This window comes from Solanum verrucosum, unplaced genomic scaffold, assembly GCF_900185275.1.
Source record: "Solanum verrucosum unplaced genomic scaffold, falcon-dt-bn FXZP01000190.1, whole genome shotgun sequence".
NCBI classification, from domain to species: Eukaryota; Viridiplantae; Streptophyta; class Magnoliopsida; order Solanales; family Solanaceae; genus Solanum; species Solanum verrucosum.
The window spans coordinates 462,978-535,066 of NW_026020279.1; positions in this window are offsets into that span (position 1 = coordinate 462,978).

Genomic DNA, 72,089 nt, shown 5'->3' on the forward strand with positions numbered 1-72,089 from the left:
TAACTGATGTAAATCCTTGATTTTTAGGTATTTGGATTGAGGAACAAAACATGGACACTAATGAGCAAAAAGGAACAAGGCAGTTGAAAGAAGAGGGCTTGATGATCGCCTAACCCATTGGGCGAGTGGCCCAATGGCCATGATGTCGCATAAAGTTCTAGTGTGCCACGCCCTGAAGGAGAAAATTGAGTCGGCGATAGAAAGGAGCAGTCGGCGAGTCACCGAACAATTCTGTGATGCAGTGCTAGATCACCCAAAGTTACAGAACTTGAAGATGATGAAGGCCAAAGCGAAAAGGCGATGGAATTGACTAAAGGGTGGACGCCGAGTGGATCGGCGATCCCAACTTATTGCGCCGAATGGTCCTTCGCAACATATTTTTGGCGACTATAAATACATTTTTAATTTCTTAGTTTAGTATCGAAGTTTTATTATTATTGTGTTTTCAAGTTTGGAACTTAGAACTCAGAGTTCGGAGATAATATTTTCCTTAGCTTTGAAGATTTGAAGATTTCCATTTTTGATAAATTGGAAGTGGGTCTTTGAGATTCTTTTGCCTTGACCTTTGTAAAGACGAAATTAAACGTACCTAGTTGATGGAAACACAATTTGGTAACGATTTCTATCTTTTTATGATATCTAGCTAAAACCCCAATTCTTAGGGTGTGATTATGGGTTGATTTAGCTGCTTCATATTGTTAATTAATAATTTAAATATTGTTTAAAAGTGATTTCAATCAGTAATTGTGGTTCAATTTAAAGGGTTGTAGTTGCAAATACAACTCTAACTTCGTGTTTTTGGCTTGCTCGAGAGAGAGGTTTTAAAACCAAGACTACTGATTTGATGGTCTATGGGTATTGGGTTGTCATGGGTTCAGCTCGAGAGAGTGAATCCTAAACCCTTTTACACACATTCAACTTGAGAGAGTGAATGGACTAAAGCGAAGGTTGTTCTTAATTGCTGCTTATTGGTGTTCGAGAGAAACCAATTTGATTCGGGGTAAGCTGTTTGAGAGAAAGTTTATCCCCACTAAAGTCTAGCTTATTCACTGATTTACAGCTATTTACTATTAATTGCAATTACCCATTTGTCTACCTTAGCCTATAATCCAATCATATCCCAATAACCTATCTCTTTACTTGTCTATTTGTGTTATTTGTTGCTAGTGTAGTTGATAATAACAGTCAAAATCCCCATATTTGACACTTGTGTCACCCTTAATTTGAAATATGCTTTGATTCGTAAATGTTTTTACCTATGATTGACTTGAACATATTTGTACTTGGCTCTTAAATCTTAAGCACGTACCACTCCCTATAGGATTCGACCCCAACTCACTTAGTTGGGTTATATTACTAACTAACAATCGTTGGCACTTAGAATTGGAAGAAGTGTCATGATACATGAAGTCACATGACAAGGAATTCAAAATGGACATACCTCATCCTAAATGTTGTTTTTGGGATATAAAATTCCCTGACTCGCAACTGATGGTAACGAGACCACAATCCAATCTTGGAAAAGCATTTGGCACCTTGTAACTAGTCAAATAAGTCATCAATCCATGGAAGAGGATATTTATTATTAATTGTGACTTTATTTAGTTGTCTATAGTTGATACACATCTGTAAAGAGCCATCTTTCTTTCGAACAAAGAGCACTTGAGCACCCCATGGGGAAGTACTTGGCCTGATAAAGCCTTTATCGAGCAAGTCCTTCAGTTGTTCCTTCAATTCTCTTAGCTTTGTAGGTGCCATTCTATAGGGGATCTCGATATAGGCTGTGTATCAGGGAGCAAGTCTATAGCGAAATCAATTTCCCTTTATGGGGAATTACAGGAAGATCATCAAGAAATACCATTGGAAATTCACTCACGATAGGAATTGACTGAAGAGTCGTGGACTCCTTATTAGTATCCTTTACATGAACCATGTGGTTTATAAAACCATTAGCAATTAACTTTTGAACCCTAAGGTATGAAATAAACTTACCCTTGGGTGTAGTTGCATTACCCTTACACTCAACGACAAGCTCACCTGGAATGTAAAATCTGACTATCTTTGCACGACAATCAATATTAGCATACCAAGCTGCCAACCAATCCTTACCCATGATAACATCAAAATCTAGCATAATCAAGTCAACTAAATCAGCGGAGGTTGGATGATCACTAATTAACACCGTACAACCTCGATAGACATGACTAGATAAAATAGAGTCGCCAACTAGTGTAGACACCTCAACTGGTTATGGCAACAACATAGATTTCATGTCAATCTTACTAGTAATAAATGGAGTAATATATGAAAATGTAGAGCCAGGGTCTATTAATGCGTACACAACTTGAAAAGATATCATCAATATACTCGTGACAACATCAGGGGATGCTTCAGAATCTTGTCGATATGTGAGTAAATAAAAGCGGTTTTGGCCACCGCTCGAACCTGTATCTCCTCCACCCCTCCCTCTACCACGACCCTGAGTAGACTATAGATCTGGTCGCGGGGCACGGACTGAAGGTGAAGGTGTTGTTGTGGATCCTGAAGGCTGAGCTAGATAACCTCTGCTCAACCTCGGGCACCGACTAATAAAATGTCCTCTATGCCCACAATGATAACAAGCACCTGAACCCTATCTACACTTCCCAGTATGTGGCTTACCTCACTATGTACATAAAGAAATGGGATGTCTTATCTATATGGAACGATGTTGTCGATGACCCTCAGGTTGCCCTGAGCTCTGGCCTGGTCCTGAAGAACTATAACGATCAAACCGCGGTCCCTGCACCTGTGGTGAGACACTACCTGCTGGCTGAGATGGATATTGATAGAATGGGGGCTTAAAATCACCATGTTTCTCCCTATAAGACCCCATAGTATGATCCTTCTTACTCTGCTCCCTATCCCTGCGGATATCACGAATCCATTGAGAAAGGTCCTTTATAGTCTGAGCGAAAGCATGTATGCAGGAAATGTCTACATCAACCGATAGAGATGCTACCCTGCAATTCTCTTATCAGATGATCTGCAAAACTATCAACATAACAATGAACTTTGGCTCTCATGGTACGTATAATATCTGGTGCATATCTCTCCAAAGAATTATACTTGTGGCTATAATCCTTCACACTTATGTTCCCTTGCTTATGATTAATAAATTGGTCAAGGCGAGCCTCTCGAACTTTCTGTGGCAATTAGTGGGCAAGGAAGGCCTGAGAAAAGTCTTCCCACCTTGTTGGCAAAACATCACATCCTCTAGATCTCTCACAGGCCTCATACCAAAGGGTGGAACATCATGTAGCCGAAAAGAAGTCAATTCCACAGCCTCTGTGACAGAGGCATGCATCACCCTCAATACTCTGTACATATGGTCTATAAAGTCCTTGGGATCTTCAGTAGGACTAGATCCCATAAATAATGGAGGGGCCAAATGAAGAAACTCTCGTACCTTCGAACTTTCTGACCGACCTCTCTGAGTATCTACTTTTGACTCCAGTTGTCGCTCATGAATATAAACCATCCTAGTCATCAACTAAACTGCCTCCTTCATCCCCTACTCCCCAGTCTCTGCTAAAGGAACAATAGGTACTGGAGGTCCTGCATCCCTAGCTTCCTCAGGTGCCAATGAAACAGGTGAGGCTGGGGGTACTGCATTGTAATGCCTCGAAAACTAGTGAGTAAACTAGAGAGTTCTAGAGCCTTGAATGGGAGTTTTTCAGTTTCGTATAAGGGTTAAAACTCATAAAATGATTCCCATACTTAGAATAGGGGTTTAAGGGATTAGTGCATCAAGGTACGACCCCCCAAGGACCACCCAAGGGGTCCTTGAGAAGGACCCTTAAAATAACCTAAAACTTGTCAAAAATAGCTTGGTCCACAGATGGACACCCACACACCATAGGTGAGATTGTGGGTCGAGTCTTGACCTCCTTTGATCTCCCTAGTTCTAGTAAAGAACCACGAGCCAACCAGTACGTCCCATCAACACACCCACGGTCCATTGGTGGGGATTTCGTAGGTCCAAACAGTTTTTAAGATTCTAGTTTTAGTTAGGGTTTTAGGGAATGAATTAAGTAATTAGTTAGGGTTAGGGAGGTCAGTTAATAAGTTATTAAACCAACTATAAATACCTAATAAGACCCTCAACTAACTCAATTAATTCATTCATCTAAGAACTCACTCCCTCTCATATAATATCCTATCTAGGACCTTATTGAAGAAGAAGAAGAAGAAGGAGGGCAAGTCTAGGGTTCAAGGAGCAGCCTTTTCACTTCAAATTCGTGGTGAATCTTCCCAAGGTATGTTTAGCTTCTCATCCATGGGTTCTTCCACGCATAGAGTCCCCTAGAATTTTCCCAAAATATGTGAAGAAGAACCCCAATCTAACTAGGGTTTCTTCCAATGTGTGGGTTTAGTTGGGTATGACTCCAATTGGTTGTATAATACTTATTTATGGTTGATTTAGAGTTGATTCATGATATTATGAAGAATTTATGTGAATTCCATGGTTAACCCTAGAAATCAAAGTAAGTGGGTTTATGCCTTGTGAAGGAAAATTGATGATTCTTGATAGATCTTCTAGAATTGTTATCATGTATAGAATTTGTTCAAGAATAGGAATATGAAATCATGAATTGAACTAGAGTTATTAATGTATGATAGATTATAAATTATAGTGATTGAAATTGGGACTTTATGATGAAGTATACTTAGAATTTCCTATGACTAAGGCTTGTGACTAATATGTCTTGTGATCTAGCCTAGTATGATGATTGTGGAGTAAAGCTTGAAAGTAGGGCTTGAAGTCATAATGTTGATCACTAGGGCTTATAAAGTAAGTCTAATATGATGAAATAACTTGCATGAAATTGGTATAAAAAGTAGATAGAGTTGTGGTGGAAGGGTTTTACTCACATGACTTACCTAGAACAATATGAATACATGTATGTAGAATGTGAAAGGTCTTCTCATATAGAATGTTTCTAGATTGAAAGTTTAATAACTTAAAATGAATCAAAGCATGTTAGAATATAATATCTTGAAGTGGTGTCGCATGATCCCTTCATGTATAGCTTGTTTATGTAGCATGCGTTATATGTCCTCATGGTAGCTTGGGATTGAGGAAACATACTCTTCTAAGGTTAGCTTGAATTAGAATTTGTGGGATGCTCTTCATGGTATCTTGAATTAGCATTTGTAGGATGCTCTTCATGGTAGTTCACTAACATACTCTCCTAAGGGTAGCTTGAACTAGCATTGTTAGAATGCCTTCATGGTAGCATGACTTGGTTAGGCCAAGACCATTTCATGGTAGCTTAGGATTGAGGATTCATACTCTCCTAAAGGTGGCTTAGGGTTGAGGGTTCATACTCCCCTAAGAATAGCATGCATCATATTGAATATTTGCATGGTAGATAGGTTGGAATATTTGTATTCTTCCTTGTATTACTTGGTTTACATGATAGTGTATTTTCCATGGTAGTTAGGTCTAGCCTAGTAGAGTGCTATTCTTTGATAGTCTAGAATGATAAATAGTAAGCATTGAGTAACCTAGCCTAAAGAAGTACTTAGTGTGAATGGTAGTATGGGATGCCATTCATACATTGCACAAGTATGACTTGAAGCTACTTATAAAGTGTCCTCTTATTTGATGTATGCTTAGATTAGATTGTCTCTATAGTTGCCTTCCATGATATATGTATATATATATATTAGATCAAGAATGAAACCTATAAATAGTAAGCATGAATAGAGTGACTTCATGATATGCTTAGTGTGAGTGGTATTTTGGGATGTCAGTCATGCATTGCACAAGTTTACCTTGAGGTTTCTTAGAAGTATATTGCTCTTATGACATGAAAACCTAGGTCTTGACTAGGAATGTGGACTATGTCCAAGAATGACCAAAAAGAGGTACTTAGCTTGGATGGTATTATGGGATGATATTCTAGCCTTGCACAAGTATGCTTTGAGGTGGCTTGTGAAGTAGTTCTCTTGTAATATGAAAGACTAAAGGTTGAAGTATGCAAATATGAAAATATAAGTAAAGACCATGACATGACCTTGATGTATCTCCTATGCTCATGAACTATGTCTTATGTTGACTTATGATTATATGATGCTTATGTTGGAGAATATGCTATGACTATGTTATTATCTCTTATGATTATGTCTTATGTTGACTAACCATTTTGAGATGCTCTTATGATGTTTGCTAGCTATCATACTTGGTACATTTTGTACTAATGCATACTTTGCCTATATTTTAATCAAATGTAGAGTTTCAGAGATTGAGTTCCTTTGAAGGCTAGGTTTCCAGGGAGCATGAAGAGTTAAAGATTTGGTGAGTACTCATAGCTTCGAGGACAAACCCATTATTTCCTTTATGTCATTTCTTTATGTTTTAAACTTTGTAAGGGCTGCGTCCCAAGACTTTATTTCAAGAGTTTAATAGATGGTTTTAGACAAAAGAGTAGTAAAGACCTCCACTTGGTTTATGAAAATGTTTTCGATTGTATGGATAGAAGAAGTTTTAAATTTTCTGTACTTTTCGTTTTATCTTATGTTATGATATGCTAAGGGCTTGTATGAGACCCCTTCGGGGTCAAGTACGCCATATTACACCTAGGGTATACCCTTGGGTCGTGACGTACTTGGTAATCAGAGATTGTCTTAAACCACATTTAGTAGAGTCTTGTTCATAAATGTGAAGTGCGCCACATTTATGAGTAGGAGGCTATTGGATGTTTAGGAATATCACTTCTTCATTCTCTTAGTCGTACCATAGAGGTTCATCCCCAAGTTCCACACCAAGCTCCTCCTCAAGCTCCAAATGACCCACCAATTGCGAATGTCACTCTTGTAGATTTTAGGGCTTCTGTGCAATTATTGGCTCAAGCCTTGACGGCGCAAGGCAATAGAGAGGTTGTGGCTACGGCAAACCCAATAAGGGGATGGCTGCTTCTAGAGTGAGAGAGTTTTTAAGGATGAGTCCTCCGAAGTTTAGTGGTTCCAAGGTGGAAGAGGATCTGAATTGGTTCATAGATGAGGTTTATAAGACACCTGCTATCATAGGGGTAACTTCGAGAGAGAAAGTGGAACTAGCCGCTTATCAATTGAAGGATGTTGCTCAAATATGGTATGAACAATGGAAAGATAGTAGGCCGGTAGAAGTAGGTCCTATAGAGTGGGAAGTGTTTAAAGAGGCATTTCTAGACATGTTCTTTCCACAGGAGTTGAGGGAAGCCAAGGTGGGAGAGTTCATCAACCTTAAGCAAGGTAGTATGAGTGTTAAGGATTATTCCTTGAAATTCACTCTATTGTCTAAGTATGATCCATCTATGGTAGCAAGTCCAAGGGATATGATGAATAGGTATATGACGGGGGTGTCCAAGTTAGTATCAAAAGAATGTTGTACGGCAATGCTCCATGATGATATGGATATCTCACATCTTATGGTGTATGCCCAACAAATGGAGGAAGATAAGCTTGATGAGGCAAGATCTAGGGATAAAAAGAGGTCTAGGATGGAAGATGATAAGTCTTTTCATGATGGGTCCGATGGACATGGTCGTTCTAGGAATTGACAAAAGTTTTTCGGACAAGGCTTTTCTAATGCTCCTAAGCATAAGGATGAGAGGGTATCTACCCCAGTCCACAAGGGAAAAGTAATGAGTCCATATGGCCCACTTGGCTAGGTGTGGTAAAAGGCATGAAGGTAGGTGTTTAGCCGGTAGAGAAGGTTGCTATAGTTATGGTGAGAGTGGCCACATGAAAAAAGATTGTGCAAAGGCAAAGGCTACAATAAGAGAGAGTGATCAAGTTTCCACTAGTAGTGGGGAGGTAGAGCCTCAAAAGAAGAATAGGTTTTATGCTTTCCAATTAGTGAAGGCATGGTAGCCTAGGATTGAGGACCTATACTCTCCTAAGGGTAGCTTGAACTAGCATTGTTAGAATGCCTTCATGGTAGCATGTCTTGGCTAGGCCAAAACCATTTTATGGTAGCTTACGATTGAGGATTCATACTCTTCTAAGGGTAGCTTAGGGTTTAGGGTTCATACTCCCCTAAGGGTAGCATGCATCATATTGAATGTTTGCATTGTAGCTAGGTTGGAATACTTGTATTCTTCCTTGTTAGCTTGGTTTACATGATAGTGTGTTTTCCGTGGTAGTTAGGTCTAGCCTAGTAGGGTTCTATTCTTTGATAGTCTAGAATGATAAATAGTAAGCATTGAGTAAGCTAGCCTAAAGAAGTACTTAGTGTGAATGGTAGTGTGGGATGTCGTTCATACATTGCGCAACTATGACTTCAAAGCTACTTATGAAGTGTCCTCTTATGTGATGTATGCTTAGATTTGATTGTTTCTATAGTTTCCTTCCATGATATGATTGCCCTAAGATGGTAGTTCCTTGTCTATATATATTAGGTCAAGAATGACACCTATGAATAGTAAGCATGAATAGAGTGACTCCAATATATGCTTAGTGTGAGTGGTATTATGGGATGCCATTCATGCATTGCACAAGTGTGCCTTGAGGTTTCTTAGGAGTATAGTGCTCTTATGACATGAAAACCTAGGTCTTGACTGTGAATGTGGACTATGTCGAAGAATGACCAAAAAGAGGTACTTATTTTGGATGGTATTATGGGATTCTATTATTGCCTTGCACAAGTATGCTTTGAGGTGGCTTGTGAAGTAGTTCTCTTGTAATATGAAGACTAAAGGTTGGATTATGTAAATATGAAAGTCTAAGTAAAGACCATGACATGAACTTGATATATCTCCTATGCTCATTAACTATGTCTTATATTGACTTATGATTATATGATGCTTATGTTGGAGATTATGCTATGACTATGTTATTATATCTTATGCTTATGTTTTATGTTGACTAACCATTTTGAGATGCTCTTATGATGTTGTGCTAGCTATCATACTTGGTACATTTTGTATTAACGCATACTTTGCCTACATTCTAATCAAATGTAGGGTTTTAGAGATTGAGTTCCTTTGAAGGCTAGGTTTCCAAGGAGCAAGAAGAGTTGAAGATTTGGTGAGTCCTTATAGCTTCGAGGACAAACCCATTATTTCTTTTATGCCGTTTCTTTATGTTTTAGACTTTGTATGGGCTGCGTCCCAAGACGTTATTTCAAGAGTTTAATAGATGGTTTGAGACCAAAGAGTAGTAAAGACTTCTACTTGCTTTATGAAAATGTTTTCGATTGTATGGATAGAAGAAGTTTTAAATTTTCCCGTACTTTTCTATTTATCTTATGTTATGATATGCTAAGGGCTTGTATGAGACCCCTTCGTGGTCAAGTACGCCATGTTACACCTAGGGTATACCCTTGGGTCATGACATGCATCTCTTCGGGCTTCAATAGGTGCCGGGGAGGCTGGTACTAGGGGTACTGGAGATTCACTCTATGCCTCGAGGGAAATCTATCCCTTTGACCCAGTGGAGAACGGCTAGTACCTTCCATTGGATCCATACCTATCTCTCGATATCCCATATCTGGAGCGAGTGTAGCCTGTTAGATAAGAAACATAAAGGAAAATTTAAATTTCAAATGTTCTAATACTTTTTCTCTATAACACGATCTATCAGTTTAATGAAATGTAGCCATTTCTAAATGCTCTGTAGCCTCTTCATTATAAGTGTGGTGCACAACACACCCATAAACAAGACTCTACTAGACACGGCTTGTGGACCCCCCGAGATACGACCTGCTCTTATATGAAGTTTGTCATGCCCTGATATAGGGGGTGTACCTGACACTCGATACCCTATTAGATCGAGTTACCCACAAAAATATACTAGCTAACCAAACTGTGAGACAAAAAGATTGGACAACAGAACCCATAAGAATTGAAGTCTGAACCTGAAGGTCATGACCTGAATGAGAATAAACCATACAAACAATGGTAGACAAGCTAAAAAAATAAAGATGTACTAGCTTGCCGATGAGGCCACAATAGAAGACATACCTACTTACAAACACATATATATACATGCCAAGTCTATTGGCTGGATATTAAAATATACAAAAGAAAACCCAGAATATTATGTCCACAATAGCCTCTATGAGTGACATAAACACTGTCAGTACAAGGCCCTGACAATACCCAAACGGTACAACAAATGTAAACATCATCTAATATCCCCAGGAAAGGATGGATCTTACCAACTCACATCTGAACCTGAATCCTACAAGGTGGGTCGATCAGAATCCCTGCCTGAGCCTGCTCGCACAATACAAAAAGCAGCGTCCCTAGGCAATGGAACGTCAGTACGAATAAAAATGTACTGGTATGTAAAGCGGAGAGTAGAACCTAATATGTTCTTCCAACTAAGCTTGAAAAGTTAACTCGGATTTTAGAAAAATAACCTAACCTTGCAGTTATTCATAACAAGTTTAAGGTGATTTACTTAGTTCCTATACTCGGTTCCTAGATAATTTATAAAAGAAGTATTTCAAAAATCAAGTGTTCAAATAGTTTTAACATTTAAGTTATATTTGAGAGTTTTAAAGATCGTGAGTTACTTTAAAGATTTTTCATAATAACTTTATTGGGGAAAGAGAGCTAGTTACAAATAATAAGGGTGTCCCGTGATATTTTAAGTCACATCACCCAAAGAAGAATAAAAATTCATACATGCGGACATATAGTCAAGGAAACTGATAAAATGATATGTAGATGTCGAATACTCTATTTATCCGAACAAGTGGAATATCAAATTAATAGAATCAAGAAAATAATTCAGCGCAGATCCCAATGCCTTTCACCAAAGGTCTTTCAAGAAAGAGAATAGCAAAATATCACATTTGGCATTTTATGAATTTCCCAGGAGTGGTGCTAAAATGAGGGACAAAGATTAGCCTTAACAGACGTTTCCAATGAACGCTAGAGTGCGAGTAGTTTCTTCTTAAAAGTTGTTCCTTATGTTCTAAGCTTCATAAACACTATATATATATACAGCTGGTATGCACCTATAAACAATTCATAATTCAGCTTAAATCGACAGATTTGCCATATGGCCCCAACTTGACGAAACGTCCGTAAAACTTCATAAAAACAATCATAAAAGAGTCCCGAGATGATTGCCTTAGCAAACAAAGTGTAAACCATGAAGAAACACCAATAACTACAAATTTATATCTTCAAAAACTAGCTCCAAACACAGCTAATAGAAGGGGAAAATGATTGTTGTGTAGAGATTACGTTTCTAGGCACTGGGGGAAATCTTTAATGATAGAAATCGTTAAAAACTAACCTTCATCATGCAAGAACTCTATTAGAACCCTCTCTTAAGCTTCATTTTTGGTTAGGGAGTGAAAATAAATGTTTTTATGGCTTAAAACGTCGAGTAAGCTGACATACCACATTTTGACCCGACCCGGATCGCGACCCGGATTCTATCCAAGCAGTCCGCAGTAAAACCCTCATAACATTTTACTCTGATGTTGGTTGGATACGCGGTTTTGTGTGTTACAAACTAGACTCGTAGGCCTTTGATTTTATAGGTCATGGGACGTCTAACTCTTTATATATTGGGAGAAAACATCCAAGACATTTGACCCAAAGTTAAGAAAATATTATTAGAGAAACTTTGAAAACTTTTGCCGACCTTAGCTTCGCTAATTTTCTTGACTTCTAAACTTAACATACGACCCTTGTGCTATTATAATACCTCATAACACACTATTCTTAGCATGTTAGACACCCATAGGCTTACCCCCAAGGTATGGGATAATTTAAACCTTTCAAACGGGCAAAGTTCTACCCGAGCCATTTCTTTAATCCTGAACTTCGCTTAAGGGGTCCATTTGACCTAAAACATTAGTTCAGATGTTGTAACCCATTTGCAATATTAATCTCCAATTTACGATACCAAGTCATATACACCTCATATAACCATGCTATACTGCGCCACACATATTATGCAAGAACAAAGAAAAAAGTATTGGATCTTACAATTTAATTGATTGCTTTATGACTTTTTATGCATGAATTAGAGTAATTGCATGTTTTAAGTTGATTTTCCATGAACCCATGCATAAACTATGTTTTCTAAGCTATGTTGATATAATGTGGGTCTTGAACTATAAAAGATGAATTTATGAAAATATGCATGGTTTCTCTTTATAAAATAGATGTAAATGAATTTGAAGATGCTTTTACTTTGAAATATAATGAAGCTTATGAATTATTGAAAAGAATGCATGTCATGAAAGTATGTTTATGACTCAAGAAAGCTTATAGATGAGATTGTATATATGTCCTATGAAGCTTGGCCACATGACATGAATGATATCTAGATTTGCCTTCAATGTTGTTCGGGCTATTTTCCTAAATTAGGTATTAATTAGTATGGTATCCGAATATGCCATAAATGATTATAGGACACGATTTCAAAACTATTTTCATTAGTATTAGTATGGCATCTCTAGCATGAAGTGAATGAATATGGGTCTTAAAAGCTAGTATGAAAAGATCATGGGCAGTGAAAGGTTTTCTCACGCATGGTCTAAGGAGATATCCTATGATAAGACAAGTGGCGACTACCCATGTCTATTAAAGATAAGACAAGTTAAAGATTAATAACTACTTTGTGGGATTTATGCTTAGCATCGAGAGGATATGGAGATGGAAGCTCTTTCGTGTTGAGGTTGGGTTTTCTAGAAGCAATCTCCTTATCCCTTACCTATGTCTCCCCATAGGATGATTGTCTAGGTAGACATTGGCTAGTGGATCCACTTTAGCTTAGATTCATGGTTCTACCTTGGCAAGTAGGGCAATCCTTTTTGGTGTGGGAGACACCGATAGATCATGTTATAGCTCACATGGTCTTTATGTTGGTTTATACTAATTTCCACAATAATAATGAACCAAGGTGATTTCAAGAAGTATCTCACATGTGTTCAAACACGGTTTTACTTGCATTGATCATGATTTCATTTTATGTTTTCTAACATTCTTATCTTATGTTTGACTTGCTCTTTGCATATCATGAAAATGTCCTTTTTAGCATGATTTCATAATCTTATGCATGGTTATCATACTTAGTGCATTTTTATACTAGCGCATACTCTTGCCTGTATTTCCCAAAATGTAGGGACCGAGCTTACAAATTTGCACTTTTGTGGCTAGGGATCTCATATAGAAGATTGAAAAATGGTGAGTCTTTTCGAGGACCAAGCCTTTAATTTGTTTATGTCTTTATATTTCAGTTTTTAACTTGATGTATGGGTTATGTCCTCATTTCTTCTTATGTACTAGATGGCTTTGAGACAATGTTTAGACTTCCGCTTTTCTCTATAAAACTATTTTATGTTGAAACTGTGTTTTAAATCTTTTAAACTCTGCTATCTTGTATAGTGTATTCTAAATGTCTTGTATGAGGCCTTTTGAGGTCTTGTACACCATGTTACGCCTAGGGGCTACCTTGGGTTGTGACACCTTACTTCACCGACTTGCCTTGCATATTTTCATAAGTGAACACTAGCACTTTAGGCGAGGTCCAATCGCGTTGGGTGATCTGTCTACTGAACTAGGCGACCTATATTTGGTAGCACTTTTTAACATTTTTGGCCTCTTTTGCATAGATTCATCTTTGCCTTGTCCTTTGACCTTCATAAAACAAAAATATCAAAATATCATTAAATAAGGACATAACTAGGCATTGCAGATGCTATTTGTTGAATTAAAATGACTCAAATTAGTTAAAATCTCAACTTCATCAGGAAGCAGATTCTGAAACTCCTACTCTTTAGTTAGTTCCAATTGTAAATATGTTTCTGGAAATGTTTCCAGTGATCTTTTTGGTATTCCTCCCGAAAGGGAAATAACCTTCGGTATTGACCTTCTCCTAGATACACAACTTATTTCTATTCCTTCTTATTGTATGGCCCCAACAAAACTTAAGGACTCAAAGGATCAATTGAAACATTTGTTAGATAAGGGTTTTATTAGTTTGAGTATCTCTCCATGGGGTGCTCTAGTATTGTTTTTTTTAAAGAAGGATGGTTCCATCTGAAGGTGCATTGACAATCGACAATTGAATAAGGTAACAATACATAATAACTATCCTATTCCAAGGATAGATTATTTGTTTGATCAACTCCAAGGAGTGAGTTACTACTCTAAGATTAATCTTTGGTTGGGTTATCAATTATTGAGGTTAAAGGAGAGGGACATTCATAAGATGACTTTTTGAACTCAATTTGGTCACTATGAGTTTTTAGTGATGTCTTTTGGTTTGACTAATGCCTCGATGATGTTCATGGACTTGATGAATAAGGTATTCAAGTAATATCTTGACATATTCATGATTGTGTTCATTGATGATATTTTGATTTACTCTCTGAGTGACGATGAGTATATTGAGCATTTAAGAATTGTGTTGGAAATTCTCAAGGATCGGGAATTGTATGCTAAGTTTAGAAAATGTGAGTTTTGCTTGAGGTCCATTTCTTTTCTTGGACATATTATCTCCGGTGAAGGTATTCGAGTTTATCCTAAGAAGACCGAGGTGGTTATGAATTGGCATAAATATTTGCTTGCTCCGGATATTTGGAGTTTATAGGATTTAGATAGTTACTATAGAAGTTTTGTGGAAGGATTTTCCACTATTGCTTCACCTATGATGACATTGACTCAAAACATGGTGAAATTTCTTTAGTCAGAAACTTGTGAGAAGAGTTTCCAAGAGTTGAAGGACACACTCACTGCAGTCTCTATTTTGACATTGCTGGAACGATTGGATGGTTTTGTTGTATATTATGATGATTCACAGATTAGTCTTAGTTATGTTCCAATCAACATGTGAAAGTCATTTCTTATGCTTCAAGGAAATTGAAGGTTAATGAAAAGAATTACCCGACTCATGATTTGGAGTTAGTGGCGGTAGTGTTTACTCTAAAGATTTTGAGACATTACCTATATGGTGTTCATGTAGATTTGTTTACCAACCACAAGAGCTTTAAATATGTGTTCACTCAAAAGGACTTAAATCATTGCCAAAGAAGGTGGCTTGAGTTATTGAAATATTATGACATGAATGTCCTTTATCATCCTTGTAAGATAAATATAGTGGTGGATGCTCTAAGTAGGCTATCGATGAGTAGTGTTTCTCATGCTGATGATGGTAGGAAGAGTTATTTCTTGATGTTTATAAACTGGCACGATTGATTGTTCTCTTGGTTGATTCTAATGAAGTGTGATTTTTCTAAATGGTTCGGAATCATCTCTTATATCGAATATGAAGGCTAAGCAAGATCTTGATCCAGTTATTATTGATTTGAAGAAGTCGGTATCCCAAAAATCTATTGAGGCTTTCTCCTAAGGGGAGATGGTGTCCTTCGTTATCAAGGTCGATTATGTGTTCTGAATATTGATGCATTGAAGAATTAAATTTTGAAAGAAGCTCCCAATTCTCGGTATTCTATTCACCCAGGAGCAACCAAGATGTAACGTTATTTACGAAAAGTCTATTGGTGGAATGAGATGAAGAAAGGTATCACGAAATTAGTGGCTAAATGTGTAAATTGACAACAAGTGAAAGTTCAGTATAAGAAACCTGGTGGTTTGACTCAAGATAGTATTCATTCTTTGAAATGGGAAGATTGAATATGGACTCCATTACGGGTTTACCTCGTACATGTCGCCAGTTTGACTTGATTTGGGTAGTTGTGGATTAAATGACAAAATTGACTCACTTTCTTCCTATAAAGACTTCATATTAGGACAAGGATTAAGCATAGCTTTACATTCAGGAAATGTTGAGATTACATGGAGTGCCCTAATCTATTATCTCCGACCGTGGTACTCAATTTACGTTTCAATTTTGGAAGTCATTCCAGAATCGTCTTGGTACTCAAGTGAAGCTTAGAACGACTTTTCATCCATAGACCAATGGACAAGGTGAATGTACTATCTAGACCTTGGATGATATGTAGCTTGCGTGATTTATTTAAAGGATTATTGGAAAGACCATTTGCATTTAATCGAGTTATCTTATAATAATAGATATCATTCTATTATTGGGATGACTCTATTTGAGACACTTTACGGTAGGAGGTATAGGTCTCCTAATTGTTGGTTTGAAAGTTGTGAGATCATCTTGATAGGGCCCGAGTTGTTGCATAAGGCTATGTAAAAGGTTCAATTTATTTGTGGGAGGTTGAAAATGACTCAAAGTCATCAAAAGTCCTATGCTACTGTTAGAATAAGAGATCTTGAATTTGATGTTGTTAATTGGTTTTACATAAAAGTTTCACCCATGAAGGGTGTGATGAGATTTGGAAAGAAAGGAATGTTTAAACCCCGATATGTTGGCCCATATCAGATTTTGAGACATATTGGGGAAGTTGTTTATGAATTGAAGCTACCTAATGATTTATCTTTGGTACATCTGATATTCCATGTCTCTTTGTTGAAAAAGTGTGTTGGGGATTCGACGTCCAACTTACCTTTGAAAAGTTTAGGAGTTAAGGAAACATTTTAAGAGGTTCCGGTTGAGATCCAAAACCGTCAAGTTCTGAAGTTGAGAAATAAAGAGGTTGATTTCATGCAAGTTTTTTTAAAAGATCAACAAGTTGAGGGTGCTACTTGGGAGACCGAAGCCGATATGATGTCCAAGTATCCTCATCTCTTTCACTCTACTCCGATTATAGCTTGAGGTAGTAGTTCCTCATGGGTTATTCTTTCATATTCATGAGTTTTATTCATTCTTATGTTTCCATACAGGTCGTAGAAGGCATCCATAGGAACAAAGTTGAGTTTTTGGAAAATTCAAGTGCTAGTAAGTTGCTCTACAATTGACTAGGGTGAGGTGTAGAATTAATTACGGTCCATAAAAAGTGCCCGCAGGATTGATCTAGACCTAGTGAAATTTTGGGCTTAAAGTTGAGGTCTACAGAACGTAGAAAAGGCTTTGTTGAAAGTGGGTTAAATGTTAAGCTCATGTACTTGTTTCTAAGGTTGACCAGTACAGTCCGTAGACCACAGGTCCAAATCGTAGACCTATTCTGACAGTTTTAAATGAGGGTGTTTTGGTCTTTTCCTACCTACCTAACCCCTAACTATGTCTTTTTGAGCCTATAATTACCTCTAGAACTGAACGTACTCTTCAAAAATATCCAACTCCCTCCCATTCACTAAGCCTCTCAAATTCTCTCAATGGCTTCTTCCTCAAACTCTCACTCTATCTCTCAAGGTTGAAGTTAGGATTTCATCAAACTTCAAAAAAATTCTCACTATTGCTAGGGATTTGATTACCCAAGGTATGTAGTATTGTACCAATAGATCCCTTTCATCCATTGGGTCCCAGAAGAATTTCAATCCTTAATTCAACTTTACCCAATTTAGGTAGGGTTTATGTCAATATCCATGGGTCCTTTTCATTAAGATTTAATTTATGTTATTCTATCTTATTAATAATAATTTAACCTAATGACATGATATATAATTGATTCCATATAGACCCATGTTTTATGCTTTGATTTTCACCTATGAACTATAAACTATGATCATAGATTCATTATCGATTTTGTGCATGTTTTATGAAAGAATGAAGTTATGATTTAAGGATGCTTTTAAGTTAAGTATCAATGATTGGTGAAAGTTTTTCTCATAACTTTAAAGGAGATCATGATTTAAGTTGCTTAGGAAGGTAAGTGTCTATATGAAAAAGTTTATGAAATCATTGTTTTGAAATGAGCTACTCTTATATGACTTCATAATTTGGATTGGTATTTTGATTATTGCCTTTCCTAGTGTTATGCTTTGATGATTGAATTCATCTATTCCTGTGGGATTTTACTTAGCACCGAGTTGACTTTTTCAGGTGGAGGTTAAAAAATGGAAGCCTCTAGTTACAATCTCTAATCCCAAACTATGTTTCCCCCCATAGGATTGTCTTAAGTGACTCAACTAATTGATCCACATAGCATGCATGATATAATACGGAGCTCTACCTTGGCAAGTGGACTCTCCATTTTTGGTGTAGGAGTTACATCAAATTCCATGTTGTAGCTCGTGTGGTCTATTGTTAGTTAAAGGTAATTTCCCACAAAAGAACTAAAGTTTTCTTAAAGCTTCATTATTTCTTTTTATTAATGCTTGACCTTGTCTCATGGTTTTATGTCTTTGTTTTCTATGGTTTTAAATGTTTTACTTGGTCATGCTTTACATTTTTTAAGCCTATTCAGATATCATGTCTATGTTGATGCATTTTTCTTCATACTTAGTACATTCCATGTACTAATGCATACTTTGCCTAAATTGACTATAACATAGGGTCAGACACTTCTTCTCCCGCTAGTGGATAGATTTGAATTGCTTGTAGCTATCGGATTTGGCGAGTCTTCATACTCTGAGATAAAAGGCATGAAGAATTTTTATTGCTTTCATTGTTTACTCTTGAGACTTTGTACGTGGTGTATGTGTTGCGTGCCAACCACTCTTATGATGTGTTAGAATGTCTTGTCAAGAGATATTTATGATTCCACAGTTATGTTCGAACTCTCCTTTATGATATAAGATGTCTTACTTAAACTCTCTTATTGTACATTCTATTGTGTTGTATGTAAGTCAAGTGGATTGTGTAGGGCCTCTCGGGGTCCTATACGACATGTCAAGTCTAGGGTATACTTTTGGTCGTGATGGGAAGAATGATTAATGGTTTAGGATTTAAAATGGTGGGGGACTAGGATAACACTCAAATTATCCTAAAAACAATAAGAAGAGTAAGCGGTCATCATAAATAAAAATACCCAACGATGATTCGGGGTCAAATCCCACAAGGATTAATTTAGTGATTAGATTCAACTAGGAAATTAAGAATTTAAACTGATTCATTGTAGTAATTAGAACAAATGAATGGATGATTCATCCAAATTTACTAAAACAGTTTTAGAATTAATTATCACGATTTAACTAAAAATAGGGACTTAAATAAGTAAGAGACAATCTAGGGGTGTGGGGATTGGTATCAATATCAAATAAGGGTACAAGTGCTTGTTCATTAATGCTAGAGAAACATGGATAAGCTAGGTAATGTTCAATGACACTTATCTTTTTTCGGTCTCACATCATCGTATCATTGAATCTCATTTTTATCTCATCTATGCGAATCACAAATCAACCCATCACCTTAGTAAAATCTCTCTTTCGAGCAAATTTGGGATCTAAAATTGATACAAAAATTTTCTTTCGAGGGAACTACAGAAATATAACCTAAATTGCATGCATCATTTATTTACCTAGTTCAATAGATCTATTGCGAGCATCAATCAAAGATCTAGACTATGATTAAGTTTGCATCCTTAATCAATAAATTAACTCCATTCTAAATAACTCAAAACTGTGGATAGATATCAGTAAAACAAAGTAAGGCATAAGACCCACAAAATTAAATCAACTCAAAACCCCATAATCACACCCCTTAATTTCAGATTTTAGCCAAGCATCATAAAAAGGAAAGAAATAATACCAACGATGTTTTCAGCCATCAATGTGTTGATAATAAATAATGATCTGCAGCATCAACTTCAATTTCAACCCTCAATTGTCAATTACAATAGTGTTTAAAAAATCCCAAAACTAAGTAGTCCCAAAGTCCATTTCTCAATATCCACAACTATAATTAAAAAGTATAGGAGAACAATGAATTTTTGAATAGTGAGGCACTCTTTTTTCTCTCTCCTTTGGGCTATTTATAGTTTCACGAATATTAGATCAAAATTCTATGCGTCATACGTTAGGCGACATTAGTCAAGCTCTCCTTCTGATTTGGCAGATCATTATTTGTTCTTCAGCTCTCCTTTGATTTACTTTAGGTTTCAGGTGTTTGAACCTCATTTGACGTGTACTTGATCGAGTCTTCCTTTCCCATTCGGCAAATTGCTGATTTATCACCTTCTTCGCTCATTCATCCTTCATTTTAACTCAAGACTCTTTCACCTCTGGCGATGAACTTCTTGTTCACCCAATGAGTTCACAGAACTACCATTTCTACTTTAGTTCGCCGACATGCCTTAAAGATTTTTTAAAACCTGCACACTGTAATATTAGGCATAGTCTTGCCAATTTGGCGATCCACCCTTTTGGTTAGGCTATTGCCACTCAGAAGTTTATACTCTTTTCAATATTTTAGCCTTTTTTTCATGCATTCATCCAAGTCTTGTCCTTTAGCCTTCATAACTGCAAAATATTAAAATATCATCATATAATGACATTAATAAGCATTGACGACACTACTAGTTGAACTGAATAGGCCTCAAATGACTGGAAATCTACTACTCATCGACATCCTCAACTTAAGCTTTTATATGGCCTCAAATATATCAAGAACACAATTTGTTCAACAAGGATGACTAAAAGAGTTTTCAATGTGTGTTAACATGCAAGTGTCACTAAAGGACTACTAACAAGTATTTGCAATATCTCAATCATGCTCAAAAATCTTCAAATAATGACTAGCCAGTATCAATACATTATCAATCTCACTCATGCACTCCAATAATGCAAAACCATTCTTCAACAGAAGCATTTAAGTCCCCTCACATCGATAATGATTCCATTCCCTAACAAAGCACATCAATAAAGAAGTTAGGAATCAATACAACTCTAGATCTCCAAAAGAGAAATACATTCATGCTTCATCCTATAGGTTTGCCCGTATTTTCCAATCATCACACAACTTAGTTTCAGCAAGATCTCAAGGGTCTTTTAGGCTTGTAATGGGGCTGAAGGTAAAGGTATGGTCAATTTTACTGAGTGATTTCACCTTTTCGAAGAGTTGTTGAACTCATCTTCACCTTTTCTGAACTTACTTTCATTCTTTTCATTTGGAGGCTCAAAACTCAAGTTTTCTCTCAATTAGATCAGATGAACTCATGTGAGCTCGCCAAATCTGATAGTGCACAATTATATTGAACTCGAGCATGATACGTGGAGTCATCTCCAACTCGGCGATACACCGAATTGGTTTTGGCGGGCTAAGACAAGTCTGTTGAAAGTAACAATGAAAAAATAAAAATAATAAGCACAAAGGGCGATGTCCACTCCCACTTGGCAATACGTTGAGGGGGTTTCAGTGGACTAAGAGAAGCCCAACAAATGGGACAATACCCAGGTCACATATTAATTCAAGAAAGGCGGGATGGGACTTACTCCGTGACTAACCTAATTTTTTTGGCAAGCTAAGACAAGCCCACCGAATAGGTAGTGTTTAGCCCAATGCTTATTTTGAAAAATTCAACCACAATAGGCAAGCATATTGATAAAGCTCAGATCACCCTCCAAAATTAATTGAAGGAGTTAGCGATCGTAATCAGTAAAAACCTAACAAAGAGTCAGATTCGAATCCCATAGGGAATGGTATATCGTAGAGAACTCATTCTCAACTAATTTGTACTTTACATTAGATCTTTTGTAATAGTCTGAACAATTGGGAGGATTGTACCACAAACTTAATATAAAGCTTTTGTTATGAATTATCACAATTAAACTAAAATTCGAATGAAATCAAGAGTTAACAAGCAATTTAGGGGTGTGGGGATTGGAATTCGACGTCATATAGGGGTGATTTTGTTGATCTATAGTGATGAACATTCATGAATAGGGTAAGTCATCGTCATTGATGTTAATCATCTTTCGATCTCAAAGCATCTATGCGTAGAATCTCATTTCAGTCTCATCTATATGCCATTTCTAAACAACCCATTACATTACTCTACTCTCTCTTTCAAGAATAGGACAAATAGATCTAACCCATAACCTCTCTTTCAATCAAGCCATAGACATCAAATCTAAATTTCTAGTATTGAGCTAATTACCCACTCTAATCAATCTCTTTTGAGAATGAACCAGAGATCAGAAGTCGGAATTAAATTTGCAACCTTAACCTATAAGTTGAACCCATGGTAATTAGACCAAATCCATGCATGAAAAATAAAAAAAAAGAGCATAGCACATTACCCACTTCATTAAATCAACACCCAACCCCATGTGAGCATCCCTATATCTTAGGGTTTTAGCCACCCATCGCAAAAAGTAAAGAAAGTATACCTTACATTAAAGCAGCCATGGGTAACTTGAAATCAAGAAATTAAGAGTAAACCCACATTTAATGTAACTTCAATTTATCAAATTCAAGATTCAAATTATAAAATCCCAAGAAAACTAAAAAAAGTGTTCTTTCAAAAGTAAAGTGTTCTTCAAAACTCTCAAACTTGAACTCAGTATTCGAACTTCATAAAAATGGTATCCTTTGGGTTATTTATACTCTCCCAAAAGTTGGCCTAAAATCAACTTCATAAAGGACTCGGTGACGTTAGTCAGCTTCACCAAACCTGATCGGCAACTTGCCTTTCGCTCCTCAATTTACCTTATGATGTTTTAGGCTTCAGGTGTTTGAACCTCAATTGACAAACTCGATTGAGTCAGCCTTCACAGCTTGAGCATTAAATTATTACCTTGCACATTGCCACTTTGGGCGGTCTGCATCAAGACCACCATTCTAGCATAGTGCATCGTCTGGAGTTTTCTGACCTTCTTTGGTAGACACAAGTGCTATGCACTCTCAATTTGGGCGAGGACATGCTCAGTTAGCAATTTGTCCTTCATGTTAGGCGATCAACAATGTTCACTTTGCACTTGTTTTTGTATTTTTGGCCATTCTTTCAAACTTCAGTCCTTGCCTCGTCCAATTGCCTTCATAGTTGCAAATCATCAATATTTGATTAGAAAAGGACTAAGTTAGGCATTGAGTACAATATATATTGAGCTAAATGGATCTTAAATGAGTGCAAATTTACCACTTATCAACGTCCCCAACTTAAACTTTTGATTGTCCCCAAGTAAATCAAGAACACAATAAGATCAATAAGGGTGTCTACAACAGTACTAAATGAGATCTAGCATGCAAGCTTCATAGCAAGATTACTCTTCAACATCATGTTACCCTAAATCATGATCAAAAAGTTTCAAATGATTACTAGCTATTCTGAACACAAGCTCAAGCTCACTTTAGCTTCTTGTCTAATGCAAGAACATGTTTCAACAAATGCATTCATGAGCCCTCACATAAAGAACGATTTTATGATATCAGAAAGAAAATAAACTAAGGTAATAGGAATCAATGCAACTCTCACTCTCTCAAAAGAGAAACACATGCAAGCTTTGTCCCATAGGTTTCCCCATATCTTCTAATCGTCAAATGGCCTAGTTTATGTAAGATCTCAAGGGTCTATTTTGCTTGTAATGAGGCTGAGGTTTAAGGTATAGTCAATTTGGATTGATGAATTATACCTTTACAAAGCAATGTTTCAATCATCATCACATCTTCTCAAGTTCTTTTTCTTCTTTTTCATTTGAGAACTCAAATCTTAACTCTCCACTCAATTTATTTGGAACTCCTTTTTATTATTCACTTATCTTTTTCATTTTTAGTTTTCCAAGCTATTTCTATCTAATTGATGATATATACAAAAAAAATTTATAAGGAGGGGTTCTTATTCTTGCAAAACTTTCAGATTTGAGTCTCATTTCTTCTTCCTTTTGCCTTTCATCGGCTTTCATTCATCCTTCCTTTCGACACCCAGCCTAAGTTCGCTTTTTAATCAACGCAATGTTTCAAAAAGATTTTTTTTCATGAGAATGTAGGGATAATTTGGCTCAAGAAGCTTCTATTGGTTGTCAACAAATAAGTTAGGCTTAATTGGTGCCAACATGGATTCACACCCTCACAAGGTTGTCACAAAAGGTTTTATGGACAATTTGGTTTCCTCATTATATTTTCGTGTAAGATCATGACTCACATTTACCAAGATTCACACAATTGGACTAATAAGGAGAATTCTAGGACTCCACATGCATGCTTTCAAGTAAAACCTAACCACACATGGAACTTCGAAATACACTCATTTAGCACATCCTGAAAAGATCAAAAGTGTACGTGTGATGTTAACTGGAAGAGTCACATCAAAATGTAGCTAGTCAAGAAAAGATTCAAAGAGATCACTCAAAGGTGTAACCACATCGATTTCATTCTCACAACACCAACACTACACATCATGCTCATAATGAGTACTATTCAAGACATCGATATTGAACAAAATTGATTCTCAAATTGTTATCAATAAAAACTTCAAGCATTTCACGATTTGATCTCATTGGGGGTTGCAACATCGAGGGAGAACAAGATAGAAGTAAAGAAACACATAATTTCCCAAAAGATTACTCTAATATAAATATTAAACTACAATTGTTCAAAATATGAAATAAAAAAATGAAAGAAAAAAGGGAATACTGGCACGAAGGCGCTCACCCCACAAAAAAATAGATAGTAGTTTCTTCAATGCAAAATAAATCAAAGTACTGGGAGGCTGAGAGAAAAGGTCCCCCAGAAAGGCTATGTATGCGTTGTACTCTCATCTAGAGTCTCGGGAGGTGAAGCCTTAAGAGAGGCATCGATGCCAGGCAATAGGATCACTGGAGGTGGCATGTGAGGCTCAACAGGGGCATTAGTGTCAGTCTCAACAACAAGATGTATGGTAGAGTATGGAGTGACTCCACTAGACCCAACATCTAAAGTCTCTTGATGATATCTCTCTAGTGTAGCCTAAAGAATAACCTCCATGGTCTTATATGACTCAGTCAATGCCTCACTAATCCCATGCTCTTTAGCTCTCAGCTCCTCTTAATCAGTATCCTCGGCCAACTCCTCCTCGGATCGCTCATTCTCATCATTAGCACCAATCTCAACATCCACAACAACCTCAACCACAGTAGAGGAAGGCACAACCCTAGGCATCTCAGGTGCATTTGGAAGGGGAACCTCACCTTAAAGTGTGGAGATGTCCATTGACTCTATATGGACCACCTCTTCCGTTAAAGTAGCCATATCATCCCTAAGGGTGTCTAAAGCAATAGAACTACCATCGACCTTCTCCTGAGCCTCAATCCTCACTGTCATATCATCAAGCCTCACAACGTGGCTCTCTATCATCCCCTCACACTTGAGCACCCACTCAGTCAAATGGGCCAAGGCCTTCTGAATGGCCTAGTCAATGAGCATGGGCAAGTCCTTCTCATCCTGGGAAGTTCAAGCATCCGCTGACAGGGCAAGGCTACCCATCTGATATATTTCTGCTTGGGTAAAGAGGGAATGAGAAACAGGAAAAAGGTGAGGCCTCAAAACAGTAGTGGCAGCAACAACAAGCTGTACTGGTGCAGAAACAGAAGAGCCAGCAACAGAGGAAGATGTTGAATACCTGCCTGCTCCACAAAAAGGACCAGGTGTTCTAGTCTCAAGTGTAGAGTAGACGAGCCAACCATTGGAGTGGAGCCTGGTAGTGCCGTCCTCCTTCGAGCCGCATCATCTCTCAAATACTTGACCTCGATCCTCCAAAACTCACTAGAGAAGACTAGTGTAATCCTAAGATTAGTTTTACCTCGAAAGGGAACTCCCTCTCTCTCGCATAGCTGAGTATCTCCTCCATAATTATTCTCCCAACATTTATCTTTTGCCTCTCAATAATAGAATCTACTAACACCGCATTTGGATACCGGAGTATGGATTCTTTCTAGGACGGCATCAACGTTTTATTGAAAAATCCAAACCAGTACCTCGTTATGATGTTCAGATCCTTCTTTTCGATCTTAGAACCTTCAGCCATCCAAGAAGGAGCAGCCTCACCTGATATTAGACGGGCCAACCACCCCTTTAGTGTATCCAATGTCTTTGTCATCCGAGTATTGTATTCATCAGTCAGATTTTCTTGGGTGCATAATACGGTGTTAATTTTTGTGGCATGACACTAAACCAGTTTTCCTCACACTTCAACTTCATCGAGTGGCTTCCAAATTGTTCCCTTACGCTTTTTCGGCAGCGCTTTGTCATAGGCATCACAAACTCTTGTACCCACTTAGGTACATACGGTTGCTTAGCCTTTGTGAACTGCTCCAGGTTTTGGCGTTTTATTGCAACCCATATTGCAGGATACTCTCATATGACTCCGTTAGTCGAGAACCAACACTCTTCCAAAATGGTTCATTACCCTTCTTCCTTGAGCCTATTCAAAGCCCTTGGAGCTATAATAGAGAGAACGCAACAAGAAGGATTTTGATCTTGTGGGGGTGAAACCAGTTTTGACCGGATATTCACATTCTTCGTAGCTATGTGCTTCCTTACATTCTTACTCCTGTTTGTATGGGTTTGAGGATTGGAATGATGTGTCTGAGAATCCCTAGAAGGATCGTTCAATGAGACTTTTTTTTCTATTTTTGAAGGACAGGGAGGAGGAGAGAACTCTATCTCTTGTTCATTATCGGATGAATCAACTTGTTTACCTTTGGTTCTTGCCATTACCTGCAAAAGCACACACTCAAATAGATGATTTGTGAATGTTATTTGAATTCGAACACAAATTGAAACACATTTAAAAAAAAAACTGATGAGGCTAACCTGATAGGAAGGCGAATCACCAAACAGAATTGGTGAACTTCGATGAGCTCGCCGAATTGGACAATGTTAAATTATTTAGGATTCAGGCATAAAACGTGAAGTCAATACCCACTCGACGTTTCACTGAGTTGGTTTCGGAAGGATAAGACTAGTCTGCCAAAGCTGACATTTCAAAAAGGAAAGTAACAGGCATCAAGGGTGATGTCCTCTCCCGCTCTACAATTTGCCAAGTGGGTTTGGCGGACTAAGTCAAGCCCACCAAATGGAACAATACCAAAGTCCATGCCAATGCTAAAGAAGGCGAGCTGGGTCTTACTAGGTGATTCACCTAATTTCCTTAGCGAGCTAACACAAGCTCACTGAAAAATGATGTTTAAGCCAAATGCCAAATTTTCACAGATAAACCAACACACTCAACAAATACTAGTTTTCCCCAAACATTACTATTCACCTAAATATTTTTCTACCCAGGGTACTCAGATTTCCCCCATTTATCACTAAGCATTACACTAATTGATGATTTTCCCTTAACAAAGTAGTCAACCTATCAATCATTGGGCAAAATCATGTAATTGGGTCAACACTAAGTTACTCATGCTTCACTCACATAAAATTAGGCATAGACCCATCAAAATAAACAAATCAATTCAGCAATTTAACCAAAACAAGCACAATTCATCATTTGTACATGCATTCACAATTAAAATCATATGGGTATAGTTCAATTTCAACATTACAATGTAACCCATAAATATCAGGCACTTGATCTCAATTTAGGGGCTCAAGCCCACACCTTATGTGCCTTCTAAACACAAAAACAATAACAAGAATTCCAAACACCAACCATAAAGTTAAAATTAATAAAAAAAACTAAGGGATCGAGGTAGGGTTCACACGAACTCCAAGTGAATGCACTCCTAGAACCTTCGAGACACTCACATGAGGCTCACAAACACTCAAAATGTATGAAGCAAGATAAATTAATTGGAAAAACTTTCAAATTTCAAAGGTACTGATTTTTGAATTTGAAAAGACCCTTGGCCTTTTTATATCAGGCCCATTTAGCTATCACGACTAATGTCTCCAAACTTGTTCAGTGAGTCACCAATTGGAGCTTATGCTCCCCGAACATGCCTGAACAATTACAAAACCTGAAGGCTAATTCGGCGGACCTGATAGAGTCCACTTAATGCACTTCGACGAATCGCCCTTTGGAGTTTTGATCGCCAATCTTGACAATGCACTTTTTCATCTTTTCAAGCTCAAAAGGTGGACAAGACTTAGTCTACGCAATGCCTCGGTGGATCACCGTTTGGGTTTTGCATCGCCTATATGCTTCCCTTTTCAATTTTCCAGTCTCTTCTCAACCTGTACTCACAGCGCATATTATTTAAAAGCAGTAAAAACAAAAACTAAAGACTTGGGTTGCCTCCCAAGAAGTGCCTTATTTAACGTCGTGGCAAGATATATTTCTCAAACTCAACAATCATTATTGGGGTTTGAGATGGTGTCACTAGGCAAAGTTCCCTTTTGTCGTGGATTTAGATGAGTGGCAATTTGACCCAATTGGGTCTCCAACTGCTTGATAGAAACTGAGTGTGAAGTTACTATCTGAGATAAAGTGGAGAAGTCAATTTTCAAATCTGTAACACCTTATCGGACCCTTAAACCTTGTTGTTGATCCTTACAAACATATCTTCAGTCCGGCTTCCTTCTAGCCCAACTGGATCTTTTGGGAGTGGACAATGATGGAGAGGCACGTATCTATCTTTGTCCATCTCCCTATCTTTACAATTTCCATCCCGCCAGTCTTTCCAACCACTATTTCTATCCTTGTTCAAACCTTGGTTCCCACCTTATTTGTTGATAATTGTTGTGAGAACCCTCACTTGATTTCCCAAGTATTGAACTTAATCGTTGTATAATGCTTCGAAATTGGCATCATCTGGGCATTGCCCACTATTGATTCCAACCGCATTCACCGACCTTGTTCCACCTCCCATGACATGTCTAGATAACAAATTTGATTTGGGTCATCATTTTGGCCATGATTTCATCCCTTTCATGGTCCTTCTCAATTTTTTATTTTCTCAAACTCACTAGTAGAAGAGGCATTTGGTCCTCTCTAATGTTCCATGCTCAATTAACCTTAGTCATATTATGTAGAAACAATGTAGCTAAATCATATGGTTGTCTCATCAATCCACCATGGACTAACTGATCAGCCACACTTTTGTTGACTGAATCAATGCTGCAATAAAAGTATTGCAGCAGCAACTTGTCTGGAACACCATGCGTTTGACATTGCAAGAGTAACGTCTTGAACCTCATTTATGTTTCATGCAAAGGCTCACCTCCAACACTTTTGAAATTTTAGATTTGGAGACAAAGTTTAACAATCTTTGAGGGTGGAAAGAATCTTTTAAAGAATACATCAGATAGCTCATCTCACGAAGTAATTGAATCATTTGGAAACTCTACCAACCATCTTGTAGCCTCTCCCCGTGAAAGAGAACGGGAATAACCTCAACCTTATGGATTCTTGGGATATATTCTTAAAAACAAAAGGTCTACACACCTCCTTGAAATTCCTGAAGCTCTCATGGGGATCCTCCTGAGCTAGACCCCCAAAAATTCTTTTCATTTGAAGCAATTGTATCATAGTTCCGGTGATGTGAAACACCGTCCTCCCGGTTGTAGGAGCTATTCGAATTGATCTTGTGGTTTGAATTATATTAATGGGCATGTCATTAAGATCACCCATGTTGTAATTTTTACCATAGTAATTGTCATTGTAACTCCCATGGTCACTCATTTTTTCAACCTACAAATCAGTCAACAACAAAACCAAACAACAAATCTACTACAAATAAACCAAATTAAATTCTAATTTCTCAATTAGAATTCTCAACATCCACTCCCCGGCAGTGGCGCCATTTTTTATAACAGTCAAATCACCCTCCAAAACAAATTAAAAAAGTGAGCAATCGTAGTCAGTAAAAAACCTAACAAAGAGTCAAGGTCAAATCCCACATGGAATGGTATATTGTAGAAAATTCCTTATCAAGAAATTTCTACTTTAACTTAGCTCATTTGTAATAGTCATAACAATTTTGTGGACGGTACCACCAACTTATAATAAAGCTTTTGTTATCAATTATCACGATTAAACTAAAATTTGAATGAAATCGAGAGTTAACAAGCAATCTAGGGATGCAGATATTGGAAGTCGACGTCACATAGGGGTTATTGTGATGAACATTCACGAATAGGCGAAGTCATCTCCGTTGATGCTAATCATATTTTGATCTCAAATCTATGCATAGAATCTCATTTCGATCTCATATATATGTCATTTCTAAACAACCCATTAACTTAATCTACTATCTCTTTCAAGAATAGGGCAAATAGATCTCTTTTTCAAACAAGCCATAAACATCAAACCTAAAAAGGCTAGTATTGAACTAATTACCCAATCCAATTAATCTATTCCGAGCATCAACCGAAGATCGGAAGTAGGAATTAAGTTTACAACTTTAACCCATAAGTTAATCCCATGTAAATTAGACCAAATTCATGCATGAACAGCAACAAAACAGAGCATAGCACATTACCCACTACATTAAATTACCACTCGGCCCCATTTGAGCACTCCTAGATCTTGGGGTTTTAGCCACCCATCATAAAAAAAAGTATACCTTCCATAAATGCAGCCATGGGTAACTTGAAATTAATCAATTAAAAGTAAACCTACTTTGGATTTAACTTCAATTAATCAAATTCAAGTTTCAAATTACAAAACCCCAAGAAAACTAGAAAAAACTGTTCTTTCAAAGGTAAAGTGTTCTTCAAAACTCTAACTCAAAACTCTCTAACTTGAATTCAGTATTCGGACACTATCAAAATTGTATCCTTTAGGATATTTATACTTACCCAAAATCCACTTCGTAACTGACTCAGTGAAGTTAGTCGGGTTCGACAAACCAGATCAGCGACTCACTCTTCGTTACTCAACTAACCTTGTGATGCTCTACGCTTTAGGTGTTTGAACCTCAGTGGGCAAACTCAATCAATTCAGCATTTCATGTTCAGAAAATAACCGAATATCACCTTAGCTCGCTGTTAGAGCATTAAATATTTTCCTTGCACACTGTAACTTTGGGCGATGTGCATCGAGATCATCGTTCTAACTTGGTGCATCGCCTTTTCTACTGGAGTTTGCCAACCTTCTTTGGTAGAGACAAGTGCTATGCACTGTCAATTTTGGCAAGGATGTGCTTAGTTGGCGATCCACCCTTCATGTTAGGTGATCAACAATGTTCACTTTGCAGTTCTTTTTGTATTTTTTGTCATTCTTTCAAACTTCAGTCCTTGCCATGTCTAATTGCCTTCATAGCTGCAGATCATCAATATTTGATTAGAAAAGGAAAAAGTTACACATTGAGGAAACTAATTATTAAGCTAAATAGACCTTATATAAGTGCAAATCTACTACTCATCACATATCTGATTCCCAATTAACTCTTCAATCTACCCATATGCTTTGCTACTTATGGGTACTCAGAATTCCTCCAAATATCACTAAGTACTACCCAAAAGATGATTTACCCTTAAAAAGTCATCACTCCATATATCATTGGGCAAAATCATGCAATCAGAGCAATACTGGGCTAATCAGACTTCATTCTTATGAAATTCAACTAAGACCCAGCACATACAAGTGTTCAATTCCAAATTTTCACCAACATAAGCAAATTTAGCAATTTTGGGCACCAAATGAACTATCTAAATAATGGGCACAGTTTGATATGATCTATTCAGCATTACCCACATAAATTAAACAATAATCTACTCGAAATGGCACTATGACCACATCAAAAGAACCAAATTCTAGCACAAATGATCATATAGAGATCGAACACTAACCTTAAATAGTAAAAAAAAAACAAAATAATGAGGGGAATATGCTTGGGGTCGAGATTCAAGCAAACAAATGCTCTCCGAGCAATTGAAATCACACAAATAAGGTACAAAATCCACTAAAATGATGGTGTTGGGAGTTTAACAGGGAAATAAGCACAAAGAGGTGAAAGGGTTTCTTTTTGAATTTGAAAAGACTCTTGGAATTTTAAACTCACACCTGCTCGATGAATTGCGACTAACGACGCCAAACGCAATAGGAAAATCAATTAAAGAGGTAAATCTCATCGATGAGGCTTGAAAGATACCAAACCTGAAAGCTGATTCAGAAAACTCAACAGAGTCTACTTAGTGTACTTCAACGGATCACCAATTAGAGCTCATATTGCCTAAGTTGACAATATACTATTTCACTTTTTCCAGCTTAGAAACAGGGTAGGAATCAATCCGCACAACGCCTTCAGTAGATCGTCATTGTTGTTTTGGTATCACTTAACTTACCTCTATCAACAGTTTGACTTCTTTTCCACCTGTACTCATAACACACATTATTGAAAGTAATGAAATAAAAGTAAAGCTTGGGTTTCCTCAAAAGAAGCTCCATATTTTACACCGTGGCACGACATAGTTCTTAATTCCTTAACAATTATTCTTGGGATTTGGTATATTGTCACTAGGCAACGTTTCTATATGACTTGGATTGAGATGGGTAGAGATCTGACACATCTGAGTCTCCATTTGTTTGATAGACACCGAATGAGAGGTCACCGTTTTAGTTAAGGTAGAGAAGTCATTTTTCAAGTCTTTATACACCTTATCAGACCCTTCAACCTTATTGAATATTCTTGTGAACATTTCCTTGGTTTGGTTCCCTTTCAATCCAGCTGGTTTATGTGGCCTTGGATGATCATAGGGAGGAGTGTGCCTATCTTTTCAGCCTCCCAATCTCTTCAAATTCCTCCTCTCTAATCTTTCCAACCGCTCTCTCGCTCCTTGTTCAAACCTTAGTTACCACCTTGTCATTGGTAGTTTGGGTGAGAATCCCTCTATTTGGTATGTCAAGTATTGTACTTTCTCATTGTACAATGCCTCAAACTTGGCTTCTTCTGGGCACTGCCCACTACTTGTTCCAACCGCATTTACCTATTGCAATCAACCTCCTGTGACATGTTTGGATTACGAATCAATTTGGGTCATGATTATGGTCATGTTTTCATCTTGCTCATGGTCCATCACAATTTGTTCTTTGCTCATGCTCAGTTGTAAATAAGATACTTGATTCTCTCTAGTATGCCATGCTCAGTTGACTTTGCTCATTTTATCTAGAAATAACATTGCTACCTCATATGGTTTTTGAATCAATCCACCTTCGGCAAGTTGATCAACCATGCCTTCATTGATTGAATAAATGCTACAATAAAAGTATTACAATAGCAAATGATCTGGAACACCATGAGTTCCTCATTGTAAGAGTGATTTCCAGAAATGCAACTATGTCACATGTATAGGTTTCACATCTAATTCTTTTGAATTTTTGGATCCGGTCCCTAAGTTTTACCATCTTTGAGGGAGTAAAGAACCTCTCCATGAAAGCTTTAGTCAACTCCTCCCAATAAATGATCAAATCATTTGGCAATTCTGCCAACCATCTTGTAGCTTCACCCGTTAAAGAGAATGAAAATAATCTCCACCTTATGGACTTGTGAGATCTTCTTGAACACAAACAGCCCACATACATCCCTAAAATTCTGAAGGTTTTCATGGGGTCTTAATGAGCTAAACCCCATAATATTCTTCTAAACTAGAGCAGCTATCGCATTATCCCGGTTACATGAAAAACAACCCTCCTTGTTATAAGAGGTAATAGGATGGCTCCCTTGGTTTGAATGACGTTCATGTGCATGTCATTCGAATCACCCATGTTGTCATTTTCCCTACAGTGACTATCATTGTAACTACCATGGTCACGCATGTTTTACACCTCCAAATCAGAAAACCACAATATTAAGCAGTCATCATCAATGAAAACACCCAATTAAGAGTCAGGGTCGAGTCCCACAAAGAGTGATATAGTGCAAGGAATTAGATCAAAAACTTTAGAATTTAAATCAATTTATTTGTAGTAGTAAGAACTATGGGTGGATTATTCCATCTAATTTATGAAAAGGATTTTGGTATCAAGAGTCATCATTAAACTAATTTATCATAAATTCAAATAAGTAACAAGTAATCTAGGGATGCGGGAGTTGGAAATCGATGTCACATAGGGGTATTTGTGTTTCTTAATAGTTCTAAACATGTATGGATAGGCTGGGTCATCTTCAATAATACTAATCTTCTTTCGATCTCATATCATCAGTTCAGATAATCTTTTTCAGTCTCATTTATGTGCATAACTAAACAACCCTTTACCTTAAACTATTCTCTCTTTTGAGCAGAATTATGGTAAATATATGTGACTCATAATATCTTTTTCAACAAACTACAGACATAAAACTTAAATTGCATGTATCAAACTAATTGCCCAATCTGTCAATCTCTTTCTAGCATCAAACATATATCTGATGTAGGATTAAGTTGGAAACCTTAACCCATAAGTTAAATCCATTATAATTAGGCCAAATCCATGGTTGAACAACAATAAAATAGGGCATAACACAATACCCACTACATTAAATCAACACCCAATCCCATAATTACACCCCTAGACTTTGGGCTTTTAGCCACCCATCACAATGTATAAAGAAATCATACCTATCATGAAGATACCATAGGTGATATGAAATTAAGCAATTTAAGCAACGCCCACTCTCGGCTAAAGACTAACTAAAAATTCCCTTCCAAAAACTCTTCCCCTGGAAAGACTACTTTTTCTCTCTCCTATGGGCTATTTATGGTTTCCCAAAATTAGGCCAAAAATTTACTGTGTGATCACTTCGGCAAAGTTAGTCGGGCTCGCCAAGCTTATTCGTCGTTTGCTTCTTAGTTTGTCTTTCTATTGTTTAGGCTTTAGGTGTTTGAACCTCACTCGGCGAGCTCGTATGAGTTTGCCTTTCAAATTCGGCGAATCGACGAGTACTACTTTTTTTCATCCTTTAAGCCTTCACTTATCCTCTAGGTCTTGTCACCTTCGGTGATGATCAGCATGTTCTCCCTTTGAGTTCGGTGAGTCACCTTTCCTCTTTAAGTTCTGTGAGTCACCTTTCCTCTTTAAGTTCGCCGACGTGCCTCAATTAATTCAAGTGCTGATAAATGTTACTTTGGGTGAGATCGTGCACATTGGGTGATTTGACCTTCCTGTTAGGTGACCAACAATGTTGAGTATACACTTCTTTCAATGTTTTTGTCCTATCTTTAAAATATTAATCCTTTCCTTGTGCCTAAGGCTTCATAGTTGTAAATCATCAAAATATAATTAAAATATGACATAACTATGCATTAAGGACACTAATTGATGAGCTAAATCGGTCTCAAATGAGTGGAAATGTACCACTCATCAATTGATCTGTTAGGTTAATATAGCGATTTTGTTTCCATGTCTTTTACTCTATTATTAGATGTAGATTGAGTTAAGCAATTAAGTGTATTTTACCCGTGGACTCCATACTTGTTACAAAATATATCATATTCTTTGTAAATGACTGGTTGGTTGTGGTGTCCTATGAAAGTAGAGTTTTTTACTTGGGACATCCAATGAAACTTCAATGCAAATGTGTGCACACTGACCTCTCAATGTAGATCAGGTGCATATAGCCGTTTTTACTAGTTTCCCCAATATTTTCCCAACTCTAGCTAGAATAACATTGTCATAGAACTATATTGGTAGCTCAGGGAGTTTGATCAATATCGTATAGATTTTCTCCCTAGCTTCTGAAGCGATAAAATTTTGGTGACACCATTTATTTGATAGGAAATAATCGTTGACAAACCAAGGGTTGTTTTGGAGTGTTCTTTGAATATTTTCCTCCTTAAAAAATTTAACTATGTAATAGTCGTGCTCCAATTCTATTAATGTGATTTCTTTTATAGGTCTCCACAATACACTTTATTTTTAAAAAAAAGATATTGGTGTATAATTTTCTTTTTCCAACTATTTAATGATGAAAAAATAGGCCCAAGTGTTTTAGATTCTCGGTTTATCTTCTTCGAAGAAAAGGATAGAGTTGTCATCATCCACATTGCCAACATGAATCAATTTCTTTAGCATGCCACTCGATTCGTCGCATCTAGATACTTCTTCATCCATTTCATTTGACAGGATAAAATTTGGATTTGATACCGTGTTATCGTTTTTCATTGGGTATGAGAATGTCAATATATTCTTGAAGGATGGTTCCCACCCATCCAATAATTTTTTTATTTCCTCACCAAATTTATCAATAGTCGATAGGACAAATGGATTAAAATCCTCCTGGTAAGATGACATAATATTGTGTGAAAAGAGAAGTAATTTCTAGTGAGAATGAAGATATTCTCTCTAGACCTTCATACTCATTGTGAGTTGTGTTAAATTTTTTCAGATGTGTAGATTATTCTTGTGTGCATTGGCAAACACTTTTAATACTTATCTCCAGAATAAGCTAAGAGGAAAAACTAATGATCTTGTTAGGTGGTTATATTAGCTTAATACTATATTTAGGTGTGTGTAGAGGGAACAAGTGGTGACTTGATAACCAATAAGTAGCTCTAGAATTCACCAATCATTCCAAAGGAGTTAAGCCTATATTAGATCTTGGTGGCCACTTTCTCTTATTGGAAATAACATTTCTATATTATCAAGTTACATCTTATATCTTGTAACGCAAATATTAATAGCTGCATGACTTGTATATTTTGGAGTTGTATGGGCAGTCTTATTATTTAAGTTAATCTCACCTATACTTTTATTGATAAAAATTGAGACTATATGGTCTTGCACATTCTAATTTTTACAAGCTTCAGCTTAGAGAGTACATTATTGATAGTCTCTCATTAGTTGACTCGTCACAATGTAGATGTCAAATGGATTATCATAAATTTGATATCAAAACTATGTTTGAATTTTTTTAAAATAATGGAGATTGTATAATAAAGGCATGTATATTAATATGGAGACGTTAATACTAGAATTCAAGGAGTTGAAAATAAGATGTCTGAAGTTGCGTTTTACTCATTTGTATGTTCACCCAAAACAATGGATGAAAGACACTAAATAAATATATTTTAAAATAAATTTGCATTCTTCTCAAGTTCACAAGAATTAAAACAAATAAACTAAAATAATTAAATTATATTATGATATAAAATTATCATTTTCAAGAATCAAACTTTAGATTTCTAACTTTCAACTATCTTTTATTAAATAAAAATAAAAATAACATTAAATTTAATTATATTTTATAATCTTACCTCAAAGTAGTATTTTTTTTATTTTATAGAATTAATCAAATATGTTAATATAAGGCATAATTATGTTGATAAATATACTTTTTTAATAAAACTTTCCTCTAAATAAAGTTTGTCTTTAGGTTGTCAAAACTTTTAAGGCCCCCACCTCACTGCATCACCATCCCTGATGTTGGCGTATTTATATTCCCAATTATTAAGAATGGCCCATGTTTACATTAAGTTTTGAGAGCATTCACTATTCTAATTGATATGTTTTAAATAGAAATTATTTGATTGCACAGTAACATACATGATTAGCTACATGCAGGGTTCCTAAAAGATGTATACACATAAAAGGAGAAATGAAAGCAAGGACACCGAAAACGCATGAAAGGCATGCTTGGCACAGTGCCCGAGCACACTATGTGCACTGGTTGCGCAAGGCGCCTGCGTGCAATCGATTGGGGCAACATCCAGGCGTATTGCTGGCGCAGGGCGCCAGGCCTAGTAGTGCTCTAGTCATTCTTGGAGCGATTCTGGCGTGATGCCCCAGACGTTTTCCGGTTAATTTTAGTTGTTTTAGGATTTCAAAGCCAATTAGAAGTTGAAATTAATTTTCTAAACTCTATAAATAGGACCCTAGGGTTATTTTCTGAAGGTACTTCTTCTGTTTTGTGTGAAAGAGCAAGGGATTAACAGTTCATCTTAGGTTTAAATTATGTACTCTTTATTTACTTTTGAATTTCATGAAAACAATTGTCTTTGAGTTTTTGAATATTATGAGTGGCTAAAAGCCTTTGTTCTAGGGAGATAGTTATGGGTAACTGCTGAACGTAGATTGTTATGAATTAATGTTGTTTATTTCTTAAATTACCTTTACATTCTTATTTAAGTATTTCATGATTGGCCACCATTGAGATATATATATTATCTATTCTTGAACTCGAGAAACGAGTTGGGAGATAGACTAAATAATATAAAAGACTCGATATTTTTTGCACATCACTTATTTAGATTCGTGTTTAGGATTGACACCGGAACAAATACCAATATTGGTCACAAAAACGATGAAATATAGATGCTCGTCAATTGAGTCTGTCTATCCCCGCTCAACGATGTAGTTAGACAGTCAATTGAAGTAGGTGATTAGAGGTCAAGAGATCATGGTCATAAAATTAATTCTATCAATCACTAATTTAATAAACGTAATTAATTCATACATGTGATGGAATACATGATGAAACCCTGAAATTGTTCGATAAAACACGGATATTGAAGTTGTCATTATTAGTTACCTTCACAATTGAATTATTTGCAATCGTAGTATAATCAACATAGTTTTCTTGAGAATACTTTCTTTGAATTGTGGAATTAACTGAATTAAAATAATTTAATCCTAAATTCTTTGGGTTCGAAAACTCGGTTCTAAAAGAGTTATTTATTACTTATCCGACCACGTACACTTGTCTGTACAATTTGGAGCAACATATTTTTGGACCGTTGTCGGGGACTTTTAGAATTAGTTTATATTTTATTATTTAAATTATACTACTTTATTGTTCAAGTGTTTATAACTTGATCTTAGTTTTTATGTATTGCATGCATTTAGAGCACAATTATAGCTCGAGGAGGAAAACTGATTGAACAGATCAACGAACCTAAAAGATTTCTTCGTGGATGAAGAAAAATGGAAACTCTAAACCCACGTCAGCAGTTAGGACTAGGTGTTGAGGATAATCTATTGGATAAACGTGAGGAGAACATGGAGAACAAACATGTAGAGGTAATTGTAGTAATGGGCGCAAGACCAATCCGTGATGAGGCAGTCTCACTCACCACCAATGTTGCATCTAGTATTCGGAAACCACCTCGTGGGATATTTGAGTTGAAACAAAAAATGGTGCAACTCATACATTCGATTGGGCAATTTTGTGGCCTTTCTTACAAGGACCCACTAGTGCTTTGAAGGAATTTTCTTGAAATAAGAGAGACTTACATTCTGAATTGGGTATCATTTGATTATGTGAGCTTGACTCTTCTTCCATTCTCACTATTGAGAGAAGAAAGACTATAGTTGGCATCTGAGACACCAAATTCCATCACTACATGGGACTATTTAGCAAAGAGGTTCCTAAGTTGATTCTTCTCATCGTGCAAAACTACAAGGTTAAGGAGTGAAATCTTGAGTTTCAAGCAGAGAAATGGAAAGAACATGTTCCAAGCCTGGGATAAATTTAAACTAATGTTAAATGCTTGTCCATATCATTACCAGGAAAATGAGGTACTAGCCCACAAATTTGTTGATGGTATTGAATATAATGCAAAAGTACTTCTAAATACTACAGTAGGTGGGAAAGCCCTAGAAAAGACCTATAATGAAATGATTGAACTCCTAGACAAACTGCCAGAAGGGAGCCTGAAATGGAATGGGGATGCACAAAAAAATACAGTTCAAAAGGTTGCAGGAGTGTTAGAAGTAGACCAAGTGACTGCATTGGCTCTGAAATTGGATAGTTTACAAAATCACATTACCACGCAGTTCAATAAACTAACAATAGGATAGAAACGTGCACAAGTGAATACAGTACAACAACATCATGGATGGTGTGAAGTTTGTGGTAGTGGAGGGCATGTGACTGAATGTTGCGAATCAAATCTAGGGTCCGTGAACTATATAGGTAATGCACAAAGAGGTGGAGGAACAAAAATTATTATAATATATATAACCCAAGTTGGAGGAATCACCCAAACCATCGATCATAGAAGTACCCAAATTAGAGCTTAAATATCTGTCGACACACCTAAGGTATGCATATATGGGGAACAATGAAACTTTACCTATGATACTTCTGCAGAATTGTTTGAATCACATGTTGATATGGTATTAAGGATCTTGAAGAGGAGGAAGAAAGATATTAGGATTAGTCCAGCATTATGTATGAAGAAAATCAATGTGGAGAAAGACCACAAGCAGAGTGCACAACATCAACGTGGACTAAATCCAAAGATGAAAGAAGTATTAAGAAAAAAAAAGTGATCAAGTGGTTATATTCTAGACTTGTGTACCCTATCTCGAATAGTAAATGGGTAAGTCATGTACAGTGTGTACCAAAGAAAGGTGGAATGACAGTGGTGAAGAATGAAAAGAAGGAGTTGATTCCCACAAGAACGGTTATCGAGTGGAAAATTTGCATGGATTGCTGGAAATTGAATGATGCCATAAGAAAAGATCATTATCCTGTCCCTTTCATTAATCAAATGCATTACCATTTAGTAGGGCATGGTACTATTACTTCTTTATGGATATTCCGGATATAATCAGATTGTGATTGCACTCGAGGATCAAAAAAATATCACTTTCACTTGTCCTTATGGAACTTATGCTTTCAAGTGTATGCCTTTTGGACTTTGCAATGCTCCAACAACTTTCAAGAGGTGTATAGTGGCTATATTTTATGATATGGTGGAGGACTTTGTAGAGGTATTTACGAATTATTTCTCTATCTATGGGAAGTCTTTTGAGGCATTTCTTCAAAGCCTTGATAAGGTACTTGCTTTTTGTGAAGATACAAACTTAGTACTCAATTGGGGAAAATGACATTTCTTGGTTTGGGAGGGCATATTTTTGGGTCACAGAGAATCAAAGCATGGACTAGAGGTCGATAAACCAAAGTTGAGGTTATAGAGAAATTGCCCCCTCCATTTTCTATCAAAGGAGTAAGAAGTTTTATTGGGCATGTGGGTTTTTACTCCCAGACCTATGTGCAGTCTCTTGGAGAAAGAAGTGAAATTTGATTCTGATGATTTTTTTGTGAAATCATTTGAGGTTCTTAAGCGGATCTTAATTGAAGCTCCAATCTTGATTGCTCCTAATTAGGAGTTACCATTTGAACTAATGTGTGATGCAAGTGATATGGAAGTGGGTGCATTGACTTCACGAGTATCTTCCCACCATCAAATGGAAACCAATATATTCTAGTGGCAGTTGATTATGTGTCAAAATGGGTCGAGGTTGTAGCTCTTATCACGAATGATTTAAAGGTGGTGGTCAATTTCATCAAGAAGCACATTTTCACTTGTTTTGGTCCTCCAAGGGAAATCATAAGTGATGGAGGTAAGAATTTCATTAACCATTTAGTGAAGAATCCTCTGGATAAGTATGGTATACATCATAAGGTAGCTAAAACATATCACCCACAAACTAGGGGACAAGTTGAGGTGTCAAAACAAGAGGTGAAGAAAATCTTGCTAAAAATGGTTAATTCTCAACGAAAATATTGGTCCGAAAAACTTGATAATGCTCTATGGGAAAATAGGACAACATATAAGACACCCATAGGGACTTCTCCCTATCACTTGGTTTTTCAAAAAAGTGTGTCATCTTCCAACAAAGTTAGAGAATCAAGCGTATTGGGCATAAAGTAGTTGAATCTTAACCCAGAGATATACGGTCGATCAAGAATTGGCCAATTGCACGAAATTGAAGAGTATAGGCTCCATGCTTATGAGAATTCTAAGCTATACAAAGAGAGGACTAAAATATGGTGTGGCAAGTACATAGTCACTAGCACTTTCACTCCGGTCCAAAAAGTACTACTCTAAAAGTCTAGACTGACATTATTCACCACAAAACTTAGGTATAAATGGAGTGGGCCCTTTGAAGTGGTAAGGATGATGCAACACGGTGTGGTAGAGCTTAAAGGCAATGATGCAACAACGTTCATGGTGAACAGGAAACGGGTCAAATACATTTTTTGTAAAGATGCGGATCCAGATTGAGAAGATCTTGAGCTAAATGATGAATGATCCAAAGTTGAGTCAAGCTCTGACATTAAAACAAGCGCTCCATGGGAGGCAACCCGTGAAATTATATAATAATTACTTATTTTTGGCTTTGAGTTTTAATATTTTATATTTTTGTAGTATTTATTTAAATTTTAATCATTTGTAATAGTTAAGAACAATGAAAAAAAAATACAAAAAAGGGAGTCGTGTCATGACCAAAACAAAGGCGCTAGGTGGGGGCAACCCACCATTATTTATTAAATGTAATTTCGTTGATGCACAAGAATTGGAAAGCATACCACGCGAAAGGAGGAGACGATGCGCAATAAATATGGACCTAATAGACAAGCAACACTGGTCGAGCACTGACCAGATGCGTCGCGCTAGGATTTTATCAACTGCAGCTCTGGCCGGGCGTACTGGCAGCTCGCCACATTAGGCGTACGTGAGAGGCAACCTTGGTTAGGTGCTGTCCAGGCGCACCACGCTAGGCATGCGTTAGTTGCAGCCCATTTCGGGTGCAATGGTGGCCCCTCGTTACCGCCACTCCTCCATCCCAATTTTTTAAAGTTTGTGGGACCCAGTCAAAATTCATCCCTAAATCATGTACCTACCCAAATTTTACCTCACTTTCTCGCAATATTAAACCCTACCTGCCGACCCAACTCTCCCAAATCCTTTCAACTTCTAAAAAAAATTCTTCTCTTCTTCACTCACTTTCTTCCCCAAATCCTCCATTGTTTCACCCCCAAAGCTTCTTCTAACCACTATTATTCCATCCCCAACCAACAAAACCCATAAATAACCAAAGATGAATAGAAAAACAACCAAACCCACCCCCTTACTACCTACCTGACCCCATCTTAATCCACACCCAAAAAAATATTTCTTTTTTAATCAAACTTTGAGGTTTCTAATGGCGCCTAAAGAAAAGATATGGTTGTTGGAGTGGGTAGCAAGAGAAATACGAAAGGGTCTGATAACGCTCAACTACACTTCATTCAACTCTAGGTGTAGGCGGTCTCTAACAAGTATAAACCCAAATAAGAGTTGGGGTCGATCACACAGGGAGTGATACAATAAAGAATTCGATCAAGAAGTAAAATAATGTTCTAATCGTTTGTAGAGGTAGAAATTTGGCAACATTAAAGTAAATTATAAGGTTTTGACAATTAAAGTCAAATGGGGGGATTCAGGTAACCAATTTACAACTACAAAAATCGGAAGTAAGCAAATAGAGAAGGTTTCTTTGGAGTGTGATAAATTGAATGCTAAATTTGCGTAATGGGTGATTACGAGTTACTCAAAGTTGTTGAATCTCGGTGGGTAGGCTAGGTTATGGGTGTAATAGCCATTTCTCAATCAGCTATTGCGAATCAAGTGAGTTCTTTCGAACCTCAACAGGCACAACACAATTTAACAACCCATTACCTTAAAAAATCTATATTTTCAAGCTAGATTTGTAAGATTGTATTCAAAACCACTTTCTCTAGCTAGATCTGTAACAACACAATTGATACAATCGTCAACTAACAATTCGACTCTAACACTTCTTTCTTAAGCAAGTATAGAGTACTAAGCTAGAATTGCATTTACAACTACAATTCCTCAATTAAAACACAAACTATTAATTGAACCCACTTCAAAACAACAATAAAATCAGTAACTAAAACCATCGATTAGCTAATTAATGCATTCAACTAAATCATGACCAACGAAGCTTTCCATTAAATTGGGTAACGATCCACAAGTCTCCAAATGCTCAAATTTAAGCTAAAAATCTCATAATCGCTAAATCTTTGCTCCCAAAATATAAAACAATGTTCTGGAATGTAAAAGATCAAAAACCCAGAAGTGAACAAGTGGGATGTTTTTCCACCTCCCCTCTCTTCTTTTCAATATTGCATCTATATGTTCTCAGAATTTCAGCACGGAGTCAACTCGGTGAAGTAAATCAGGCTCACCGACCTGATCGGCGATGTGTCGACTGCTCCCTTTCTCATATTTTTGGCATGTCTTTCACCAATTTGTTCTGTAACTTTTGGCGAAGTAAATTGGGCTCGCCGACCTGATCGGCGATGCACCGAGTGTTCTTCTTCTCTCTGTCTTGGCGTGGCTTCTCACCCAATGTTTTTGTAGTCCGACAAGCTAGGTCAGCATCCCCGATCCGGTTGGCGTGTCACCAAACTACTCCTTTGCTCGCCAAGTTGGTATTGTCCAAGGACTGGCATGCTAGAATTTTAGACGAGCTGAAGATCCACTCGGCCAGTCACCGAGTTGATTTGGCGAGTACTAGCTTTGCTTTCCTTCAGGTTTTTCAGCTTTTTTTCTCCTTTTGGCCTCATAATGTCCTTGCCTTGCTCTTTTGCCTGCCTTGCTGCATATTAACATTTCAACATCAGTTATGAGCATAAAATAGGTATTGAGGAATTAAATCCCTAAATATTAAACCCTAAATGAGTCAAAATCCCCGACTCATCAACACCCCAAACTTAAATTTTTGTTTGTCATCAAGTAAAACATAAGATTAATCAATTCAACAGAGATGTCTACAAATAGTTCTACTTGAGACTCAACATGAATGCAAAAGAGGTTCAATCTTCACAAGCAATGTTCAATTGTGCACTAAAAGTTTCAAATTGTGACTAGTCATCATCAAATAGAAGTCAAGCCCACACTGCTTGCTTTAAATGCAAATTCAAGCTCAACAAAAATATTCAAATGCCCTCACCTCAAGAATGATTCCATTCCCACACAAAGCTCATCAAAATTTAAGACTTAAGGAATAAAAATCAACACTCACACTCTCAAAGATAAACACATGCACTATTCTACCCATATGTTTGCCAGTATTTTCCAATTAACATGTCATTCGGCTCAATCAAGATAAACAAGGTCTTTCAAGGCTTGTAACGAGGCTGAGGGTAAAGGTATGATTATTTTTTCTTAGTGACTTCCACCTTCATGAAGCATGGCTTGCATTTCACTTCTTCTGTTTTTCTTCCATTCTTTTTTATTTTCACAATCCACCATAAGAACTTCAAGCACAAAGATTCTTGTATGGCACATTGGGCACCCATTTTCTTTCCATCATGCACTTCTTCTTTTTTCAATCTCTTATTTTTTTCTTTTCTTTCTTTCTTTATTTTATAATGAGGGGATCCAATTTTTCAAGGGTGAATTTTCACGTTCTTGCTCATCTTCTCTTCTTAATTTTTCACCACCCCCTGATGAGTCTACGATTTAGTCTCATTTAGGGCTTTATTTTAATAGATTTAGTGTCCTCGAATGCATATTTTGTCTTCATAACTGATATAAATCCTTGAATTTCAGGTATTTGAACTTAGGGACATAGCATAGATACTATTGGTAAAAAGGAACAAGGTAGCTGAAAGAACAAAAAAGAAGAAGGCATGAGGATCTCCTAAACCATTGGGAGAGTCATCTAATGGCCTCGGTCTCACCTAATGTTCCAGTGTGCCAAGCCTTGAAGGAGAAAATCAAGTTGGCGATAGAAAGGAGCAGTTGGTGAGTCACCGAACAGTTCCACAATGCAGTGCCTTATCGCCCAAAGTTATAGGACCTTAAGGATGAAGGCAAAAGAAAAAGGCAATACAAATGACCAAAAGGCGGATCACCGAGTGGATCGGTGATCCCGACTAACTGCGCCGACTGAACCTTCGCAGCACACTTTTTGACAACTATAATTACGTGTTTAAATTTTTAGCTTAGTATCAGATTTTGTAGGATATCATATTATTATTCAATTTTTGAAGTTTAGAACTTAGAACTGAGTTTGAGAGACATTTTTCCTTAGGTTTGAAGACATGAAGATTTCTGTTTCTAGGAAATTAGAAGTGGGTATTGAAGATTCTTCATCTTAGACGTTTGTAAAGACAATATTAATCGTACCCTGTTGATGAAAACACAATTTGGTATCGATTTCTATCTTTCTACTATGTCTAGCTAAAACCCCAATTCTTGGGGTGTGATTATGGGTTGAATTAACTGTTGGGTATTGCTAATTGATAGTCTATTTGTTGTTTAAAACTGATTTCATTCAGTAATTGTGGTTGAATTTAATTGGTTGTAGTTGCAAATACAATCCTAAATTCGTGTTTTTGGCTTGTTCGAGGGAGAGGTTTTAAAACCAAAATTGTTGAATCGATTGTCTTTGGGTATTGGGTTGTCATGGGTTCAGCTCGAGAGAGTGAACCCTAAACCCTTTTCCACACATTCAGCTCGAGAGAGTGAATGTACTAAAGCGAAAGTTGTGCTTCATTGCGGCATATTGGTGTTCGAGAGAAACCAATTCGATTCGGGGTAAATTGTTCAAGAAAAAGTATACCCCTACTGAAGTCTAGCTTATTCACTGATTTATAGTGGTTTACTATTAATTGCAATTACCCGGTTGTTTACCTTAGCCCATAATCCTATCACATCCCAAGAATCCCATCTCTGTATTCGTATTTTCATATTATTTGCTCTTTTTAGTTGTTAGTTGACTACAAACCCCATTTTTTTATATTTGACACTTGTGTCACCCCAAACTTGAATTATGCTTTTATTTGTAAATATTTTTAGCTATGATTGACTTGAGGATATTTATGCATTTCTATTGATTCTTGAGTACGAACCACACCCTTGGGACTCGACCCTAACTCACTAGTTAGGTAATATTATTACTCACGATCATTGGCACTTCAACTGGAAGTAGTGTCCTGATACGTGTAATCAAAATGACGCCACTTCCAGGGAGTGGTGTTACTTGATAATTTTTAGTTAAGTTGAATATTGTTCTTGTTAATTATAGTGATACTTACTTAATTTTTAGTTTTGATTTGTGTGTTTCTATTTTTTGCAGAGACTCGGAGCATATTTGATAGCAACAGTAACCTAATGGATCATCCCCCTTCGAGATTGATGATGTTTCGGGATAACATCCTAAATTTCAAGCAATTAGAGGGTGAGTCCATGTATGAGTTGTGGCAAAGGTTTAAAATTCTATTGCAGCAGTGCCCAACTCATGAGATTTCGGATAAACTACTTCTGAAATATTTCTACCAGGGTCTGAGCCTCGAAAATAGAATAATGGCTGACAAACTCTCTTCGGGCTGCTTAATTCGACACTCCTATGAGACCGCAACCCAACTCCTTGATTGTGTGTCTAAAACCAACAAGGAGACTGAGAAGGACCAACACTTGGCCACATTGTTGGGTCAGCTGGATATCTTAGCCCAAAAGGTCAAGTACTTAGAGGTACTATCCAAAAAGACGGATAGGTACATTCCCCCTCATGAGCGTCGAAAGATGAAAAAGCAAGAGAGCGGGAAAATTGAAGAGGTCCTCTTACTCATTCTATACAAAGTCGAAGAACAATACAGAGTGTTAAAGGAAATAAGATAAAATATATTGATGCTGAACAAAATGACGACCTCACATTCAATGCTCATTCAGCTACTAGAGTCCCAAATTGACCAAGTGCTCAATGACCTCTACCTAGAACCAAAATGGGAGTTTCCTTATGAAAATGAGGCAAACCTCACTAATGAAACCTAAGTGGGGACTTACGTCGTGCCATGACATTAACTAAGGTGTTTCTTGGGAGGCAACCCAAGACCCTTTTATTGCTTTACTTTTGTTATGGTAAATAATGGTGTGTGAATTGTGCAGGTTCAAGTGCGGAAAGTGTTTGAAAAGTGCAGGTTGGCGAGCAAATGATCCAGTTGGCACATCGCCAAAGAGGTCGGCGAGCCCGACCTATTCCGCTGTTTGACTCAAGACATCTACAAAGGGGATTTTATAAAACTCGATGAGGTAAGAGCACACTCGGTGTGTAGCCAAGTGGGTCGGGGAGCAAAACTTAAGTCGCCAGGTAGGCAAGAACTGGACGGTTTTTAAAAGGCCAAAGGTTTAAACTTCCAACTCTTTCATTTTCCCTCACTTTTTATCTTCCCAAACTCACACCCGCACTCTAGTTCCAATATTTTGTGCTTTTTCTTGCTATTTTAGTCATAAATTTGTTCTCGGATTCGGAGTACTTTGCCGCCTAGCACTTCAGTCTTTATTTAATCGGCATCAAAAGTTGGTTTTCCAAACACCGAGTTTATATTTTTTTAGAATTTTGTACTCATTTGCAAATATCTTATCTTAGTGATGTGTGCTGGGCCTCTCTAATCTTAATTGTTTTCGTATGTGCCTGTGTTAATTTGATTTTCTTTCCCATAATGTTTTGAATGTTGAATTCCCATATTTTTGCGATTTTGAATGAACTAATTCTTGTGGGGTTGTGCTTGCATGTTGTTTATTTTGATGGGGTTTAGTCTGAGTAGCCTGTATTTGTGCCAAAAGATTTAATTTGCCCAATGATAGAACGGATGACATCATTCTTAAGGGCAAAAGTCATCAATTGGCCAAATTTGGCAAAGAAGTCTGAGTATCCCAGGGTAATGGGTGTTATGGGTCTTGTTTTAATTTGAGTTGGGAATGCCTTGATTTTGTTTTAGGAGGTTACAGAGTCGAATTCGAGAAGTTGGGTTGAAAGTAGGAACGTTGGGTCGTTTGGCGAGTTGGGTCGTGCTCGCCGAACCACTTGGCAGTTCACCGAAAGACCCCATCTCGCATTTAATTTCATGTTAAATGTGTAGTTTTGTTCTGTAACTTTCGGTGAGAAGCTTTAGGTCGCCAATGGCACTCGACGACTCACTAAAAGTCTTCTTGTTTGCCCTTTGTCTGCACCCTTGTAGCTTAGAGTGCACTGTAATCTTTCGGCAAGCTAATCCTTGCTCACCAAATAATTTCGGTGATTCGCCGGAAGGCCTTTCCATCGTCGACTTGTCAAATTTGTCTGAGAATTTAGCCAATCCTTTTGGCGAGCCCGATCTAGCTCGCCAAAGTGATTCGGTGACTCGCCAATTTGTTCGGCGAGTTTGTCTGCAATTATTTTTCTATACCTTTGATTGAAATGTTTCTAAATTTTTCCCAATGTTTGCAAACATAGTTAGGACCAACATAGACGTGCCACCCCAAAAAAGAGTACGGGGTATCACAATCAACGAAGGGGGATCAAATCCTCTAAAAAGAGGAAGGCAAGAACCTCTAACTGGAGGTTAGAACAAGGGAAATAGGCCCATATCTAATAGGGTGACTATGGGTTCCTAGGCTACTTTATCTGAGCCTGAGGAAGACCAGCCTTTGCAGTCCCAAAGGGATGAGATCTGAGCTAGATCCCACCCTAACGCAGCCAGATCCCCTCCAGCTCCTACACCAGTAAACTCAGTGCCAGCTACGAAACCTCCTGTGGCTCCTGTGCCACCAGTACTCCCTCCTACAAGCTTCTAAACAGATTCAAAGGTGATGGTTCCTCGAGGATAAGTTGCTCTCGACAGAAGGCCTGGAGGGCAAGTACTCAAATGTGAGGGACACCCTCAATTTCCAAAGATTTGAGCAGTTTACCAGGCCCTGAGGTCCCTATATTCCTTCATGGGTCTGGGAGTTCTATACAACTTATGGTGACCTAGTTCCAAAAATCAAGAAGAAGGCCATCGAGTTCAAACCCGTAAAGTCGATTGTGGTCCGGGGTAAGGAAGTTGAATGTAATAGTGAGTACATCAACACTGTAATTTATAGGGGATATGACTTTGACTATCCCAACCTGACTACTGCCATATCTTCATTGGATGAGCTTAAGGCCTGACAGGCGCCACTCATTTCAGACACCACCCCGAGGTGGATAAAGGCAGGAGCCCCGATTGAGAAGAGGGACTTGAGTGTAGTTGCACGTTATTGGTTTGGATTCATCAGCAGCCCTATTATGCCTTCCCAGAATAAGTCTGTTCTCCGTCATCCTAAGGCGGCCTGCCTTAGGTCAATAATTTCTAGGAAGAACATCGCCTTGGGACTCATCGTTGAGCAAGAGATGGTCATGAGGGCCAACCAGAGACAAACCTCCTTGTCATTCCCAGTCCTGATCACGGAGCTGTGCCGGCGTGTTGGAGAACCCCGGGATGCTGGTAGAGATTTTAATGTTACCCTATCCTCCTCAACTGATATTCGACATAATGAGGCTGAGTACACTAGAAAGGAGGCATATAGATTTGATACTTGTAGAGGCATCTTCGCCTACTCCGGCCTCCGGGACTTCAAGTACTTCTGCCCCTTCTACTTCTTCACAGGTTCCGAATACCTCCACCTTGTCCCAGCCACCCAAGATTACTCCGGCGATGATCTGGAAGATGGGGAATCTGGCCCATTCAGCTGACGTGAGGGCGACCAGACTAGAGAGATTTGTTCCCTGGATGATTGAGGCTACTATTTTGGCTGCACTGACTCCCCTTCAGATTTCTATTGAAACTCTCACCACGAGAGTTGAGGCTTGTGAGAGCAAGTAGGGGGAGACCTCCGAGGTGACTACTTTGAAAGCCGAAATAGCTTATCTGAGGAAGGATGTAGACTATCTAAAGTCTACAGACTTCACTTCATTTCTAAAGGCTGCAGACGATTTGGATGCTCCTGAGATTCCTCCGGCTACCACTGGAGATGTGCATAGGGGTGAGGCAGTAGTTGATGAGTCGGATGCCGAGATCGATGAGGAACTGATTCAGATCAGGGAAGAGAGCATATATGAAGATTTGACGGATATTGAGGAGACCATTGTGCAGTTGGTGATCCAAACATCACTGACAGAGGCATCTATGGGTGGATCCAGTGGAGCTGGGCCTTCTGAGGTGACTCCGGGTACTGAGTCCCAAGACCAGAGCACTACTCTGGGCACTGATGCCCAAGTCCAAATTGATGCTCCGGGCACTTATGCCTAGACAGATAAAGTGACTGGGTAGACAGGATCCCTTCTTTACCTCCCTCTCTGTCTTAGTTTATTTTGACTTTTGGATATTCAGTTTGAATTTGAGGACAAATGCATTTATTTGTGGTGGGGTAAGGCCCACCTTTTGTGTGACTTATGGTGAATATTGATGTTTTGTTTATATAATGGGTTTTGAGCCATAATTGTGTTTTTACACTGCTTTTTTGGATGGTTGAGCTTGTGGCTCTTTGTTTTAAATGTAAATGATTTTTGACACCCTTCCGAAAAATATTGCCACCTCTTGTATGTGTTGAATATGGTTGTTCTTTTACAAATTTGAGTATTGGTTTTGACCAATATAGATGACTTGAATAGTGCCCATAATTAAAAAAAATGAATGTGCGGCTACGATGATGCCAAATGAAGTTGCATAGACAATATATGAACTCTTTGCATCTCGTTGTGGCTACCCAAGTATCAAATTGAGTCTCTTGTGATGAACATTGCACACTAGAGAAAGTGTGGAGTCTTGTTTGTCATTGGTGTCAATGCCTTGTGTGATGAGCTTACCGTGAACCATGTGTAATGACACCTAGAATTTGCCCCGTTGGTCCGGTTGACTAAGTGATGCAATCTCTTGAATGATATTACGCAACTTTAAAGAGTGTGAAACAATTTAACATTATACCTCTTTTGTGGCCTACCTTGTGAGTGTGTGAACTTCTTTTGAGCACCATTTGAGGCTTAACCTTTTTCTTGGAAGAAACTTGATGACATTGTGACCTTGTCTTGATCCAATACCCATAATCCTCATGATTGGTTATTTGTTTGAATAGGCAACTTAGGTCAAAAGCCTAAGTTAGGGGTGTGGTGAAAAGAGAAGGTAAATCAAGAAGTGCAAGAAAGACCCCTTTTACCCATGTTTTGAGAAAAATGAAACCCCTCCATACAAAAAAAAAAATGAAAAAGTTGTGGAATAAAGTTGTGAAAATACAAAAAGAAATGGGGTTTCCAACAATCCATGGAAAGAGAATAATGGGATGACTTATGATTACGAATGAAGAATGATGAAGAAAGGGAAAGGAAATGTTGGTCACACCACATCTCATGAGGACTGTAGCCATTGAGCCTACATGACCATACATTTGCACTCAACACCGTTACCTTGAAAAGACCTTTTTGATATTGAGTAAGTTGAAACAAATGTTGGTTGGAAAATATGGGCAAACCTATAGGTGAAATCATACATTCTGTTCATCTTTGTGAGTGTGAGCGTTGCATTTGATTTTGGAACTTTAAATTGTTGAACCATTGTGTGTGAATATGGAATCATTCTTTGTGGGAGGGCATTTTATTTCCTTTGTTGAGCTTGAACTTGCTTTTGAAGCAAGTATTGTGAGCTTGAGATTCTTTGATAATGGTGAGTCACAAGTTGAGTCTTTTTGTGTGCATTCATGATTGAGTCTTGTGTAGCACTGTTTGAAACATTCTTTTTGAACTGCTGAACTTGAGTTTTACTTAAGGACAAGCAAAAGTTTATGTTGGGGGTGTTGATGAGTCCACGATTTGGACTCATTTAGGGTTTTGTTTTAATAGATTTAGTGTCCTTGAATGCATATCTTGTCTCAATAACTGATATAAATCCTTGAATTTCAGGTATTTAAACTTAGGGAAAAAGCATGGACACTATTGAGCAAAAAGGAACAAGGCAACTGAAAGAACGAAGAAAAGAAGGCCTGAGGATCGCCTAAACCATTGGGTGAGTCGCCGAATGACCTTGGTCTCGCCTAATGTTCCAGTGTGCCAAGCCCTGAGGGAGAAAATCAAGTCGGCGATAGAAAGGAGCAATCAGTGAGTCACCGAACAGTTTCGCGATGCAGTGCCTTATCGCCCAAAGTTACAGGACCTCAAGGATGCTAAAGGGAAAAGGAAAAAGGCGATACAAATGACCAAAGGGCAGATCGCTGAGTGGATCGGTGATCCCGATTAACTACGCCGACTTAACCTTCGCATCACACTTTTTGACAACTATAAATACTTGTTTAAATTTTTAGCTTAGTATCAGATTTTGTAGGATATCTTATTATTATTCAATTTTGAAGTTTAGAACTTAGAACTGAGTTTGAGAGACACTTTTTCTTAGCTTTGAAAATTTGAAGATTTCCATTTCTAAGAAATTGGAAGTGGGTATTGAAGATTCTTCACCTTAGACGTTTGTAAAGACAATATTAATCGTACCCAGTTGATAGAAACACATTTTGATATCGATTTTTATCTTTTTATTGTGTCTAGCTAAAACCCCAATTCTTGGGGTGTGATTATGTGACTATGGGTTGAATTAACTGCTGGGTATTGCTAATTGATAGTCTATTTGCTATTTAAAAGTAATTTGGTTCAGTAATTGTGGTTGAATTTAATGGGTTGTAATTGCAAATACAATCCTAACTTCATTTTTTTGGCTTGCTCGAGAGAGAGGTTTTAAAACCAAAATTGTTGAATCGATGGTCTGTGGGTATTGGGTTTTGTGGGTTCAGCTCAAGAGAGTAAACCCTAAACCCTTTTCCACACATTCAGCTCGAGAGAGTGAATGGACTAAAGCGAAGGTTGTGCTTAATTGCGGCTTATTGGTGTTCGAGAGAAACCAATTCGATTTGCGGTAAATTGTTCAAGAGAAAGTTTACCCCCCCACTAAAGTCTAGCTTATTCACTAATTTGTAGTAGTTTACTATTAATTGCAATTACCCGGTTGTTTACCTTAGCCCATAATTGTCACGACCCAAGCCTAGGTCCTAGACGTGACATGGCGAATGAGGAACCCGAAGGAACCCCAAACAAGCCTCTCAAACTTGTCATCACACTTCATCGGTCGCGGAAGTACAATCAACATTAATTAACGGGAAATAGGGACTAAGGGCAAACCATTTCAAAATGACATCATAGAACAAGAGTCATGCTCATTTACAAAATACTTGTCCAACGCACACCTCTACATACATAGATAGGACGGGGGCCATGACATACTACCGGCTCCCCTCATAGTCAAAATACAATTGTAAGCTAAAGTCTCAAAACATAGGAGTAGGAAACATAACATAGCCCTCGAATCATTGAGGACTCACCAACAAACTCGGATAAGCACCGTACTAGCCACGTGAATGGAGAGAAGGATCAAGAGTAGCTCCGGTCCCTACATGGTGACATCATGTAGGCAAAATATGCGTTAGTACTTGGAATGTACTAAGTATGCGGGGTGCAACACAACAATAGACAAGGACACAATCGAAATACAAAAAATAGTTTCATAGGCATTATGAATAACAATGTGAGGATGCATGATCAAAGTGAAGTCAAAACATGTTTAAGTAAATCTATACTAATAGTAGATATCATATGTGTATGCATGATCCAACCAATCTATAACCCCAACTTAGGATGGGGGATGCCGTTCACACCCGGACACCCTGGTGGCAAGGTATAAACCCATCACATGGTTGATGTTGGTCACACCCCAAGCATCCTAGGTGGTGAGATATAAACCTCTCACATGGTTGATGTTGGTCACACCCCAATCATCCTAGGTGGTGAGATATAAACCTCTCACATGGTTGATGTTGGTCACACCCCAAGCATCCTAGGTGGTGAGATATAAACCTCTCACATGGTTGTCCGGTTCTTTTCCCCCGGACCGGGCATGGTCATGCAACACTTTATATAGGAAATTCTCATTAGGCTCTAATGCAATCTCACGTATGGAATGAACATATACACAAGCTTAGTTTGTCATCAACACATCTCTGGATTGCCATACATCTCATAACTCAAGCTTTAAAGCATCGATTCATCAATTCTCCATAGTTGGACATTTTGTCAAACACCTTGAAGGCATGTAATGGAATCAAAGAGCATGGAAAATAGGGTAGTAATTATGCAGCCAAACCAGTGAACAACCTACAACAACACCTTTTAACACCCACAATACCACATGAAAATCTCCACATCCATTCCAAATTTAGGTTCAAGTTCTAGAGTCACAACATGTTCAAAACAATCAATTTTCATGTTTAAAATTCAATATGCAGGAAATTATTACAAAGAACAAGACTAATTTATGAATCTTAACTTAAACCATGAATTAGTGAGTAGAATAGAGTCTAGGCACTATGGATGGAAGGACCTATGAGTTCAACACCACATACCTTGAGTTTTTATGAAGGTCTTGAGAGTGTCTTCAATGGAAGCTTGGAACTTGGAGCAAGAGTCTCTTCAATCTTGAGGAAGGTTTTGGATTAGGGTTCTTGAGAGAACTTGAGAGAAAATGTGTCTAAGTATGGGAGAGGTGTTTTGGGAAATGTTTTAGAGATGGGAATTGAACTAATGGTATATAGGAAATAACATATGCCCTTTGGAAAAATGGTCCAACACTTAGAAAAAAAAATGAGGCGGGTGAACAGTAAAAACGCTCACTGGAAATTGCATTTCCTGCCGGACAGATTTTACGAAAATGGGCATAACTTTTTCATCTGAACTCCGAATGAGGTGAAATGAAGTGCGTTAGGTAGCTAACTCCAAGGGCTTTCCATGGATATGTTATGGGACACCCAATTATTTGTGTGCTAGGAGATATGACCCTCCAAAGTAGACCCTCGAAAAAGGCTTCACTTGGAAATTTCGGATTTTGATACGGTTGCTCTAAAATTTGGGTTAGACCCATTTCCCACTCAATTTGACCCCCTAAACAAGAATATGAAGTCGGATTTTCAAAAAAAGAAACGGATTTTTTTGATATAGCTAAACAAGTTTCCAGTAACTTCCGTAGCACATTTTTAAAAACCTTTTGGGTCATTTCAATAATCCTATCACATCCCAAGAATTCCATCTCTGTATTCGTATTTTCATATTACTTGTTGTTTTAGTTGCTAGTTTACTACAAACCCCCTTTTTGATATTTGACACTTACGTCACCCCAAACTTGAATTATGCTTTTATTCGTAAATATTTTTAGCTATGATTGACATGAGCATATTTATGCTTTTCTATTGATTCTTGAGTACGAACCACTCCCTTAGGAATCGACCCCAACTCACTGGTTGGGTTATATTACTACTCACGATCGTTGGCACTTGAACTAGAAGTAGTGTTCTGATACGTGAAATCACCCCCTCCCCCAACTTAGGATTTTAGCCTATGTTGGCTATTCAAACGGGCCAAGGCTTCATGAAGGTTTTAGGTGGGAGGGAAAGAGGCTAAATAGGCTCATGTTTCATCCAAAAAGAGGGTAAGCTAAAATAATGTCAAGCTAGATTCACACTCTCACAAGGTAGTCACAAAGAGGTATACTACCAATTTGGTTCACTCTCAAAAATTTGTGCCTAAGATCATTTCTTTCATTCGCCAATATTAGTCAATTGGACCAATGAGGCAAGTTGAAGGTATCACCAAGCACTTATTTCAAGGAAATCTCACCACACAAGGCATTCAACACAATCATCGATTATGACTCTATAAATTGAGCTCGCGTGCAATGATCATTACAAGACTCACTTCAACAATCAACTAGTCACAATGAGATGCGAAGAGTTCATACATGACTTATGCAACTCAAATTTACCTCATTGGACTTGCAAAAACATATCGTTCAATCAAGAGCACTATTAAAGTCATCGGTATTGATCGCAACCGATACTGAAATATGTAAGAGAAAAATCGCAACATTCAAAAATTAAGAAATCAGGAGGCGAATTAATTTGGATCAAAAACCAACATTCACAAATTTTGCCATAATAAACAAGAGGTTACGAAAAAAGCCAAAAGTAGTAAAACAAGCATCCAAAATAAAACAAATACAGCCCAAGGGGATAGGTATGAAAATTCCCTCACCCTGCTAAATAAAACCAAATTGTGTTCTCAGTGTAAAATAAAGTAAATGTCTCAAAAATAAAAATAGGAAGAGAGTTAATATCCCCTTGTCATGCTAAGCCTGAGGTGAACGTTGTGCATCTGGAGCTCTCTCAATTGGGGCATCAGTGCTCAGCTCTCCTCTAAGAGTGTGATGCGCTCCACTGAAACAAATCATCGAGGTATACTAAAGTGAAGCCTTCGCTGCCATCTTCACCATCGCACCCTCTAAGTCCTCAAGCTCATCATAAATTGCAGCATCGCGGGATCACCATCAGCAGCTACAACAACATTTTCGATCATAGTAGCCGTAGGAATCTCAGAAGTACCTGGTATCACTGAACTCAAAACCTCGGCAATGTCCACAGTGCCGAAGAACATAGATAAATCAGTGGATTTGAGCTCATCCACATCACGCCTCAACCCTGCAACATCGACCTTCAAAGTAGTCACAACCTCTGATTGTCGCCCTCCCTACTCACATGCCTCAACGCGCACAGTGAGGGCGTCTAAAGCTAGGCCATGAGAAGTAATCAACTCTCATTGTTCTCATAAATCAGCTCAGCTAGGGGCAAGGGCAGCAGCAATGGCCCTCTCAATCAGCCCTGGAACAACCTTCTCAACTCAAGAAGCGTGGACATCAGTCGAATGGGCTAGATGGCCTATCTTATACAGCAATGCCTGTGTCAACGAGAGTCAAGGAGCAGTAGAATAACTAGTAAGGGTAGAAGAGATAGTTGTACCTGATGGTTCGCCGTCCTTAGCATAAGGAGTAGTGTCTGCTTCCAAAGTATCTAAATCGACAGCCGAGGATGTGTCCACCGATGTTGTCCTCATCCGCTTAGCCTCATCCCTAGTGTACTGTAACACCCCGTATCTGAAAAAGGGAAAATAAACCAAATTTGGGAATTGCAGGTTCCAGCCACGGAGGCTAACCACAGCTCGTGGATTGAATCACGGACCGTAGGTAGGTCTGTGGGTTGGTCACCTTGGAAAAGTGGTTGAGGCCAAGAACTACGGCCTGACCTACGGACCGTATTTCAGACTACATTCTGTGGTTAGGGTCTGTAGTTCGAGGTCCCAGATTCAAGTCCTAGAAGTCCATCCACAGTCCACAAGGATGGACCATAGGTCAGACCACATTCCATCGACTGGATCCGTCGGTGGACTACTGCAGTTAATTCTCATGGTTAGTTGGGTCTTTTCCTAATTAATTAGTTTCAATACTTTGTCATTTTGGCTATGTTTAGGACCCCTATATAAACCTTTTTAACCCCAAATTCACTCCACTTACTTCATTCTTCTAAATTCAAAAAGGAATCCCAAATCCTCGCAAATATTCTCTCTCTAGAACTTGAAAAAGATGAAGAAGGAATCACCTAGGGTTTTCAAGCTAAGGTTTCAATTCCTCCATTGAAGGCTTGCATTTGGAGCTAAGGTATGATAGTTTTCATCCATGGATTCTTTTCATCAATGGAGTTCCTAAATCTCTCTATTTCATATGGTAGAATTCCCCAATTTAGTTAGGGTTTTCTTCAATTAGCATGAGTTCTTTTCATTGTTGATTTGAATGAGTTAATTATGATTTTCTATGCATGAATTTATGAATTGAAATGCTTTTATGATGAATTACTCCATGAACCCATGTAATCCCTATGTTTTTAAGTTATGAATCATATCAAGAGGGATTTTGAGTATAAAGCAAGGGTTTTATGAAATTGAGCATGTATTACAAGTTTTACATGTATTTATGATGAAATCCATATCTAACCCATGTTTTCTAATAATTTATGATTGAAAGTGGGTTTTGACCTCAAGAGGTAAATTATGGACTTATGCATTGATTATGAGATTTATGCTAATATATTAAGGGTGCTTTGAGAGTAAGTACCAATGATGTTGTTGTGTTGTTGAAAAGACATTCTCATATACACATAATTAGAATGATGTGAAAGGTTTTCCCACATAGAAAGGATTCTTAGGTTGAAAGACTTTCTCACCTAAATGAATCAAGAGTAAGAGCTATCCTAATGAACTAGCTTGGATTGGTTGTCCAAGGGACACCTTTTCATGAGTAATGAAGTCAAGTAAGAAGTTACTATTCCATGGGAATTTATGCTTAGCACCGAGTGGATATTGATAGTGAGATGGAATATCTCCCATCGTAGAGGCTGGGTTTCCAAAGTAATCTCATGAGATGGAAGCTCTCCCGTAGTCGAGGCTGGGTTTCTAATAGCAATCTTCTTATCCCATAAACTATGTGCCCACATAGGTTGATTAGCTAGTGGATCCACTTAAGCTAGATGTTCATGGTTCTACCTTCGGCATGTAAATCAACCTTTTTCAAAGTGGGAGACACTGGGTGATCATGTTATAGCTCACATGGTCTCATGTCAGTTAAGGCTAATTTCCCCTTAAGTAATAAAGAACTAAGGTTACTTCAAGAAGTATCTCACATGAGTTCAAATGTTTCAAAGATGAAGTTAGCTTGCATTGACCTTGATTTTTATGACATATGTTTTATAAAGATTTATAACATGTTTAGTTTGGTCAATTGCATGTCCTGAAATGAAATGTCCCTTTTAGCATGTTTTAAATGTTTTGTGCATGGCTATCATACTTGGTACATTGTTTTGTACTAACGCATACTCTTGCCTACATTTTTCCCAAATGTAGGTCCGACAGTTAGGTTTCAAGTTTTCGTGGCTAGAGGTTGACTTGAGATATTCTCGAGCTTTGGTGAGTCCTCATGATTTGAGGACGGAGTTTTATCTTCTAAGTTTCTTTCTTGTATTTCGTGTTTGAACATGATGTATGGGCGAGGCCCAATTTCATTTGATTTTATTAGATGGCTATGGTGATACATGAGTTTAGACTTTCTCTTTTCATTTTATAAAATGATTTAGACTTGAACTATTGCTTTACTCTTATTGTTCTATTTCTTATGTTATGAAATCTAAGTGGCTTGTATGTAGTCCTTTGGGGTTCTATACGCCATGTTACATCGAGGGGTATCCGTGGGTCGTGACAAGTACTCTGCCTTGATCCGCTGGATGTCAGTACCAGAAGTGGGAGCCACTTCCACATCTGTCTTTGCCACAAAGGGCACTCTAGTTCGTCGGCACAACTCCGTGATAAGCACCAAGAATGGTAGTGATGGCTGGCTCTGCTCGGCTCTCATGGCCATCTCCTACTCAATAATAGTCCCTAGATTCAGTCTATCTCGGTCAATAATAAGTCCCAACAATATGTGATGGCATGAGTGTATTGCTAATAAACCCGAACCAGTATCTAGCAGCGATGTTTAGGTCCTTCTTCTCAATATGAACCACTGTCTCAATCCATAGAGACGTGATCTCAGAGATCAAGGGGGAAAACAACACCTTAAGATAATCGAGCGTGTTCTTCTGAATCTTGTCCACCAAGAAATAGACTACCTGAATAGTGCACCCCAACACTTTATTAATCTTCGTGTTGCTGCAATTCACTGTCTTACCCTGCACCTCAACATAATCAGTTGGTGCGAAAGAATTGGCCTTCTTCTTGCCTTTTGGGATTAGCTTCCTATAACCCTCATAAAACTCCCGGGCCAAATAAGGTATATAATGTCCCAGGGGATGTGCAAACCTCTCAAATAGTGAATTGTGTCTCACACATCAGGATACATGTCCTCTACCCCATTAGTAGACAACCTCTTCTCTTCTAGAATTGTTCTCAACCCGGCAGCCTTTAATCTATTTATCGAACGTGGTGGAGGTGCCTGTACCGGGGGCACCTTTGGTGCCTTCTCAACTACCTGTGCTGGAGGTGGAGGAGGAGTCGGGAGTACTGGGAGTCTTGACGGATCATGTAGCGCTTTGGAGTGCAGTCCAGCCCGTCTCTTCTTAAGGAGTTGATCATCCGCATGATCGTACTCGTAGACTGGCGAAATAGACCCAGAGTTTTCCTCATGGTCAGACTCAGATATGGTGAAAGGGGTAGAGTCAATACCCCTATGCTATCGGAGATGGAACTGCTCAAACTCAGCTCTGCAGGTCGCTTCTCTTTGTATGTACCATTTCCCCATGTCGGAGGAAGTTTGGCTCACGTAGATCTTGGAAGGGAAACCTACATGGCAATGACCACCCCTTTTGCCTTCTTCTGAGGTGGTTGATTTTTCCCGGGGACCTTGGATCTAGCCATATTTGCAAGACAACACAAATCGAATAGATGCACTTGCAAAGGGTTAGTGAAATATCAAAATTAAGAAATTGTAGGAAAACTCGCCGATCAACTCGGCGAGTCGCTGAGTTCATTTGCTGAGCCATGCAGGGCTCACCGAAAATCACAGAACAAAAATGCAAAAAGGTCAGCACAGGTAGGTGAGGTTTAGGTTCAATCGGTGAAGCGCCGAACTTATTCGGTGAGCAAAAGGTAGCTCGCCAAATATCACAATATGATTTCCAACAATATGGGTTGCAAAACGGGTGATACAAGGGCGTATGGCGAGTCACCGAGTAAACTCAGCGAGCACAGGCATATCGCCGAATGTTACATAATCAAACAACTATATTTCAGGGCAAAAGGGCAAGGTGAGGGTATTGTTGACGAGTTGTCGAGTCAGTCGGTTAGCTCGACTAAGCTCACCGAATTGCCTCTCGTACCAGATTTTTACCCCGACCCCCAATTTTCAACACAGTCTATGATAACCAAATTAAAACCTTATTCTATACAATTAACGTCTATCCCATATCATTACCAACCATAGGGCACTCAGACTTCCCCCATTTTATCAAGAATCAACCAATCAACATCATTTGCCCTTAAGAACGACATCACCCGATCTATCATTGGGTTAAGTTGTTTAGTACAATTTGGGTTACTTAGACTTCACCCACACCAAACCCAACATGCATAACCGCCAATCAAACAATTTAGACTCGAAATTCAAATTTAAACATGCCAAACATCTAACATGCTCATTTTACCCATTAATATTTAACTAATCAATTAATCACACAAGGGTAAACAGTATATCGAAGAACTATACGAACATGCTTAGGATATGGCACAAAATTAAAGCAAGTTCAGGACACCAACGTCAGAAGCAGATAAATACACAACGCAGGCAAAGGATAAAGCAACAATTTCCAACTATGTAACGATACCCACACAAAAATTTAACAAGAAATATGATGGTGTAAGAGTGCAAGAGTCAAAAATGCAAAATAAAGAGGAGTTTTGAATTTAAAATGGTTGGAAGATTTTTGACTCCTCAGTTCGCGCCTCGATCGGCGATGTCGACTTATGTCGCCGACCCATTGGGCAATTCACCAATTGTCACTTTGCCTGCCAAATTTACCAGAACCACAACCTATTGGTTGGTTAAAAAGGATATCCACATCGGGCTCGCTAACCCATTTGGCGATTCACTGAATGGGTCATGAGCTCGCCCAATTGTCTATTTCTCCAAAAAGTTGAATTTTTTCAACCTGCACATCCAACAACTACTATTCAAGTAACAAAAATGAAAACTTGGATTGCTTCCCAAGAAGCGCCTTATTTAACGTTGTGGCACGACGAAGACATGCTTTCAGTTTCATTCTTTGGGTTAACCATGATATCACTCGGTAAACCTCTTTTTGGCCTTGGATTCAAATGAGCTAAGATTTGACCTATTTATGTTTCCAGTTAATTAATAGACACCAATGTGAAGTAAATAATTTGTTTAGAGAAGAGACGTCATCTTTCATTTCCTTTAGCACCTTGTCCAATCATTCCACTTTGTTAAGAATACGAACAAGCATATCTTCGATGCAGAAACTTTTAGGATCATCCCTTTGCACTTTTGGCTTTTGACACTCATGGGGAGGAACACATCATTTTTTGTCTCCACCCCCCTCCCTCTAATTTTTACCACGATCACGCCATTCCATATATCGGTCTCTCAAACCATCATTGTGGTCCCTGTTCCAACCTTTATTCCCACCCTACCTTAGATAATTTGGACAAGAACCTCCTGCCTGATTTGCTACCATTTCACATGACATGTTTCGTCAATAGGTCCATTTGGGTCATCATCTTGGCCATGTTTTCATCTCGCTCTTGGTTCTTTTCCAATTGTTCCTTTGTCATCCAAAGTTTTAATGGAGACACCTGATCTTCTCTAGTATACCAAGTGTGATTGATTTTTGTCATCTCATCAAGTAGGGTAGATGTTATGTCAAACGGTTGATGCATGATTTCTCCTCATAAGAGCTGCTCTGCCACAACTTTGTTGACTGAGTCAATACTTTAGTAACAATATTAATAGACACCCATTTGTGTCTAGTTACTTAATAGACACCCAGTGTGAAGTAACTATTTGGTTCAAAGAAGAGACGTCATCTTTCATTTCCTTTAGCACCTTGTCCGATGCTTCCACTTTGTTGAGAATACGAGCAAGCATATCTTCGGTGCAAAAATTTTACGATCATCCCATTGCTCTTTTGGCTTTTGACACTCATGGGGAGGCACACATCATTTTTTGTCTCCATCCCGCTCCATCCAATTTTTACCACGATAACGCCATTCCCTATCACGGTCTCTCAAACCATCATTCTGGTCCCTGTTCCAACCTTTATTCCCACCCTACCTTAGATAATTTGGACAACAATCTCCTGCCTGATTTGCTACCATTTCCCATCACATGTTTCATCAATATGTCCATTTGGGTCATCATCTTGGCTATATTTTCATCTCGTTCTTGGTTCTTTTCCAATTGTTCCTTTGTCATCCTAAGTTTTAATGGAGACACCAGATATTCTCTAGTATACCAAGTGTGATTGATTTTTGTCATCTCATCATGAAGGATAGATGCTATGTCAAACGGTTGATGCATAATTTCTCCTCATATGAGCTGGTCTGCCACACCATTGTTGATTGAGTCGAGACTTTGGTAAAAATATTAATAGACACCCATTTGTGTCTAGTTACTTAGAAGACAACCACTGTGAAATAACTATTTGGTTCAAGTGAAGAGACGTCATCTTTAATTTCCTTTAGCACCTTGTCGGATCCTTCCACTTTGTTGAGAATACGAGTAAGCATATCGACGGTGTAGATATTTTCAAGATCATCCCTTTTCTCTTTTGGCTTTTGACACTCATGGGGAGGTACACATCAGTTTTTGTCTCCATCCCGCTCCCTCCAATTTTACTACGATCACGCCATTCCCTATATCGGTCTCTTAAACCATCATTGTGGACCCTGTTCCAACCCTGCCTTAGATAGTTTGGAAAAGAACCCCCTACCTGATTTGTTACCATTTCCCATGACATGTTTCATCAATACGTCCATTTGGGTCATCATCTTTGTCATGTTTTCATCTTGCTCTTGATTCTTTTTCAATTGTTCCTTTGTCATTCAAAGTTTTAATGAAGACACCTGATCTTCTCTAGTATACCAGGCGTGATTGATTTTTGTCATCTCACCTAAAAGGGTAGAAGATATGTCAAACGGTTGATGCATGATTACTCCTCATATGACCTAGTCTGCCACGCCTTTGTTGACTGAGTCGAGACTTTTGTAAAAATATTAATAGACACCCATTTGTGTCTAGTTACTTAATAGACACCCAGTGTGAATTAACTATTTGGTTTAGAGAAGAGACGTCATCTTTCATTTTTTTTTTAACCTTGTCCAATCATTCCACTTTGTTGAGATTACAAGCAAGCATATCTTTGGTACAGAAAGTTTCAGGATCAGCCCTTTGCTCTTTTGGATTTTTGTACTCATGGGGAGGCACACATCGTCTTTTGTGTCCATCCCGCTCCCTCCAATTTTTACAACGATCAAGCCGGTTAACCACCTTCGTCACTGTTTGCATAAGATTCCACTTATTCTATGTCATTTCATTCCCTATCTCGGTCTCTTAAACCATCATTGTGGTCCTTGTTCTAACCCTTATTCCCACCCTACGCTAGATAGTTCGGACAAGAACCCCCTGCCTGATTTGCTACCATTTCCCATGACATGTTTCGTCAATAGGTCCATTTGGGTCATCATCTTGGCCATGTTTTCATCTTGCTCTTGGTTCTTTTCCAATTGTTCCTTTTTCATCCAAACTATTAACGGAGACACCTGATCTTCTCTAGTATACCAAGCGTGATTGATTTTTGTCATCTAATCAAGAAGGGTAGATGTTATGTCAAAAGGTTGATGCATGATTTCTCCTCATATAAGCTGGTCGGCCATACCTTTGTTGACTGAGTCGAGACATTGGTAAAAATATTAATAGACACCCATTTGGGTCTAGTTACTTAATAGACACCCAGTGTGAAGTAACTATTTGGTTCAGAGAAGAGACGTCATATTTCATTTCCTTTAGCAACTTGTCTGATCCTTCCACTTAATTGAGAATACGAGCAAGAATATCTTTGGTGCACAAATTTTCAGAATCAACCCTTTGCTCTTTTGGCTTTTCGAACTCATGGGGAGACACACATCGTTTTTTGTCTCCATCCCGCTTCCTCCAATTTTACCACGATCACGCCATTCCCTATCTTGGTCTCTTAAACCATCATTATGGACCCTATTCCAACCCTTATTCCCACCCTACCTTATATAGTTTGGAAAAGAACCCCCTACCTGATTTGCTACCATTTCCCATGACATGTTTCATCAATACGTCCATTTGGGTCATCATCTTGGTTAATTTTCATCTCGCTCTTGGTTCTTTTCCAATTGTTCCTTTATCATCCAAAGTTTTAATGGAGACACCTGATCTTCTCTTGTATACCAAGCGTGATTGATTTTTGTCATCTCATCAAGAAGGGTAGAAGCTATGTCAAACGGTTGATGCATGATTACTCCTCATATGACCTAGTCTGCCACACCTTTGTTGACTGAGTCGAGACTTTTGTAAAAATATTAATAGACACCCATTTGTGTCTAGTTACTTAATAGACACCCAGTGTGAATTAACTATTTGGTTCAGAGAAGAGACGTCATCTTTCATTTTCTTTAGCACCTTGTCCGATCATTCCACTTTATTGAGAATACAAGCAAGCATATCTTTGGTGCAGAAATTTTCAGGATCAGCCCTTTGCTCTTTTGGCTTTTGGCACTCATGGGCAGGTACACATCATTTTTTGTCTTGATCCTGCTCCCTCCAATTTTTACCACGATCACACTGATTAACCACTTCCCTCACTGTTTGCATGAGATTCCACTTATTCTATGGCATTTCATTCCTTATCTCGGTCTCTTAAACCATCATTGTGGTCCCCGTTCTAACCCTTATTCCCACCCTGCCTTAGATAGTTCGGACAAGAACCCCCTACCTGATTTGCTACCATATCCCATGACATGTATATTCAATAGGTCTATTTGGGTCATCATCTTGGCCATATCTCCATCCCGCTCCCTCCAATTTTTACCACGATAATGTCATTCCCTATCTCGGTCTTTTAAACCATCATTGTGGTTCCTGTTCCGACCCTTATTCCCACCCTGCCTTAGATAGTTTGGACAAGAACCCCCTGCCTGATTTGCTACCATTTCCCATGACATGTTTCGTCAATAGGTCCATTTGGGTCATCATCTTGGCCATGTTTTCATCTCGATCTTGGTTCTTTTCCAATTGTTCCTTTGTCATCTAAAGTATTAATGGAGACACCTGATCTTCTCTAGTATACCAAGCGTGATTGATTTTTGTCATCTCATCAAGAAGGATAGATGCTATGTCAAATGGTTGATGCATGATTTCTCCTTATATGAGCTGGTCTGTCATACCTTTGTTAACTGAGTCGAAACTTTGGCAAAAATATTAACACACACCAATTTGGGTCTAATTACTTAATAGACACCCAGTGTGAAGTAACTATTTAGTTCAGAGAATAGACGTCATATTTCATTTCCTTTAGCACCTTGTCCGATCCTTCCACTTTGTTGAGAAAACGAGCAAGCATATCTTTGGTGCTCAAATTTTCAGGATCATCCCTTTGCTCTTTTGGCTTTTGGCACTCAAGGGGAGGCACACATCTTTTTTAGTCTCGATCCCGCTCCCTCCAATTTTTACCACGATCACGCCATTTCCTATCTCGGTCTCTTAAACCATCATTGTGGACCCTGTTTCAACCCTTATTCCCACCCTACCTTAGATAGTTTTGAAAAGAACCCCCTGCCTGATTTGCTACCATTTCCCATGACATGTTTCATCAATACGCCCATTTGGGTCATCATCTTGGTCATGTTTTCATCTCGTTGTTGGTTCTTTTCCAATTGCTCCTTTGTCATCCAAATTTTTAATGGAGACACCTGATCTTCTCTAGAATACCAAGCATGGTTGATTTTTGTCATCTTACCAAGAAGGGTGGAAGCTATGTCAAACGGTTGATGCATGATTTCTCTTCATATGACCTAGTCTGCCGCACCTTTATTGACTGAGTCGAGACTTTGGTAAAAATATTAATAGACACCCATTTGTGTCTAGTTACTTAATAGAAACCCAGTACGAATTAACTATTTGGTTCAGAGAAGAGACGTCATATTTCATTTTCTTTAGCACCTTGTCCGATCCTTCCACTTTGTTGAGAATACGAGCAAGCATATCTTTGGTGTAAAATTTTTTCGGATCAGCCCTTTGCTCTTTTGGCTTTTGGCACTCATGGGGAGGCACATATCGTTTTTTGTCTCCATCCCACTCCCTCCAATTTATACCACGATCACGCTGGTTAACCACCTCCCTCACTATTTGCATGAGATTCCACTTATTCTATGTCATTTCATTCCCTATCTCGGTCTCTTAAACCATCATTGTGGTCCATATTCCAACCCTTATTCCCACCCTGCCTTATATAGTTTGGACAAGAACCCCCTGCCTGATTTGCTACCATTTCCCACGACATGTTTCATCAATAGGTCCATTTGGGTCATCATCTTGGCCATGTTTTCATCTCGCTCTTGGTTATTTTCCAATTGTTCCTTTTTCATCCAAAGTTTTAATGGAGACACCTGATATTCTCTAGTATACCAAGCGTGATTAATTTTTGTCATCTCATCAAGAAAGGTAGATGTTATGTCAAACGGTTGATGCATGATTTCTCCCCATATGAGCTGGTCTGCCACACCTTTGTTGACTGAGTCGAGACTTTGGTAAAAATATTAATAGACACCCATTTGTGTCTAGTTACCTAATAGACACCCAGTGTGAAGTAACTATTTGGTTCAGAGAAGAGACGTCATCTTTTATTTCCTTTCGCACCTTGTCTGATCCTTCCACTTTGTTGAGAATACGAGCAAACATATCTCTGGGGTAGAAATTTTCAGGATCATCCCTTTCCTCTTTTGGCTTTTAGCACTCATTGGGAGGCACAAATCATTTTTTATCTCCATCCCTCTCCCTCCAATTTTTACCACGATCATGTCATTCCTTACCTCGGTCTCTTAAACCCTAATTGTGGTCCCTGTTCCAACCCCTTTTTCCACCCTGCCGTAGATAGTTTGGACAAGAACCCCCTGCCTGATTTGCTACCATTTCCCATGACATGTTTCGTCAATTGGTCCATTTGGGTCATCATCTTGTCCATGTTTTCATCTCGCTCTTGGTTCTTTTCTAATTGTTCCTTTGTTATCCAAAGTATTAATGGAGACACCTGATCTTCTCTAGTTTACCAAGCGTGATTGATTTTTGTCATTTCATCAAGAAGGGTAGATGCTATGTCAAACGGTTGATGCATGATTTCTCCTCATATGAGTTGGTCCGCGATACCTTTGTTGACTGAGTCGAGACTTTGGTAAAAATATTAATAGACACCTATTTGTGTCTAGTTACTTAATAGACACCCAGTGTGAAGTAACTATTTGTTTCAGAGAAGAGATGTCATATTTCATTTCCTTTAGCACCTTGTCCGATCCTTCCACTTTGTTGAGAATACGAGCAAGCATATCTTTGGTGCAGAAATTTTCAGGATCATCCCTTTGCTATTTTGGCTTTTGGCAGTCATGGAGAGGCACACATCGTTTTTTTTCTCCATCCCGCTCCCTCCAATTTTTACTACGATCACGCCATTCCCTATCTCGGTCTCTTTAACCATTATTGTGGTCCCTGTTCCAACCCTTATTCCCACCCTGCCTTAGATAATTTGGACAAGAACCCCCTGCATGATTTGCTACCATTTCCCATGACATGTTTCGTCAATAGGTCCATTTGGTTCATCATCTTGGCCATGTTTTCATCTCGCTCTTGGTTCTTTTCCAATTGTTTCTTTGTCATCCTAAGTTTTAATGGAGACACCTGATCTTCTCTAGTATACCAAGCTTGATTGAGTTTTGTCATCTCATCAAGAAGGGTAGATGCTATGTGAAACGGTTAATGCATGATATTTCCTCATATGAGTTGGTCTACCACACCTTTGTTGATTGAGTCGAGACTTTGGTAAAAATATTATAACAACACATTGTCCGGTAGCCCGTGAGTTGGACATTGATCAACAACTTTTAAAACCTTAACAGGTTCGCCATCCACTCGCTTGAAGTTATTAATATTATCTCTCAACTTAACCATCATCTAAGGAGGGAAAAACTTTACATAAAATCCCTTAGTGAGCTCCTCCCAAGAAATGATTAATTCCCTGGGTAAATCGGCCAGCCACTTTGTTGCCTCTCTCATTAGAGAAAAAGGAAACAAACAAAGTTAGACTGACTCCTAAGTGATGTTCTTGAAAGAGAATGGCCCACACACATCCACAAAGTTTCAGATGTGGTCATGAGGGTCCTCAGAGCAAGTCCTCCAAAGAGACCCTTCATTTGCAACCGCTGCAACATAGTGTTGGTCACGTGGAACACCGCATTGCCCACAGTTGGAGGCAATCAGTTAGCACCTGCACTTCCCAACTGAACCTCATTGACATAAGGCAAATTCCCAATGTCATCATTGTTCCCTAGTTGACTTGCGCTACTCTCATTTACACTCATTTCTTCACCTATTTAAGAGCAGCCAAAAAGAGAACACAAATAAGATAATTCAACTACAACAAAATCAGTTCACGACTAAACTTCAATCAAAGAATTCTAAACACCACTCCCCGATAGCGGTGCCATTTTTGATAACGCTCAACTACACTTCATCCAATTCTAAGTGTAGGCAGTCACAAATAAGTATAAACCCAACTAAAAGCTGGGGTCGATCCCATATGGAGTGATACAATAAAAAATTTGATAGTAAAATGGTATTCTAATCATTTGTAGAGGTAGAAATTGCAAAACATTAAAAAAAATACAAGGTTTTGACAATTAATGTAAAATGGGGGATTCAGGTAACCAATTTACGACTCCAAAAACCGAAAGTAAGAAAATAGAGAAGGTTTCTTGGGAGTGTGATAAATTGAATGCTAATTTCGCATAATGGGTGATTACTAGTTACTCAAAGTTGTTGAGTCTGGGTGGATAGGCTAGTTTTTGGGTGCAATTGTCATTTCTCAATCAACTATTACGGATCAAGTGAGTTCTTTCGAACTTCAACTGGCACAACACAATTTAACAACTCATTACCTTAATAAATCCACTTTTTCAAGCTAGATTTGTAAGATTGTATTCAAACCCACTTTCTCTAGCTAGATCCATAACAACACAATCGATACAATCATCAACTAACAATTCAATGGTAAGACTTCTTTCTCAAGCAAGTATAGAGTACAAAGCTAGAATTGCATTCGCAACTACAATTCATCAATTAAAACACAAACTATTAATTGAACCCACTTCAAAAAAACCAATTAAATCAGTAACTAACAACACCCATTGGCTAAGTAATGCATTCGACTACATAATCACATGCCCAAGAATGGGGATTTTAGCCAAACATAGTAAAGAATAAGAAATCGTTACCAATAAAGTTTTCCATCAGATTGGGCAATGATCCACATGTCTCCAAATGCTCAAATTTATGCTAAAAATCTCACAATCTCTAAATCTTTGCTCCCAAAATGTAAAAACAACGTTCTAGAATGTAAAAGATCAAAAACACAAAAGTGAACAATGTGGGAAGTTTTTCCACCTCCCCTCTTTTCTTTTCAAAATTGCATTTATATGTTCTGAGAATTTCAGCACGGAGTCAACTCGGCGAAGTAAGTGGGGCCCGCCGAACTGATCGACGATGCATCGAGTGCTCCCTTTCTCGCTTTTTTGGCGTGTCTTTCGACCAATTTGTTCTATAACTTTTGGCAAATTAAGTCGAGCTTGCCGACCTGATTGGCGACGCGCCGAGTGCTCCTCTTTTGGCCTTTTTGGCTTGGCTTTTCACCCAATGTTTCTGTAGTCTTCGGTGAGTTGGGTCGGCATTGCCTATCCCTTTGGCGTGTCGCCAAACTACTCCTTTTCTCACCAAGTTGGTATTGTCCAAGGGATGGCATACTGGAATTTTAGGTATGCTGAAGATCCAATCGGCGAGTCATCGAATGGCTTTGGCGAGTACCAGTTTTTCTTTGCTTCAACTCTTTCAGCTTTTCCGCTCATTTTTGCCTCATAATGTCCTTGCCTTGCTCTTTTGCCTTCACTGATGCATATTAACATTTTAACATCAGTTATGACCATAAAATAAGCATTGAGGACACTAAATCCCTAAATTAGTTGTAATCCCCGACTCATAAGTGTCCTCCATCGGAACATCTAGTCAAGCGCCTATTGGATTACCACCACAAAAATTTGGTAAACAATTGGTGAAAGACATTACGGAGGAGTCGTATAATTGCTAACAAGAATCAAAATACTTAGGCGATGAACATGTCAATGAGGGGCGGTTGCAAATCGAATTTCCCTGAATTCATTCCAAAGTTTACGCCTTGGGGGTCCAATACATCTTCATTGACCAAGGTGAGTGTAAATTGAGCCTTGCGTGTGAATTTTATGCTAATTGGAATACATATATCTTGCATCGTAATAGGGGTGATATAAGGGGTTGGCTTGTGCGGTTTTTGGTTAGAGCGGTAAATAAATATTTGGGTACCCCTGATTGTGATTGCTCTGAATTCCAAGCTATGAAAGAGTGACCTTCTTATAGAGATATACGTCATACTTTTTTTGGGGTAAACTCAACTTCTAGGTGAGAGAGAATGAAAGATACAAGAAGACATGCTACTCTACATTACGCCCACGTAACCAAGAGGCACGTGTTTGGTTGAAAATTGTGGCTAGTACCATGTTTCCTTGCAAGCACACCTCCAAATTCACTAGAAAAAGGGTAGTTCTCATCTATAGACTCATGAAATGGCTGCCAATATATGTGGGTGCAATTTTACATCAAAATATGTTGAAATTTAGGAGTAATAAGAGATGGAACTTTTGTTATGAGAGCTTGTTAAGTAGGCACTTACGTGCTTTGGAGATTGAATAGGAGGTCCATGATGTTTGTCCACCCCGTGCTCCTCATTTGGTGTGTCATCTAGTTGATGTTACTAAGACAAATGCGCAAGATGCATCACATGGGACAGTGTTATCTACTCTGGATAGGCAAACACGTGATAATAGTTGGATGATGATGAGTGGTAGATTTAAACTCATTATAGGCCTTTTTAGTTCAACAATTAGTATGCTTAATGCCTAAATATGTTATAATTTGATGATTTGCAACTATGAATGCTAAAACACAAGGCAAGGATGAATACTTTGAATAAAGGAATAAAATATTGAAAGAAGTGTAAACTCCACATTGGATGTCGCCAAACCAACAGGGCGGATCGCCCAATTGGAATGACCTCACCCGAAGTTACTGTGCTCATAACTTGAATTAATTAAGGAAAGTCGGTAAACTCAAATTTAAATGACGACTCTCCAAATATAAAGGGTAAACATGATGACCATCACCAAAAGTAACAGGACTTGGATG